Source organism: Carcharodon carcharias (genome assembly GCF_017639515.1).
Source record: "Carcharodon carcharias isolate sCarCar2 chromosome 24 unlocalized genomic scaffold, sCarCar2.pri SUPER_24_unloc_3, whole genome shotgun sequence".
NCBI classification, from domain to species: domain Eukaryota; kingdom Metazoa; phylum Chordata; class Chondrichthyes; order Lamniformes; family Lamnidae; genus Carcharodon; species Carcharodon carcharias.
In genome coordinates, this window is record NW_024470606.1 from 1,335,549 (window position 1) to 1,407,637 (window position 72,089).

The window sequence follows — 72,089 nt, forward strand, 5'->3', positions numbered from 1 at the left end:
CAATTTGTTATATCAACAAGAGTATAACACAGGAATATATGGAATATGTGCAGGTGCGGGGAAATTAACCTCTTCGGTCAGTGCGACAAAATCTCCAGCAGATGGGGCAAGTACAGGTCAGATAGTGTTACACTAAAATGCCTTGGGGGCTGGGTTCCTCTTGGGATGGAATGGTATTGCTCATGGGATGGGTTCAAATTAACTTGAAGGGCGTGTGGGAACAAAGACACATTATCCGAGATAAAAACCAAAGTGTACAGTATACTCGGAGGGATATATAGCACGAGACTCAAAAATAGTAAGTCAATATGCCATGTCATATTAGGCAGAACGTAAAAAGTTATAAATCAGGAGTTATCTTTATGTAGATGAAACTTTATATTGTAGCAAGTTTTGGCTAATATTGCTGCGTTGCAGGCGCACGTTTTCAAGTGGGAATGAAATTTTGTGGCAATAGCAAAGTCCTGACTCAATGAAGACCAGCACAGGGTATTAAATATTCCCACCTACCATGTGTTCAGGAAAAGTAGGAAAGGAAGAAATTGGCGACGTGGCAGCATTGATTAAATAGAATATTTGCAGTACTGGAGTGAGAGGATGCTGGCAGTGGGGTCAATGGCATCATCTATTTGATTGAAGCTAAGGAGCAAAACACGTGCAATTACATTGTTCGGTGCAGCCTACTCGTTACCAACTAATGGGGTGGGTCTGGAAGAGCACAATTGCAAGTAATTCGCTGAGGTGCTCAATTGTACGGCTCTTACAATAGGGAATTTTAATGACTCAAATATAGAGTGGGGTTGGAGTAATGTAAAAGGCAGAGAGGAGCAATATTTAATCAAGGTTGTTTAGGGTAATTTTCTGGAACGGTACATTTCCAGTCCACTGACAATGGCGGGATGCTAACCCTAGTTATTGGAAATTTGTTGGATTAAGTGCATAAAGCTTCAGGAGAGGAACATTTGTGATACCATTGTATCACAATTTAAGACTGGCTATTGATATCCGCAATGACACTCCTGTGTAAGAATAATTACATTGGGAAGACCGTGGTTTTATGGCAATGCCATTGCATTAACGTTCCAAAGGTCCCTCATAAATGCTGTGTTAAGTTCGGTTCATATCCCACCAGAGCACCTCCTGGAATTTATATTCATTTTTTTAATATTTGGAAATAAAGATAGTCTTAGTGACCATAAAACCATCGTTGACTGTTCTAAAAGCCCATTTGGTTCAGTAATTTCATTTCTGGAAGGGTACCTGCAGTCCTTGACTGCTTTGGACTACATGTGACAACATACCAATAGCAAGGAGATACAAGCAAAACAGAGCGGATGCTGGAAATCTGAATCAAGAAAATAAATTGCTGCAAAAACACAGAGGTCTAGCAGGATGAGTGGAGAGGAAAAATATATATTGCTAACGTTTAGAGTGGATATGCATCTTCTTCAGAGCTAAAGAGGAGTAAAGATGTGTTTAAATGTATGCTGCTTAAGAGGGGTGGAGCAAGTGAAGCTTGATAGAAGGACAGTGATAAGTGGAGGCATAGCAGAGATTACCAGAGATCTCAAGGACAAAATTACAGAGGGTTGTGATTGATAGTCGTACGGGCAAGAGGAGGTGCTGAAAGTTGTGCTAAATTCAGCAAGCAGAATCTGATAATATCAACACAAGGGTAAGCACCCTGATAAGACTAACTTGAAGAAGTGACATGTGGCCCTTGTTGAGGTGTCGTGGGGGAAAGGACGGCGTTGGGAATATCAAAGATTCAAAATAAGATGAAAGGTGCAGATAAAACAATGAATGCAAATGAAACAAACTGTATAAAAATAAAAAATGTGTCAGAAAATAAAAATCAATATGTATATTCAACAAGGTGCTAAGAAGGAGGGTGAGGATGGAGGAGAGAGATCACGGTCTGAAATTGTTGAACTCAAAGCTAGTCCTGAAGGCTGCAAAATGTGTTATCGGACGATGAGGTGTTGTTCCTCCATTTTTTCTTGTGCTGCATTGGAAAGTTGCAGCAGCCAAGGACGGACATATGCATGGGTGCAGGATGGGGGTTTGAAATGGTAAACGACAGCAAGATCTGGGTCATGCTTGCAGACAGACCATCTAGAAGAACAAGGGCAGCTGAGACATGCAAAAGCCCCAAACTGCAAGTTGCCATACAAGTCATTCACCATCCTGATTTGCAAACATATCTCCGTTTCCTCATTGTCGCTAGGTTAAAGTCCTGGAACTCCCTCTCCAACAGTGCTGTGGGCCTCCAAACATAACATGGACTTCGGTGGTACAAGAAGACAGCTCACCAGGGCCTTCTCAAGCGCAGTTACGGATGGGCAATAAATGCTGGCCGAGTCTTCGATTCCCACGTTCCTTAACTGAGTGAAAAACGGGAGGGTTGTCAATCTTTGGATTTCTCTAACCCTGAGATCTATGAATGCTCAGCCATTAACAGATTCAAAATTGAGTTCCAAAGGTAATTGGATGCTAGGGAAACTGGTTTTCTAAAGATTGCTTGGAAAATTGATGTGAAGTGCAAGATTAGCCGTGATCCTACAGCAATGCAAAACAAGCCCGAGGGGCCGTGTGGCAGCCTCCTGCCCCTAACTCATACCATGTAAACAGTGGAGGAAATGCGGAAATTCAGCATTACGAGTGAACCTTCCAGCATTGACCAGGAGACCTTAACTCTCCCATTGTCTCCTGACATATTGAGCTGCCTTTTTAGTGTGAGGGCCTGGTTTAATTTCAGGGCTCATCTGAGGCCTGCATTCGTTTTGCGTGACAACTTGTTTCAATTGCTCTGTTATATTGAAATGGTTTTGCACACGGAATGTTCGAAGCTGCCTGAGTGTCTATGACTTCACAGGGTCCATTACTGTTGGAGGGCCTGTACATGTTGGAGCGTCAGTATCATTTTGAGGGTCTTGCAATGGTTGGAGGGTTGCGTCGGGTGGTGGGTCTGCACTGTTTATAGGTTCTGTATTTGCATCATGAACTATATTGTTTGGAGTGACTGTGTTGTTTGGTGTGTGCTTATTGTTTGAAAAAAATTGAAACGGCATAATAGGTTGACCTGTTGCATTAGTTTAAGTTATCACGTTAGAATGAGGTGTGGGTGGCGGGGGGGGGGGGGGGGGGGGGGGGGGGGGGGGGGAGTTTCCAATGAAGAATGGCTTTCAGGTACATAATGAATTGAATGCGGAAATCCATAGTCACAAATATCACACTTAAAATAAATTTCCAAATTTCAAGAAGGCAGAAATATTTGAAATTGCAGTAGAACTTCCCTGAGAGAGGGACTTTTGCATATGGGATTTAATTACTGAATGGTCAAACTTGGATGAAGGGCATCACTGAAACAACGTCAGACCTAGGTGATCCTCTAGAGCTGGTGCTGATGTTCCTTGACTGGACAGCACCATGGCTGATAGAATACAGCATCTAACTTTATTAGTTAATTAATGTGATCAGACTTGTCCAGTTTTTTGGAGATTGCAAATAAATCTGAGCACACCTGTTGCTTTCACAACAGGGATTTAAATATCTCTCTGAGTCTAATTGTTCATTTAATTTAACAAAAACGATGTTGCAACATAACTATCCCCATGGTGATCCCACACGGTATAAATGTAAGGATTTGGGAATCTGTCACCTCAGATTTTAATACAGTGATGATGCAGCATGTTACAAATAATTTCCCTCTTCAAACAATGGAAACAATTGCAACGGTTGAAAAAATATTCTATCCAGTCCTTGCTGTTATTGGTGTTCCTGGCAAGTGCTTACAACCATCTGTGTAAATCTGTGCATAATCTTCTCTCTGGTTTTACTCCGTGGGTGACAATGTTCCATGCTAATCTGGTGATCAGAGAAAGAGAGACAGCCGAGGAGTGATATAATTTCATTAAGTATGAGGTAAGCAAAAAAAAACTATTGTTACTGGATTTGCTGATTTATTTATGTTTAAGTCTCATGGTTAATTTAAATTGCCACATTTATTAAAATAGAGCATAATGTCTGCCCAGTATCAATGCTGGAAACAATTGTGGATGTGTGTGCAGGACAAATAAAATTCAGTGTAGAATTGTATTGAGTTTATTTGACTAAGACGAGTGGAACACCTGAATTCAGTGACTTTGCATGGGTGTATATATCAGTGTAGAATTGTGAATTTTGGTCAGTAACAAGACTGGAATACATGAACCCAATATCACTCTATTACTGGGAGATTTGTGTGTAGTATTGTACTGAGTGAGGGTCACTAAGAAAAGTGATAAAGCTGTCCCCCACTGATCATGAATTACTGAGGGCGTCTGTTAGTGTTGCATTGTGCTGAGTGGCTGTAAGTAACAATTGTGGAACACCCTTACCACACTAACGGTTTTGTTTTTTTAACGGGAGTATTTGTCAATGTAGAATTTTACAGACTACTGGTTCAGCAACCAGAATGGAATGCCTAACACGCCATAATGGGAGCATTTGCCATGTACAATTCTACTGAGTGCAGTTTATGTGCCAGAGTGAAACTCCTGAGCCCATTGACCACATATTGCTGAGAGAATATATGCGTCGGATTGCACTGAGTGTGTGCCACTCAGCAAAATTGAACGCCTGAACCTATTGCTGGGACCATCTCTTGGTGTAGAATTGTACAGAGGGTTGGCCTCTCACCACTGTGGAACAAATGACCGCAATCATCATTTATCACTGGGAATGCCTTTCAATATAGGATTGTACTGAGAGTAGATCACAAACATGAGTGAAATTGCTGAGCCTGTTGATCATGCAGGCTGGGAGTGTCTTGTGATGAGTCAATAATTGGAAATGTATAAGTTGTTTCTATTTTGAAATCATACTTTTTAATTAGTCACAGATTTCTCCATTCCATCGTATTCCCTAAGTCTTTTGCCAATCTATTAGGTTGAAAACGGGAACAGTTTTGCACTCTGTAAAAAATATGTTTGGCAATGAGCACATCAATGAAATGTCTCGATATTTGATTTCTGTTGTCTATGAAATGGCTCCAACACAAACAGATAGCAACGAGCCGTACCATTTTAACAAATGCACACAATTTGTACATGATTTGAATCATCTTTATGCTTTCATTTCATTCCCATTTCTCTGGAAGTGATCTACACTGTTTTGTATGATTATATTAGTGTTTACTTAAACCTGTGTTGCTGCTTTAAAAGATTTGTGAATCTTTAATGCTAAACCCATAATCACATCGAACCTGTCAAGGCGCTTAATTTCCAAGGACTATTTAGGATACTTATTGCTCTGATCAAAAATCAGCACCTGCCGCTTGGCGAAAGTGAAATGAATATGCCATTGATATTACCACTGTGCAAGTTTATTAATTATTAGTTCAGGAATTTTGTTGTAATCTGCCTCTACATTCATTAAACTCTCAAATTGGATGCACCAGTAAATTTTGAAATTATCTTTCTGTTGCCTTATTCCTTGTCGCTTATGTAAATTTTGAAGGACAGTGATCCCCATCGAGATCATTGTGCAACATCAGTTCCCATTTTCCAGCAATCTAAGTAATTTCCTGAAACACATCTTCCCTGTTTTTTCCTTGCATTTGTAGCCAGCTATCTGTCTATTTTACTGCTTTTCCCCAAATCCACTTCTGATATTTGTCATGAAGCTGTTATTTTTGGTTCCATTATTTTTCCTAATACTGACGTCATTCAGCTGGTATACATATTTTTCTGATTTTTTGTTTCAAATAAACACAGTAACTGTTTTAAAATTCATTTGTAATATTCCTTCTGAGCTCGGAGCCATGTTCAAGAAGTCCATTTCAATTTTCGTCCATGTCAGAATGACTCTCCGTGCTCAACGTTCCAGTAAACCCAGACTGTCCTTAATCACTCAGTGGATGCCATCCTGTCTGGCAGACACTATGAGACCGTTCCACATCCAGTTTCCCTCCACCGTAACATCCTGGGACATTCCGTGGACGAATTTTAGAATTGACTAATTTAGTTTAATTTACTCTTAATTGTCACAGGAAATCCCGTATTTTTCTCAACGGCTCTGGCCTGGGAATGAAAACACTCGAAGTTTCCTCGTCCTAATTACTGTACACGAATCATATTGTGAAGTATAAAGGAGTGGAAGTCGTGTGTAAACATTTGTATATTTCGCAATCAGATTGTTCCGCTGAGACTGTCGGTATATGTGTTGGCTATCCTGGGTTTTTCATGACTGTGCTGGTGCCAATCTGGTAAATTGGTGAATACGTAGTTGCCATTTTCTTCTTTAGATTTGAAGTTAAAAAATCAACGGGTTTCCTTCTAATATCTAACATATTTCATGTTCACATGTCCATCTGGGGCACGTAACTTCGAGCCATTTACCTCAAGTTAAGAGAATTGGCTGTCCAAATATTTCCACTAATTTAACAATATATCCCCAACTCCCACAGCTCATTGATTGTAGTTCTCTCTCCTCAATTCCCTGAAATACATTTCCAATACCTCCCAGTTACCCCGCCCCTGCTTGATCTGTTCCAGCAATGCTCCCTTCCACACCAGTGCCTCTGAATAGTCTTCAATATTACTCTGCCCTACGTTCAGACCCCTGTGGTTAACGGGACAGTCGGCCGTGTTCATTCAATTCCCTGTGCTCCTGCTTCCACACTTTCCACTCTCTGCAGGGATCCTGATAATGTTTCTCTCGCTCTTACTTTCCACCCCACCAAACTGCACCTTCAACGCATCATCCTCGAACATTTCTACCACATACAGAAAATTTCACCGCATTGCCTTCGGTCTCACCACACATCCCGACACACTAGTCTTCCAAAGTGCCAAGCTAAAGCTGCACTACATTTAATTAAATGATACTAAATGAAAATGTATTGCCTCGTCCAGTTGGACTCCTCATTTACACCAAACGTCTGCTCCTCTTCTTTCTGTGCAGGTGCAAGAAATCTAACACCTGCCCCTTTACTTCCTATTTCCACTTTCCAAGCTCACAAAAGCACGTTACAAGTGGCAGGGTGACATTTTCTAAACTACTGTTCAGTAACTGTATTTGCTTCTCAAGATGGACTTTCCTGTACATAGGGATATGACGAAAAGTAGATTGCGTGGCAATATGCTGAAAGCCTCTCTTTAGTCTGCAATTCTGACCCTGGAATTCCTACACTTTCCCACTGATGCTGAATCAGGAAGAGCTTTGTTCTTTTCATTTAAGCACCAGACTGTACATTGGACTCAACGCTGTATAAACAATTGCTCCCATTTTCTGACATGGCCTGAGCAGCTAATGGAGGATGGTTTCACCAGATTCACTGGAAGGTGAGGTGATGTGTGCTCCTATTGGGTTGTGGGATTCCATATTAGTGCACAGCTAGTGAGCGGGCACAAATCTTGGGCTCTATCAAACGTTGCCCATGACTTCCATGGACTACTGTTGCCGCCTCCTCTTTTGCATGTTTCTCTCCCACCTCACAATCTATTATTCCGCTGTAAAGCTTTGCAGTCAGGCTGTCTGATTCCTAAACACGGAAGGAGGGCTCTCCTGCACAAGAACAAGTTTGCAGTTCTGGGAAGAGGTTTGGAAAGTGTTTCATCCAAAGCTCATTAGGGAGTGGCGGGGTCTACCTAAAGCCCGGGAAGGCCGACCCACATTTTGAGATCCCAATCACTGGTGCGGGAGAGAATTGCGTGATGCAGTCTCAAAGAATTAATTTACAACCCAGAAGTGACCGACGGCGGATAGACGTCATACCCTGTGGTCAGTCTGCTACTGAGGGCAGAAGATTCCGCAGAGGGGGATCTGAGAATTTTAAGGTTCCGAACCTCAAGGGTGTCTGACTTAGAGGGGCGGTGTCCGATCCGGGAGATAAGGCTCGGATACTGATTTTGTCTCCTTCCAGGTACTCTGCATTGAACAATTCATCAATTTTTGTAGCTGAATTCAGATGTGTTCGAGTATCTGTACTTCAGGAAGATCTGTTTCCAAGATCACTCCCAACCGTGGGTTGTGTCGAATGCTAGGCAGTGTTTTATCATTTTAATATTCTGCCCTATTCTGTGGAAGCTTATGTTCAGATTATCTGATGGAGGTGCCGATACCGGGACAATCCAATTACCATGGAGTGAGGGCTGTCCTGGGTGCCAGGGACGAGGGTACTGGTGTTAGTGTTGGCAGCGGTGGAAAGCTCTGATGCTTGGCGGGAAATTATGATGTTTTCAATAATCCAACCCGGTTGCGCGTCTGTGTGGTGTGAGACCTGATCTGCGAATCTGGATCAACAATTTCATCCTGCGGAACAGATAAAATCAGAGGCTTCCAGTGTCATTGACATATTTAAATTGGCAAACCGGCTGTTTATTTGTGGATGTTTGACTGATGCTTGCCTCGACTCTGTCAAACTGAGAATTAGGCTGATTGAAGTAGTGTGGGATAGTTTTTTTTAATATTTTAATCTCCAAAAAATCTACACCATCACACGTTTTTAGTTCAGAAATCTTGTCCTTCCTGTCGGATTCAGAGAGGAAGAAGGTTTCATCAAGAAATGTCAAGCCCATCTCTCTTTTATAGTTAATTTACTTGGAATTGTGATCCTGTCGCGGGGAAAATGTGGTCTCTCTTCCTACACCACTCGTTACATGGTGGCCACGGCAATGGCCGATTTACTGGTGATTATCACTGACGCCATTCTAAACGAGGTGAATTATTATTACTTCCCAGTGAGTTTCCTGGACGTCACACCTGTGTGTAGTGTTTCCAGTGTCCTGAGATGTGCAGCCAGGGACTGTTCTGTCTGGTTTACCCTCGTTTACTCCTTTGATCGGTTTGTGGTCATTGGTTGTCAGAAGCTGAAAATAAAATACTGCACCAGCAAAACTGCAGCTGCAGTTCTTGGAACAACCGGAATACTCTGCTTAAAACAACGTTCCCTGGTACTTTACAATTAAACCTTATAACGTAATCGACAATGTGCCATGGTTCTGTGTTCCGAAGCCAAACTAAAATACAGACCCCGGATGGGTCGTATTTGCCCGGATCGATAGGATTTTAACCCCATTGATACCATTTGTTTTAATACTGTTGCTGAACGCTCTGACAGTTAGACAAAACAAAAACAGAATTACCTGGAAAAACTCAGCAGGTCTGGCAGCATCGGCGGAGAAGAAAAGAGTTGACGTTTCGAGTCCTCATGACCCTTCGACAGAACTTGAGTTCAAGTTCAATACAGCAATTTGATTTAACTTTATGTTTTATGTATTATTCAAAGTTCACGATAACCAACCCTCAGGAGTATAAAGTTACTAAGTTAAGTTCTACAAGTCAGATCTAACTTTCGACCACTTGGTTAAGCTATCGTATCTAATGAAGTACATGAATTTGACTTTTTCATCCGTGTTTGGTTATCAATCCTAAATTATGAACTAAATATTAAATTATACTCTCATGTATGAGGTATCTTAAACGATCGTGCATTTGTGTGTGTCTATGTGTGTGTGTGTTTCACTGCATTGCCCTTTACTTAAATGTGGAAGGCATGGAATGTACCTTAACGTATTCAATGAAAAAACGTATTATTTATTAAATGTAATATACTACATAATTCCCATTCTCTATATTCCATTTTATATGATCAATTTAGAGCTCATAGCCCCTTCAAAACATCCACAACCAGGACTGTGCCGGTAGACCAGTCATGTCAGCCTGTTCCTGTTCACGGAACCCATTACATCCTATCATGACACCCTTCTCTCTCGGCTTGCCCAATCTCTTCCCACCTACATCTGCGAGTCCCCTGGTGCCCCACATCACATCAACGATTTTCACTTCTCCATCCCCAATTCCTCATCTTTACCATGGTCGTCCAATCCCTCTATGCTTCAATTCCGCACCAACGTGGTCTGAGGGCTCTCTGCCTCTTCCTTAAACAGAGGCCCGAGCAATCCCTTACCAGCACCGCTCCCCTCCGTCTGGGTGAACTCGCTTTTTCACTGAACAAATTCTCCTGAAGCTCGCCTCACTTCCTCCAAATAAAAAGGCTGGCTATGGTTACACGCATGGGTCCCAGATTTGCCTGTCCCTTTTTGGGATATGTGGAAAATTCCTTTTTCCAGTCCTGCTCAGCCCAACTCCCAATACGCTTTCTCGTGTACAATGATGACTGTTTCCATGCCACTTCATGCTATCGTGTGGACCTGGAAAAATGCATTAATTTATCTTCCAATTTCCACCCCTCCATCACTTTTTCGTGGCCCATCCCTAACATTTCCCTTCCCTTTTGATCTCTCTGTCTCAATTTCAGGTGATAGATTATCCGTCATTATTAATTTCAAGCCCAAAGGCTCCCAAAGCTACCTCGACTACCACTCCTATCACCCTGCTTCCTGTAAGAACTTCATCTCATTCTCTCAGTACCATCGCCACCGTCGCATCTGTTCCGACTTTACAAAGCAGCTTTCTGAAATGTCTTCCTTCTTACTTCAAAAAGTTTCCTACCCACGGTGGTTGATAAGGGCTCTCAACAATGTGCGACCCACCTCCCGTGCCTCTGCCCTCACACCTTCCTCTCCCTCCAAAGTCCTTGTCACCTGTTGCCCTCAATTTTCACCCCACCAGCCTCAGTATTCAAAGGATTATCTTCCGACATTCCCGCCAACTAAGGCATGCTCCACCACCATTCACATCTTCCCTTCATACCACCTCTGCACACATCATGACGGACCGTTCTCTCCAGGATACCCTGGTCACCTCCTCCATCAACCCCAAAATCCCAACCTCAACCCACGACGTCTTCTCATTCAATCGCACCAGCTGCAACACCTGCCCCTTTACTTCTCACCTCCTCAGCGTCCAAAGGCCAAACAATAAGTTGAAGTGAAGCAGCGCTTCAATTACACATCCCTCAATTTGGCCTACTGCATTCACTACTCCCAATGCAGTTTCCTCGACATTGGAAACACAAAATGCAGACTGGGTGCCCACTTTTGGTCTATCGGCAAGCATGCCCCAGACGTCCCTGCAGCTTGCAATTTCAAAGCAGCACCCTGATCTCTAGCCCACATGCCCGTCCTTGGCCTGCTGCAATTTTCCAGTGAAGCTTAATGCAAGCTGGAGGAACAGCAACTCATCTTCCCAGCAGGCACTTTACAGACTTCCCGACTTAACATTGAGTTCAACAGCTTCAGATTATGAACTCTTTCCTCCATCCTCAGATCTTTTTGATTCACTTTATTCAAACATATATATACTTTTCATTGTTATGTACATATATTTTTCCATTATTCCATTATTTATCTCCATTATTCTTATTTTAAAAAAACCTTTATTTCCATTCATTGTTTTCTCCCCACCTTTTGGTTTCTTTCTAACTTTTCTCCCCAACTGTCTCTTCCCCACTCCCACCACAACTGAGGCAACCTGTCACTTGCTTATTCTGTTTTCTACATTTAATGTCACCATTATCACCTCGTTTTGCCGGTATCACCACTATCCCTTCGGCATTTCGTTTATGACAGAGTTTGCAAACACTTGTTTGCCTTCACTTATCACTGGCCTTACATCCAGCTTTACATGCCCCACTCCCTTAAACAATATATATTGCATCACATTTTTACTTCTGTTTAGTTCTGAAGAAGTCATACGGACAAGATCGTTATCTCTGCCTTTCTCCCCACAGATGTTATAAGACCTGTTGAGATTTCCCAGCAACTTTTGTCTTTCTTTCAGATTTCCAGCATCTGCAGTATTTTGCTTTTATTTATTTTTGTTCATTCCCCCCTACACGGTCCCTCGCCCCACCACTCTTATTAATACTCAACAGGCCTGGCAGTCTCTCTGGAGAGAGGAGCAATGTTGAAGCTTCGCGCCCGTGTGACTTTTTTTTAGAACTGATTGTTCTGAAAACGCAGTTAACTTTGTTTCTCTTTCCCTGATGCTGCCAGAACTGTTAGGTTTTCCCAAAGCTTTCTGTATTAATCCAAGGAATATTTTGTTATTGCTCTGTAGTGCCGTTGATCTGATCAATTCCAATTCAGCAGTGAATAGTTGGTGTGAAACAAGATTTGTAACCAAAACAGTTTGTAAAGATGCTGAATAATATCAGAGTGACGCACTACTGAATTGCAATTTATTACAAAGTTGTACAGTGAAGGAATGTACCTTAACGCTTTTTTACGAAAATGAAGTGTTATTTTTGAAATATTAAGTATTATACAATTTCCAATCACTGTGTTCCCACAGGATTTTTTTTGTTCATTCCCAATTCCCCGCGTCCCTTCCCACTCGTGTTAAAAGTTTTAAGTGCCTAGCCTATTCTGAGGATGGATATCATTGTTTTTAATATTTTTGGGGAATATTGTGTTACTTCTGTTAAAAAAAAAGTTGTGGTCTGTGTGTGTAAATGATTTAATTAAGGTGTGGAAAAGGTTAATGGAGACAATTGTCCTGGATGGATTGAGGGAAAGAGGAGTTTAGTTCATGCATTCATGCAGTTATAGTCAGGAGGATTTAAAATTAAATAAGTAGGATTTTGTAATGTTCATGAAGACTAGAAAGCGACTTGCTATTTTTCAGCTTTTGCAATTCAAATGTGAGTAAGGCCTTTGCCACTCACAAAGGCTTTCTTATTAAAGAAGTGCCGGTCATTAGAATGCATTTGACAGGAAAATTGAGGCTATTGGAAACCATGTTGGGTTTTATAATTTGGCGAAGTTGATTTCAAAGAGGTGCTGAGGACAATGGAATCGAAACTAAAAAGGTGAAAGACATTTAGGGACACGTGTTGATTTGCACTCTGCTTGCTGTGTGGGGGAAATATCCTCAAAACATCTTTGTGCTGAGAGGAGGTGCAAACACTGATGTAGCCATATATGAATCCAGAAAACTCTGGTGTTCCTGAAAGCAGTCTTTTTTTTTTCTCAAAGTCTCCTGTATTTTGAAAGCGGAGTGGACGGGAGTTCGAAATAAAAACAAAAAACGGCGAATGCTGGAAATCCAAAACAAAAACAGAATTACCTGGAAAAACTCAGCAGGTCTGGCAGCATCGGTGGAGAAGAAAAGAGTTGACGTTTCGAGTCCTCATGACCCTTTGACAGAACTAGGTGGATCCCAGGGAGGGTTTAAATATAAGCTGGTTTAAGGTGGTGGTGGTGGTGGTGGTGGTGGTGGTGGGGGGGTGGCGGTGGGGGAGAGGAGAGAAGTGGAGGGGGGTGGTGTGGTTGTAGGCAAAAGCAGACCCGCGGTCTGCCGCAAGAATGACCCAAACCTCCCTGTAGCTTGCCATTTCAACACTCCACCCTGCTCTCTTGCCCACATGTCTGTCCTTGGCTTGCTGCATTGTTCCAGTGAAGCCCAACGCAAACTGGAGGAACAACACCTCATCTTCCAACTAGGCACTTTACAGCCTTCCGGACTGAATATTGAATTCAACAACTTTAGGTCTTGACCTCCCTCCTCCATCCCCACCCCCCTTCTGTTTCTTCCCCCTTCCTTTTGTTTTTTTTCCAATAAATTATATAGATTTTTCTTTTTCCCTCCTATTTCCATTATTTTTAAATATTTTTAAATCTTTTATGCTCCCCCCACCCCCACTAGAGCTATACCTTGAGTGCCCTACCATCCATTCTTAATTAGCACATTCGTTTAGATAATGTCACCAACTTCGACACCTATGTGTTCTTTTGTTCTGCCATTTGTGACATCTTTTGATGATCTGCTTCTATCACTGCTTTTGCCTACAACCACACCACCCCCCTCCACTTCTCTCTCCCCACCCAAACCCCTACCCTACCCCCCCCCCCCCCCCCCCCCCCCCCCCCCACCTTAAACCAGCTTATATTTCAACCCTCCCTGGGATTCACCTAGTTCTGTCGAAGGGTCATGAGGACTCGAAACGTCAACTCTTTTCTTCTCTGCCGATGCTGCCAGACCTGCTGAGTTTTTCCAGGTAATTCTGTTTTTGTTTGGGAGTTTGAAATATCCTGTTTCATACCTTCACCACAGCTGCCACAGTATTGCTTTGGGTAACATTGCTGCATTTTCATTGTTAAGCATCTATCAGACCGTCTTGCCTGGAAGACTTGTGGGTCTGAACAAGTATCTTGTTTTGGAAAAAATGTTTTCTTAGGCTATTTTAATTGCATAATTGTAATCGCGTGTGCTTATGCCTTATTTTTTTCTTGTTTTTTTTTACATTTCCAAACGTATCACGGAAATCCTGTGCTGATGAGATCAGTAGGCTCCTTCAGGATTTCATAAAACGAAAAAAGATATTAATTGTCCCTAAGACATGGTTCCTCCTGTGATTTGGCTTGCTCACCGATTAACATCTCCTGTGGTCATAGCCTTACTCCAGCTCTGAACTAAGCTCCTTGACCTGATAAATTCAATTGTAAGGTTCAAGCAGAAAGACAAAGAGTTAGGCATGTATTAAGTAGACATAGGCATGCGCTTTAAATAATAAATACAGTGTCGGGGTTATGACAAGCTGAAGCCCTGAGATTTGTCAAACTTAAGGAACCCCATATAATAAAAACAATCCTTTAATATTCTCACAAAAAACACAATGAAGATCTAAATATTAGCATAACAAGGCAAAGGCACAAGGAGAAAAAGTAACCTAGATAATAGGTTACATGTTACATGATACATGTTTGCATTATATACGACTTTGAAATTCAACATTCTGATATTTTTAAATATTATTTATGAATATATGTTACCAACACATGTAGAACGGCTGTTGCATACATCGACAGCTTACTAAGAAGAAGTAATACAACCTACAGCGCAGCTGTTTGCGTATCAGATGAAGTTAAACATTCAAAACATTTCATTTTGCTTGTTTTGGATAGCAAAGTCATCGATGATGTCATCAAGTGAATCGCTTTCAAGTTTATTACTTTCGATGCCCATAATACTTCGGGAAGATACCATCCCTTGCAGCAAACATTAGTCAAATTATTGGAACGTTTTCCGTTAGAAACTAGCAGAATTCCTCAAATAAAGATTTTTGGTACGAACTGGTGTAACTATTACAAAGATTTTAAAGTTTCAAAACACATAAAACTGCTACCATGGGGAAGGCAAGGTTTAGAGCCGCTGGTTGGCAATGGGGAAGCTTCCTAAAAGTGTTGACAGTGGATGGGAAAAGTGTAATATTTAAGGAAAGTATCCTGAAATTACAACATTTAAACATTCCCTTCTGGCACGAAAATAAAGGAGGAAAGATGGCTCAGCCATGGATTATAAAATAAATTAGGGATAGCATTAGAACAAATGAGAGAAATATAAAATTTCCAGAAAAAACAACAAACCTGAGGATTGGGGTCAGTTTACAATTCAGCAAAAGTGGACACAAAGATTGATCAAGAATGCGACAAAGGAGTGTGAGTGCAAACTTGCAGGGAACATTAACCTTCCTGTAAATGCATGAAAATGTGAAAAGAAAAAAAGATTTGCAAAGGAAAATGTAGGTCTCTTACTGTCAGAAAGGTGGGGGGGTGGAATTATCATGGGGAACAAAGAAATGGCAAAAGAATTGAACAAATATTTTGGTTCTGTATTCACAAAATTGCAGACATAAAATTTCCTAGCAATGTTAGGTAAGCGAGGGCCTAGTGACAAGATAGAATTGAAGAAAATCAGCATCCATAGAATAATGGTGCTAGAGGCATTATTGAGACCAAAGGCTGAAAAATCCCCAGGGGCAGATAATCTACAACCTAGAGTACTAAAGGAAGTCGCTTTGGAAATATGGGATGCATTGATGGTGATCTTCCAAAGTAGTAAAGACTCTGGAGCAGCAGTTACAGATTGGAAGTTGAAACACTTAACCTCACTTTTTAAAAAAAATAGGGGGAGAAAAAAAATCCAGAGATTTACAGACCAGTTAGCCCAATATCAGTAGTGGGGAAACTTCTACAGTATATTATAAAAGATGAAGACAAAGTCAGCATAGGTTTACAAAAGGGAAATCGTGCTCATCCAATCTACCGAAAGTTCTTGAGAATGTAACTATTAGAATAGATAATGGCGAACCAGTGAATGTGGTGCAATTTATTTCAAGATGGCTTTTGATACCGTCCCACACAAGAGGCTGCCGGGCAAAATTAAAGCATACGGGATCGGTGGTAATATACAGGCATGGAATGAGAATTGGTTGACACACCAGAAACAAAGAGTTGGTTAGTGCTTGGGCCCCAGCTATTAACGATATAGATTATAAATGACTTGGATGATGAAACCAAGTGCAATAATTTCAAGTTTGCTAAGGAGACAGAACTGGACAGGACTGAGAGTTATGAGGAGACTGCAAGGAAGGCTGAAGTACGATTTAGAAAAGATGTGTGTGGTTAAACACATGGTATATGCAGTATAATGAAGGGGAATGTGAAGTTCCATGCTTTGGTTTGAAAAACAGAGGCAGAGTATTACTGAAATTGTTAAATCTGGTAAATATGGATGTGAAAAAAGAATCTGGTTGTCCTTGTTCACCTGTCAAGGAAAGTAAACAGGCAGATGCTGGAAGCAATTAGGAAAGCAAATTGTCTGTTGGACTACGTTGCAAGATGATTTGAGTTCAGATGTAGGGGTGTATTACCGCAGCTATACAAGGCCTTCGTGAGACCACGCCAGCAGTGTTGCATGCAGTTTTGGTCTCATAGAGGTAGTTCAGTGAATGTTCACTACGCTACTCCTGCGAATGGCAGGTCTGCCGGATGAGGAAAGTCTGGATATGTATTCACTAGAGTTTTGGAAAAATTAGAGAAATCTGATTGAAACGTATAACATTCTAACAGGGCTTGACAGATAGTGAGCAGGGAGGATGATTCCCCTGGTTAGGGATTCTAGAACCAGGAGCCACAGTCTCAGGAAACGGGGCAGGCAATTCAGTGCTGAGCTGAGGAAAAATGTTTCCAATCAGAGACCGGCCAACCTGTGAATTTCTTCCACAGGAGGCTGTGGATGCTGGTTCACTGACTATATTCAAGAAATACATTGATGTTTTATTGGATATTAGGAGCAACAAGTTGTTGGAGATAAAGTAAGAGCATGGCGTTGAGATAGAAGATCAGCCATGATCATATTGAATGGCGGAGCAGGCTCAAAGGCTCGAATGGTATTCTCCTGCTGCTAGCTTCTATGTTCACTTATACATATGTAATCAAGAATGCAGATACTTACCTTGTGTCAAAGCGAAGGAATCTTGGTAAGACTGATAAAGGCAGGATTGGTGCAGCTGGAAACAGCCGGCCGCTGCATATTATGCACGTAGCATGCAAGTTAATACTTCAACGTTGAAAAGGTTTAAGTCAGGGAATAATTCTGTGACTAGCAGCTGTGGAGACTGAACTTTAGATTTGTTTTGTCTGGCTTGAATATCTTTCCAATAGATTTTTATGAAATTTTGCGATTACTTAAAGCTATATCTGCAAAAAAAAAATTGTTCTGACGAGTAACTGTGAAGCTATGTACATTATAATGCCAAATTATAATGTGCGTATTTAGAAAGTAATCTCCCATTTCTTCTTTAACTAACCGCTGATTATAATCATACTTAATCTTGAGTCAACCCCCCCTCCTCCTGGCAAATTTTCCTCTCTGTTCGAATGTCAAGTGTTTTGACAGTTATTTGAGCGTTTGTACATGTTTTCAATGCTTTATTGACAGTCTCATTTCAGTTACGCACAACTCATCTCTCTATCTAGAGGCTAGAAAACAAAACTGGTTTAGTCCCGCTGAAACGAGTTGACAGTAAAAGACTAACTTTTCTGCTGGAAAATGACAGCGGAAGCATAGACGTTGCAGCATTTTTTTTGTTTCATGTCTGGGGGCTGGTGACAACTGAATGCTTCAGTGGATTTGTGGCAGACGGCAAGGGGTGCTTTCGTGAGTCAAACAGAGCGATAGTCCTGATAAAAAAAAGACTGTATGGATGATAGGCGCTCACTCCGTAAGATAACCCTGTTCTCTCTCATAGATAGGAATGTTTGTTCCAGGTCGAGTTAGGTGGGGGGTGTTATAACTGGCCCAAAGACGAGGTTCATCATACTGTTAACTTACCGAACAGGGCCACAATAAAGTTACGACCTCGGGTGAGGAGGAATGAGCTAAATGCCCTTCATTTTAACCCCTTTAAGTCGTTGGCAGCAAGGAAAAATTAAGAGATATTCCAACACCCGTGGATGCCTTTTCAATTGTGTTCATGTTTTACAAGGAGACAATTTAACCAGGCTTTCTTGAGTCAAAAAAAGACTTATCTTATCAGTTACTAAAACCCTGAGGAGTAACAAAAAACAACGCAATATACATAAGCCTGACCAGAGATGAGAAATCAGGCCCACATAATAGGGAAAGAAATGTATTAATGATTCAGCCTTTGGCTTGTCCATTAGGCGTATATGGCAAAATGCTGTGGCTGTTAATTTTGGTCATTCTGGTAGAGCTGATTTTGGTTCTACAGCAATTAGTGTGAAGAGACTTGGTTCTGCAGGTTGACTGAATAAGCTGGCCTATTTCCTCCTGAATGTGGCTTTGCTTACTTTCCTCCAGCAGCAAAGAAAGACAGAAAGAGAATAATTTTGACTGCCAGCTGCAAGGAAGCCTTGTTGATCTTTATCTGTTATAACACTCACAGCATACCTCAGCACACAGAGATCAGGCCTGCAGATAGATTGCAAGGCAATTACTTATGTATTCCTAGAAGGGAAAAACATAGCATTACCTATGTCTTTCAAATCAGTTCAGTTCCACATTGTGAGATATAGCTCAACAGGAGATGGTTTGGATGTCTGCTGAGATGCGACAATCAGCCTACACTGTCTCTGCAATTAAAGCTCAGTCTTTTGCATTTCATTGCATCCTTTCAGCTTTATCTGTCTGAAGTACCTATTTAAGCACGAAATTCCACCTTCTCTCTGGAGTTTCCAGCCAAATTTAATCTGCATAGCAATTTTCCAGAAAGAGGCTAACTTACATTCTTACCTATCTTTTTTTCAGTGTCTTTGATATTTGATTTTTTAAAAAAAAACAGCTGTTTTCTTAAAGAGTTCAACATGCCAGCAAGGAAGTCGGGTCTGCGACAAACTGTCGTGACATTTCCCCTGCACAATGAATGAAATTAGATTCAATCTCATTTATTTGCAAATGGGAAATAATAAAAGAAGAAACAAACAAAGACAAAGATATTCTCCTGGCCTTGCTGAATGTCACCTCCTTAGACCATAAGAAATAGGAGCAGAAATGAGGCCATTTGGCCCATCGAGTCTGCTTCGCCATTCAATCATGGCCGATAAGTTTCTCAACCCCATTCTCCCGCCTTCTCCCCGTAACCTTTGATCCCCTTACCAATCAACAACCTATCTATCTCGGTCTTAAATACACTCAATGACCTGGCCTCCACAGCCTTCTGTGGCAATGAATTCCATAGATTCATCACTCTCTGGCTATCTTCATCTCTGTTCTAAAAAGTCTTCCCTTTACACTGAGCCCTCAGGTCCTAGTCTCTCCTACTAATGGAAACATCTTCCCCACGTCCACTCTATTCAGGTCTTTCAGTATTCTGTAAGTTTCAATCAGATCGCCCCTCATCCTTCTAAACTCCATCGAGTGTAGACCCAGAGTCCTCAAACGTTCCTCATATGTGAAGCCTTTCATTCCTGTTCTCGTGAACCTCCTCTGGACCCTCTCCAGGGCCAGAACATCCTTCCTGAGATATGGAGGCCAAAATTGTTCACAATATTCTACATGTGGTCTGACGAGAGCCTTATAAAGCCTCAGCAGCACATCCCTGCTTTTATATTCTAGTCCTCTGAAAATAAACGCCAACATTGCATTTGTCTTCCTAACTACCGACTCAACCTGTAAGTTAACCTTAAGAGAATCCTGGACTAGGAGTCCCAAGTCCCTTTGCACTCCAGCTTTCTGAATTCTCTCCCCATTTATAAAATAGTCTATGCCTCTATTCTTCCTACCAAAGTGCATGACCTCACACTTGCTCACGTTATATTCCATCTGCCACTTCTTTGCCCATTCTCCTAATTCTTCTGCAGCCTCCCCACCTCCTCAATACTACCTGTCCCACCACCTATCTTTGTATCATCTGTAAACTTAGCCAGGATGCCCTCAGTTCCTTCATTTAGATCATTAATGTATAAAGTGAAAAGTTGTGGTCCCAACACTGACCCCTGAGAAACTCCACTAGTCACCAGCTGCCATCCTGAGAAGGACCCCCTTATCCCCACTCTTTGCCTCCTGCCAGACAGTCAATCTTCTATCCATGCTAGTACCTTGCCTCCAACACCATGGGCTCTTAGCTTACTGAGCAGTCTCCTGTGTGGCACCTTGTCAAAGGCCTTCTGGAAGTCCAAGTAGATAACATCCATTGGCTCTCCTTCGTCTAATCTACTTGTTACCTCCTCAAAGAATTCTAACAGATTTGTCAGGCATGACCTCCCCTTGATGAAACCATGCTGACTTTGCCCTATTTTATCATGCACTTCCAAGTATTCTGGAATCCCATCCTTAATAATGGGCTCTAAAATCTTACCAACGTCTGAGGTCAGGCTAATCGGCCTGTAATTTCCCGTCTTTTGCCTCACTCCCTTCTTAAACAGGGGGGTTACATTAGCGATTTTCCAGTCCTCTGGGATCCTCCCTGACTCCAGTGATTCATGAAAGTTCACCAGTAACGCCTCCACTATCTCTTCAGCTATCTCCTCCAGAACTCTGGGGTGTAATCCATCTGGCCCAGGTGATTTATCCACCTTCAGACCTTTCAGTTTTCCTAGCATCTTCTCCTTGGTAATGGCCACCATAGTCACCTCTGCTCCCCGACTCTCTTGAACTTTGGGGATGTTACTCGTGTCTTCCACCGTGAAGACTGACGCAAAGTACCTATTCAGTTCCTCTGCCATTTCTTTGTTCCCCACTACTACTTCTCCAGCGTCATTTTCCAGCGGCCCAATGTCCACTTTTGCCTCTCTCTTACCCTTTATATATTTAAAAAAACTCTTGCAATCTTCTTTTATATTACTGGCTAGTTTACCCTCATACTTAATCTTCTCCCTCCTTATTTCTTTTTTAGTTGTCCTCTGTTGGTCTTTGTAGGCTTCCCAATCCCCTGGTTTCCCACTGCTCTTTGCCACGTTGTATGCTTTCTCTTTAGCTTTTATGCTGTCCCTGACTTCCCTTGTCAGCCACGGTTGCCTCGTCCTCCCTTTAGTATGCTTCTTCTTCCTAGGGATGAATTTTTGTCATGTCTCCCAAATTACTCCCAGAAACTCCTGCCATTGCTGTTCCACTGTCTTTCCTGCTAGGCTCATCACCCAGTCAATTCCGGCCAGCTCCTCCCTCATGCCTCTGTTGTTGCCTTTATTCAACTGTTATACTGTTAAATCTGATTCCAGCTTTTTCCTCTCAAATTGCAGGGTAAATTCTATCATATTATGGTCACTTCCTCCTAAGGGTTCCTTCAACTTAAGCTCCCTTATCAAATCTGCCTCATTACAGATCACTAAATCTAGAATTGCCTGTTCCCTAGTGGGCTCCACCACAAGCTGCTCCAAAAAGCCATCTCGTAGACATTCTACAAATTCCTTTTCTTGGGATCCACTACCAACCTGATTTTCCCAGTCTACCTGCATATTGAAATCCCCCATGATCACTGTAACCTTGCCTTTCTTACACGCCTTTTCTGTCTCCTGGTGTATCTTGTGCCCCACATCCTGACTACTGTTCGGAGGCCTGTACATAACTCCCGTTATGGTTTTTTTACCTTTGCAGTTCCTCAACTCTACCCACACAGATTCTACATCATCTGACGTCACCTACGTCATTTCTTGCTATCGACTTAATTTCCTATCTTACTAACAAAGCAACCCCACCCCCTCTGCCAACCTGCCTATCTTTTCGATAGGATGTATATCCTTGAATGTTTAGCTCCCAGTCATGATCCCCTTGTGGCCATGTCTCCGTGATGCCCACCACATCATACCTGCCAATGTCAATCTGCACCACAAGCTCATTTACCTTATTTCGTATACTGCGTGCATCTAACCATCTGAGCTCAGCAGCCAAGACAGGTAACCTTTTTACCTTTGAATTATCACATACTGTTCAAACTGAATTTAGCAGTTAGCCCTGATTTATTTCTTGCCAGTATCCAGAACACTAAAATGTTTACAATTGTAAATTCAAAGATTCAGGGCCATAGTGAGTTATAAGAATTTTATTTTTTCCCCAGAGAAGTCTAAGACACACAATGTCCTGATCGTTCCCAAGCAGCTCAACAACAGGTACACTATACTTCTAAATGTAGAAATTATTCAGCCAAATTCAAACCTTAAGCTGCATAATTTCACGTCATCAACAACCTTTGCACTTTTTCCCTCCCCAATTCATTCATGGGATGTGTGCATGGGTCTTGACCAGCATCTATTGCCCATCTGTATTTGCCCTTGGGAACAGTTTCAAAATTTAAAGAGCGAAAACATTTAAGAAAATAAATTGTATCAAAATAATGTTATACTGGAGGTGTTTCATGCATGTTAACTCAGCCCTGTTGACCCTGCAAAGTCCTCCTAACATCTGGGGACTTGTGCCAAAACACAGGAGAGCTGCCCCACAGACTAGTCATACTCACAGAATCATACCTTACAAATAATGTCCCACACACCACCACCAGCATCCCTGGATATGTCCTGTCCCACCAGCAGGACAGACCCAGCGGAGGTGGCAGCACAGCGGTATACAGTCAGGAAGGAGTTGCCCTGGAGGTTCTCAATATCCACTCCGGGCCCAATGAAGTCTGTTTGCTATTAACTTGAGTCTGCATTAACTCCAGTTGCTTGTTTAGTATATGGCTCTCTATGAGAGGTGGGTTAAATTTAAAAAGGCTATATTAGTTTGGCATGACATAATAGATTGAGGTCACGCATTAGTTTGAGGTGTTGCATTAGATTGAGGGGGCATATTAATTTGGGAGGTTTAATTAGTTGGAGGTACTGTTTCAGTTTTAGGGGTTACACTTTTTTGAGAGACTGTATTAATTGGAGAGGCTATTAATTTCAACTTTGTTGTTGTGTGTTATTTTGAGAGGCTCATATGGTTTTGGGGGCCTGTCTTACATGAGAGCCTGTATTAATTTGAGATGATGTACTATTTTAGTGCTGTGATTGGCTTTTCTGGTATTGGATAAGTACCTGACGAGAAAACAATTGCAGGGCCATGTGAAACAGCTGGGGAAGGAGACGAGGTGAGTTGCATTTGGAGAGAGCCATCACAGACATGAAGGCCAAAGGCCTCCTCTGCTATGACCATGTTATGATTCTCTGATTATATGAAATACCTGAACTCAGATCTTGGTTGAAGGATGGACAGGATAGGCAGATAAACATTCCAGGATTTAGATGTTTCAGGCAGGATAGAGAGGGATGTAGAAGAGGTGGGGGAGTTGCATTACTGGTTAAAGAGAATATCATAGCTGTATGACAGGAGGAAACCTCGGAGGGCTCATGCAGCAAAGCAATATGGGTAGAGCTCTAGAATAGGAAGGGTGCAGTCACAATGTTGGGGGTTTAGTATAGGCCTCCCAATTGCCGGCGGCAGATTGAGGAACAATTATGTAGGCAGATTTTGGGAAGATGTAAAAGCAATAGGGTTGTTGTGGTGGGTGATTTTAATTTTCCCTATATTGACTGGGAATCACTTAGTGCTAGGGGTTTGGAGGGTGTAGAATTTGTAAGGTGCATCCAGGAGGGCTTCCTGATACAATATGTAGATAGTCCAACTAGGGAAGGGGCAATACTGGACCTGGTATTAGGGAATGAAACCCGTCCAGGTGGTTGAAGTTTCAGTAGGGGAGCATTTCGGGAAAAGTGACCACAATTCAGTAAGTTTCAAGGTACTGGTGGATAAGGATAACAGGATTAGCTGATTATAACAATATTAGGCAGGAACTGAGGAATCTAGACTGGAGGTGGATGTTTGAGGGCAAATCAACAACTGACATGTGGGGGGCTTTCAAACGTCAGTTGATTCTGCTAGGATGAAGGATAAGTATGGCAAGTTTCAGGAACCTTTGGTAATGAAAGATATTGTGAGATTAGTCAAAAAGAAAAGGGAAGCATTCGTAAAGGCTAGAAGAATGGGAACAGATGAAGCCCGTGGAGAATATAAAGAAAGTGGGAAGAAACTTAAGCAAGGAGTCAGGAGGGGTCATGAAAAGTTGTTGGCAACCAGGATTAAGGAAAATCCCAAGGCCTTTTATACGTATGTAAAAAGCAAGAGAGTAGCCAGGGAAAGGGTAGGCCCACTCAGGGACAGAAGTGGGAATGTGTGTGTGGAGCCAGAAGAAATGGGAGAGATACTAAATGAGTACTTCTCATCAGTATTCACCAAAGAGAAGGACTTAGTGGTCAATTAGTTTAGGGAAGGTTGTGTAGAAAGCCTGGATCATGTTGAGATCAAAATAGAGGTGTTCGGCGTCTTGAAGAATATTAAGGTGGATAAGTTCCCAGGGCCAGATGGGATCTACCCCAGAGTACTGAGAGAGGCAAGGGAGGAGATTGCTGGGGCCTTGGCGGAAATCTTTGTGTCCTCACTGGCTACGGGTGTGGTCCCAGAGGACTGGAGAATGCCCAATGTTGTTCCGTTGTTTAAGATGGGTAGCAGGGATATTCCAGGAAATTACAGGCCGGTGAGCTTTACGTCAGTGGTAGGGAAATTATTGCAGAAGATTCTTCGTGACAGGATTTACTACTATTTGGAAGCAAATGGGCGCATTAGTGAGAGGCAGCATGGATATGTGAAGGGGAGGTCGTGTCTCACTAACTTGATAGAGTATTTCGAGGAAGTGACAAAGATGATCGATGATGGAAGGGCAGTGGATGTTATCTACGTGGATTTCAGTAAGGCCTTTGACAAGGTCCCTCATGGCAGGCTGGTACAGAAGGTAAAGTCGCATGGGATCAAAGGTGAGCTGGCAAGATGGATACAGAATTGGCTTGGTCATAGAAGACAGAGGGTAGCAGTGGAAGGGTGTTTTTCTGAATGGAGAGCTGTAACTAGTAGTGTTCCACAGGGATCAGTGCTGGGACCTTTGCTGTTTGTAGTATACGTAAATGATTTGGAGGAAAATGTAACTGGGCTAATTAGTAAGTTTGCTAACGACACTATGGTTGGAAGAGTTGCAGATAGTGAAGAGGATTGGCAAAGGATACAATGGGATATAGATCAGTTGGAGACTTGGGCAGAGAAATGGCAGATGGAGTTTAATCCCGACAAATGCGAGGTAATACATTTTGGAAGGTCTAATACAGGTAGGAATTATACAGTAAATGGCAGAAACCTTAAGTGCATTGATAGGCAGAGGAATCTGGGTGTACAGGTCCACAGGCCACTGAAAGTGGCAACGCAGGTGAATAAGGTAGTCAGGAAGGCATATGGCATGCTTGCCTTCATCAGCAGAGGTAATGAGTAGAAAAGCTGGGAAGTCATGCTGCAGCTGTATAGAACCTTGGTTAGGCCACACTTGGAATATTGTACGCAATTCTGGGCGCCACATTACCAGAAGGATATGGAGGTGTTAGAGAGGGTGCAGAGGAGGTTTACCAGGATGCTGCCTGGTCTGGAGGTTATTAGCTATGGGGAGAGGTTGGAGAAACTCGGATTGTTCTCACTAGAGCGGAGATTGAGGGGCGACTTGATAGAAGTTTACAAAATTATGAGTGGCATGGACAGAGTAGATAGTCAGAAGCTTTTTCCCAGGGTGGAAGGGTCAATTACTAGGGGACATAGATTTAAGGAGAGAGGAGAAAACTTTAGAGGAGATGTGCGAAGCAAGTTTTTTATGCAGAAAGTAGTGAGTGTCTGGAATTCGCTGCCACAGGAGGTGGTGGAAGCAGGTACGATAGTGGTGTTTAAGAGGCACCTTGACAGATACATGAATAGGATGAAAATAGAGGGATACGGACCCCGGAAGCACAAAAGGTTTTAGTCTGACAGGCAATATGATCGGCGCAGACTTGGAGGGCTGAAGGGCCTGTTCCTGTGCTGTACTTTTCTTTGTTCTTCCTTCTTTGTACTGTGCCCAGGCCCTTCAAGACTTTGAATACCTCACAATTTCTCCTCTCAGCCTTCTCTTCTGCATGGGAAACAGGTTGGGGAACTTCGGGCTATTTTCACAGCTGAAGTTCCTCACCCCAGAACCATTCTCTGGAATCCTTGGGGAACGCAACAGTATAATTTTCCCAAGTACAAAAAATAGCCATTCAGCACAACTCTGTTTCCTGCCACTCAGCCAACTTTGTTTCTGTGCGGCCATGGTCCCTCTTACTCTGTGATCTTCATTCTTGCCTGCTCGTATACTTATTATGTGGCATTTATAAAATGTTGTTTGGAAGTCCACGTACACCAAATTTCCTCGCTTACTTCCCTCATTATCCTGTGATGAAACCCATTCGTACCTGGTGACATATCGACTTTCAGTATAGTCAGCCGCTCTAATATTTCCATTTTGTCAATTTTAGATTGTCCAGTGAATCAACTGCCATATCTTGAGTTATAACTTATGTAGCATCTTCTGCCTTGGGAAAGAAGGCTGCAAAGTTCTCAGTTAGTACTTCAGCCAGGTCTCCTATCTCCATGCATAGGTCAACTTTTTGTTCTCTAATTGGCTGCACACCTCTTCTACCTTTTTTAAAATGATTTCTATGACACAGATATCTCTAGAAGAAGGCATTATTGGGAGAATCTGTTACTGTACAGCGTGGGCTACAAAGTGTGGGCTACAAACTGGAGTGGAACACCTGACCCTAGTGACCGTCATTGTTGAATTCTACTGAGTTTGGGTCACTAACAGAAGTGGAACAACTGAACTCCGTGGCTACGCAATACAGGGAGTATCTGTCCCTGTACGACAGTGTAGAGTGTGATTCAATAACTAGAATAAAACACCTGATTCCAACGACTATGTATTACAGGGATTATTTGTCATTGTCAAATTGTACTGAGTGTGATTTACTACCCAAAGTTTGACATCTGACCTCAATGATCATGAATTCCTGCAAGTATGTCTCTGTAGAATTGTATGGAGTGTGGGTTACTAACTGGAGTAGAATACTTGATTAAAATGGTCATGTATTACTGAAGTACTTCTTATTGAAGAAGTGTACAGGGTGTGGGTTATTAACTGGAGTAGAACACAACATTTCTATTTTGAAATCATTGTCTCAGGTGGCAGGTCTCTCCACAGCATGGAGCTGCTTGCATGTTTTATGAATTGAATTGTTCGTAAAGGGGTTGGTTTACATTGTTGGTTGAAAATTTTGGGTAATAATTGTATAAAGTGAAATGCATGAATAGTGTCCTGTTTCCTAATTAACTGCAGCAACAAACAGATGTTATCTATTTACTTACAAGTAAACAGCAGGATAGTGATAGTACATTATTCAAATCCATTGTTCAAAAACATATCTTTAATCTCTGTACAATTGCTGTAAACACTTGCTGGTGATAATTAATCTCCTTCCCTTAGCAGGGTCCTGAGAATCTGTGGGACTGTTCAGGGAGAAAATATTGTGCTTTGGTTATTGCCGATTTAATTTTTTGGTAACTAATTAATCTTTAATGACTTTTTTTTATCTGTGATTCAGAGTCCCTACACATATAACCTGCACTGACTTCTACCCTTAGCTCAGTGTGTCCCTGCTGGAAACTTCTGTTAGGTTTGCAAGCAACGTCCTGGGCTTCTGGCCACATGCCATTTGATCACAAGATGCCTCTCCCACTCTGAACTCTCTATCCTCAGTCTCCTTACAATGTTCAGCATTGTAACTCACTCTTTTCCGACTGGCCACTTTATTGCCTTTATACACCAAATTCTGAGATTGAATGCTTAAGAGAATAACTAGCACTCGCATTTGCTTGGACAGCATGTGCTGTTAATGGGAGTTGGGTGCAGCAAAGCTATTGGGAATGGAGGGTGTGTGGGCTGATATTTGGGGTGCGGATCCACGATCAGTGCACAGTCCAGGGACATACCCAACACAAAAGCAAAAAACTGCGGATGCTGGAAATCCAAAACAAAAATAATAAAAATACCTGGAAAAACTCAGCTATCTCCACCTATCACTGGCCCTCTATCCAGCTCTACTTGTCCCACCCCCCCCCTTAAACCAGCTTATATTTCACCTCTCTTCTACTTTTACTTAGCTCTGTTGAAGAGTCATACGGACTCGAAACGTTAACTGTGTTCCTCTCCGCAGATGCTGCCAGACCTGCTGACATACACAACATGTCCACATTCACCAAGCACTGGAGCCTGATCCTCTTGGACAGGACTTCCATGGGTCCCTTCCGGTCTATTCAGAATCTCAGACACAGTTTTGTTCAGTTCTGTTTTACAGCACAGAATGAGGCCATTCAGCCCATCATATCTGCACAGATTCTTCAAATAAGCAATTCATTTATCACCTTCTCCCTGTAGCCGTGCAAATTCTTCCTATTCAAATAACAGTATAATTCCCTTTGGAATTTTGAATATTAAATTTTGAATAGAAATGTTCCAGGCGTTTCAACCAATGGGAATAATTTCTTTCTATCCACACCACCCCATTTTTAACAATAATTATGACCCACTTGTATGTTTGCCCTTCCTATTGGCTGCGAGTTATTGTAAGCATTTACGCCATCTCCCAGTAAACTACTGTTTCTTTGGTTTATCTAAATTTTAATCATTAACATTTTTCCCAATTCTGATGAAAGATTAACAACCTTAAGTATTAACTCTCTTTCTCTCACCAAAGATGTTGCCTAACCTATTGAATGTTTACTACACTGTTTGTGTTTTCAAATCTTTCTTCCGATGGCCTCAGTATTTCAATTATGCTCAAATACTTTAGGTGGGTTACATAGATGGTGGGCCAGGCTGGGAGGTGTGGGGCGGCAGGGCAGGATGGGGGAAAGGGGAGTGCGTGGATTTTCCGAGGTTTGTGTTTCCTCACATTCCATGAGGCGCAACTTTTCTATTCAAAATTTTCCCACCCACAAGTCAGCTTGAATGGCAGAGTTGGCTGCCCGAGGCAACACAATCTGAAAGCACAGCATGAGTTTTCACATGTACACTGATGACACCCAGCTCTACCTCACAACCACCTCTCGACTCCTTCCACTGTTGCTAAATTATCAGTGCTTACCCGACATCTAGTAGTCTCATCCGACATCACTGGATGAGAGAAAATTTCCTCCAATTAAATATTGGGAGGACTGAAACCATTGTTTCCAATCCCCGCTCCAAACTCCGCTCCCTAGCTATCAACTCACCCCTCTCACTAGCAACAGGCTAAGACTAAGCCAGTCTATTTGCAACCTTGTTTTAACATTAGATTCCAAGATGAACTTCTGATATTTGTGCCAACATAAACTTCCAACTTCACCTTGTCATACTCTCTGCTGCTACAGCCCTCATTCTTCCCTTTGTTACCTCTGCACTCAAAATTTTCCAAAAATTCACCTAGCTACTCTCTCACATTGTACCCTTTGTAAATCTGAGGTAATTCAAAACTCGCAGCAAGCTCTGGTCCCTATCACCCCTAAGCCCACTAAGCTACATTGATACCTGGTCAAGCAGCGTCTTTATTTTCAAATTGTCATCCTTGTTTCATATCCCTCCATGGCCTTGGCACTCTCTATATCTGTAATCTCCTCCAGCTCCATACCCCAACAAGAAATTAACGCTCTTCTAATTCTGGCACTCTTGTGCGTGCCCAATTTTCATTGCTCCACCATTCGTGGCCATACCTTCAGTCGCCTAGGCCCCAAGCTCTGGAATTCACTTGTTATGTCACTCTGCTGTTCTACCTTGCCTTCCTCCTTTAAGACACTCCTTAAAATCTGGCTCCTTGACAAAGCTTTTGATCATTTGACCTGCTATTTCCTTATGAGTCTCGATGGCATACTTTGTTTTATAATATTCCTGTGAAGCACCTTGGGACGTCTCATTCTGTTAAAGACATTACATAATGTTGTTGTTGTTAATACACAGAGTGGATGGCAGGGTTGTTACATTGATCTTAACCCAGTTATGACTGTGGGTTGATTAATGAATCAATAATAATGAGTAGCGGCCTGTTTTCCCAGACCTTATTTTTTTTCATACTAGCCATGCACTACAGGTATTTAGACTACATCTTTGTTTTCCATTTGTCAAGCTAGAATACTATACATACATTACCAAGTTGCTGAGTATCAAAGAGATGGCAATGTATGTACCAATTTAGAGTGATGTCGTGGAACAGGCTAAGTTAGGACTATCGATTTTGGGGAGCTGTCATGGAACAGACCAAATTTGTGCTTTAGAAAAAAATGTCTTTTTTTCATATTATATATATCTTATTTTTCATTTTAATATATCAATTATAATTGTCATGTTATTATAATCAGTATTCAATATTCAATATTTTTTTATTTTAACACTCATTCCTGTTACATCCAGAGTATGGTTCTGAACCTAAGTGAAATACCAAAATGCCTCTCAGGCCTCTCCCTACAGTATTAATAACCTCACAGCGATGTTGGGAGTATGGTAAATCTGCAGGTGAAACCAACCTCTGCAAGATTAAGAAGGTATAGGAGGACAATAAAATCAAAACATATTTAGATCCGTTCAGGGACTAAGCCAAACATTGGCAAATGGCATTTCATAGACATAACTGTAGTGTGATGCATATAGACCAGACCGACACAAAATACACACATCATTTGCATGCTTTGGAAAAACCACTGGGATTCTCCTCATCAGTTGGGTCTTTTCTAGACAAATTAGTAGAGATTAATCAGACAATAACTCCATTAGCAGTGCAGCATGTGACTGTCCAAATAGTAGAGGGCGAGTCAGACCTTTGTTACTTTTTATCCAGCATTTCCTTTGTTCCCATGTTCCCAAGTTGGTATATTCTATCAGTTCTGTGATGTTAGAATAAACTGAACTCATTCTGCATCCCTTCCACTTACCTAATATTCTTGTCTAGTAAATTGGGACTCACCTGCTAACGTGAGAGCGAGTTCCCCCACCCATTCTTCAATCCCCTGTTGTAATCCATCCCAGTAGAGTTTTGTCAACTGGAACAGCTGGTAATTGCTGCACTTCGTCAAGGTCGGATCTGTGAACATAAATGAAGAAACCTAAACACATTATTGAATTTCTATCTGGACTTCTCCCCGTATACCAAATGACTGAAACTTCTTATGAGCCACAATGTCAAACACCTTCTGCAAACCCAAAATCACCACGTGTATCACATTCCACCAAGCTGTGTAGTCATTTCTTAGAAGAGAGAGCATGCTTGCCAAACATGACATAAATTCAACTTATTTCTAACTCCCCAAACCATCCCCTGGACTTTTATTTTGAGTTTGAACTAGTGACCATTTACAGGCATTGCCCCACAACCCATCTATCTCATCTCCAGTCTCACCCACCAAGAAATGCATATATATCTGGATTCCATCTAGAAGCATAGGGACAGGATTGGCTATTTAGCTTGTTCTGTCAATCAGCGACATCATGGCTGATTTGATTCCATATACCCACATTGGCCCGACATCCATCAATATTCCTAGTTAACAAGAAGCTATCATTCTCAGATTTAATACCACCATTTGATCCAGCATCAATGTGGAACGGATGCACAATGAGTTCAGTTTGTTCCAACATCACATATATGATAGAATATACTACATGGGAACAATGGAAATGCTGGATAAAAAATAACCAAGGTCTGACTCGTCTTCTACCATTTGGATAGTCACATGCTGCATTGCTAATGGAGTTATTGACTGATTAATCTCTATTAATTAACCTAGAAAAGACCCAACTGATGAGGAAAATCCCAATGCTTTTTCCCAAGCATGCAAATGACGCGTGTATTTTGTGTGGGTCTGATCGATATGCATCACACTACAGTTATGTCAATGAAATGCCATTTGCCAATGATTGGCTCAATCCCTGAACAGATCTAAATACTTTTTGATTTTGTTGTCCTCCTGTACCACCTTAATCCTAGCAGAAGTTGGCCACCTGCAGACTTACCATATTCCCAACATCGCCATGAGGGCATTAATGCTGATCATTGTAGAAAGGGGCCTGAGAGTCCCTTTTGATGTCTCACTTAGGTTCAGAGCCATATTCTGGATGTAACAGGAATGAGTGCCTATCACAAGTAATGTGTTAAAATAACAATTTTATTGAATATTGAATAATTATAATATGCCAATTATAATTGATAATATATAAAAAAGAAAATTAAGTAGAAGTTTGCAGAAGAGAGTTGCTTTGTGTGAAGAAGTATTTCCTAATTTCACTCCCGAAACATCTGGCTGTGATTCTTTTTTGACTTAGTCCCCTAGGCCGAGAATCTCAAACCAGCAGAAATAGTTTTTCTTTACCTACCCTAGCTGTTCCCTATAACACTTTAAAAACTTTGACCAAATTACCTCAACCTATGAAATTGTAGGAAACCAATCATAGTAAATGCAATCTTTCCTTGCAATTTACCTCTTGGACTCCAGGTATTTTCCTGATAAATCTATGCAATTCCTTGTGTGGTCTCACCAAAGCCCTGTAGAACTATGACAAGACTTCTTTATTCCAGTCGTCTCAACCCTTTGCAATCAAGGCCCTCATGCCATTTGCTTGTTGTAACTGGACAGACCACCCAGCATTGACCTAGGCATTGGAAACGACAATTGCAATCACAGCCCTGTCGACGCTACAAAGTCCTCCTTACTAACTTCTGAGGGTTAGTGCAAAAATTGGAAGAGCTGTCTCAGAAGCAAAAGCCTGACAAAGTCATTGTCACTACCACTGTGCTAAAAGGGATAGATTTCAAACAGACCTAGCAACTCAAGGCTGGGCATCCATGAGGTACTCTGGGCCATCCGCAGCAGCAGAATTGTACTTGAACACAATCTGTAATCTCATGGACCAACATATACCCCACTCTAACATTGTCATCATGCCGGGGGATCAACCTCATTCAATAAACAGTGCAGGAGGACATGCTAGGAGCAGCACCAGGCATACCTAAAAATGAAGTGTCAACCTGGTGAAGCTCTAACACAGGACTACTTACGCGCAAAATAGCATAAGCAGCAAGTGACAGACAGGGCTAAGAGATCCCACAATCAACGTGTCAGATCTAGGCTCTGCAGTCCTGCCACATCCACTTGTGAATGGTGGTGGACAATTAAACAACTCACCAGAGGAGGAGGCTCCACAAATATCCTCATCCTCAATGATGGAGGAGGCCAGCACAGCATTGCAAAAGATAAGGCTGAAGCATTCACAACAATCTTCAGCCAGAAATGCCGAGTGGATGGTCCATCTCTGCCCCCTCCGGAGTCCCCAGCATTATAGATCTGAATAGGTCTTCAGCCAATTCAATTTACTCCACGTGATAACAAGAAATGGCTGAAGGCACTGGATACTGCAAAGGCTATTGACCTTGTGCTACAGAGCTTGCCATACCCCTAGCCCAGCTATTCCAGTACTGCTTCAACACTGGCATCTATCCAGCTATGTGGAAAATTGCCTAGGTATTTCCTGTACACAAAAAGCAGGACAAATCCAACCCAGCGAACCACCACAATTCAGTCTACTCTCGATCATCAGTAAAGTAATGGAGGAGGTCTTCAACAGTGCTATCAAGTTGCACTTGCTTAGCAATAACCTGCTCACTGATGCTCAGTTTGGGTTTGGCCAGGGCCACTCAGCTCCTGGCCTCATGACAGCCTTGGTTCAAATAGGGGCAAAACAGCTGAACTCCCGAGGTGAGGTGAGAGTGACTACCCTTGACATCAAGGCAGCATTTGACCGAATATGGCATCAAGGAACCCTAGCAAAACTGGAGTCAATGGGAATCAGGGGGAAAACTCTCTGCTGGTTGGAGTAATAATTAGCACAAATGAAGATGGTTGTGGTTATTGGAGGTCAGTCATCTCAGCTCCAGGACATCACTGCAGGAGATCCTCAGAGTAGTGTCCTCAGCCCAACCATCTTCAGCTGCTTCAGCAATGACCTTCCTTCCATCATAAGGTCAGAAGTGGAAATGTTTGTTGATAATTGCACGATTTTCAGCACCATTCAGAACTCCTCAGATACTGAAGCAGTCCATGTCCAAATGCAGCAAGACCTGGACAATATCCAGGCTTGGGCTGACAAGTGGCAATTAACATTCGCACCACGCAAGTGTCAGGCAATGGCCATCTCCAACAAGAGAAAATCCAACCATCACCCCTTGATGTTCAATGGCATTACCATCACTGAATCCCCCACTATCAACATCCTGGGGGTTACCATTGGCCAGAAACTGAACTGGACTAATCCTTAGACATATAAATACTGTGGCTCCAAGCGCAGGTCAGAGGATAGGAATCATGTGACGAGTAACTCACCTCCTGACTCCACAAAGCCTGTCCACCATCTACAAGACACAAGTCAGGAGTGTGATGGAATGCTCCCCACTTGCCTGGATGAGTACAGCTCCCACAACACTCAAGGAGCTTGACACCATCCAGGACGAAGCAGCCTGCTTGATTAGCACCACATCCATAAACATTCACTCCCTCCGCCACCAGCCCACTGTAGTAGCATTTACAAGATGCACTGTGGGAATTTACCAAAGCTCCTCAGGCAGCACCTTCCAACCCACGACCACTACCACCGAGAAGGACAAGGGCAGCAGATGCATGGGAACACCACCACCTGGAGATTCCCCTCCAAGTCACTCACCATCCTGACTTGGAAATATATCACTGTTCCTTCACTGTCGCTGGGTCAAAATCCTGGAATTCCCTTCCTAACAGCACTATGGATGTACACATCGACTGTAGGGTTTCAATAAGGCAGCTCACTGCCATCTTCTCATGGGCAACTAGGGAAGGGCTATAAATGCTGGCCCAGCCAGAGAAACCCACATCCCGTGTATGAATAAAAAAAAAAATTCCTCAGTCCGTGCTGTACCCCTTTATCGGAGACCCACCATCAGTTCATCATCTACCCCTCTATCTGAGAGACCCCTCAGTCCGCCCTGTATTCCACTATTTGAGAAAGCACCTCAGTCTATCCCGTGCCCTTGTATCTGGGAGACCCCCTCAGACCATCCTGTACTGCTGTATCTGAGACACCCTCTCAGTCCGCCCTGTAACCCTCAATCTGAGAGACCCCTCAGTCCGTCCTGTACCCCTTTATCTGAGAATCCCCCCTCAGTCTGTCCTGTACCCCTCTATCTGAGAAGCCCCCCTCAGTCTGTCCTGTACTCTTGTATCTGAGACACCCCCTCGGACCATCCTGTACTACTGTATCTGAGATCTCCCTCAGTCTTCTCTGTACTCCAATTTCTGACAGACCCCCTCAATCCATCCCGTATCTTCTGTAATACCCTCTCAGTCTGTCCTGTAACCCCCTGAAACCCCTTAGTCCATCCTGCACCCCTCTAGCCAAAAGACCCTGTCATTTCTTCCCTGCACCACTCTATGAGAGACCCCATCAGTCCCCCCTGCACACCACAATCTGCGAGACCCTGTTAGCCCCACTCCATTCCCCAATATCTGGGTCAGCCTCAATCCTCCCTTTATCCGAGAGGTCCCCATCGTCACCCCCCACCCCCGTACCCCACTATGTGAGACATCCTTAATCCACCCTCCACCCCTCTATGCAAGGGACCATGTCAGTAACCTCTGTACTTCACGATCTGAGTTACCCCCTCAGTTTCCCACTGTACTCCACTATCTGAGGCACTGTCAATCTGCCCTCTAAGTGATAGGGGCAGGTTGTGGGTACCGCTGTCACTGGACTAATAATCCTGAGACCCAGGCTAAAGATCTGGGGACACAGGTTCAAACCTAACCACCGTGGCTGGTGGATCAGAGAATCATAACAGCACAGGAGGAGGCCATTCAGCCCATTGTGTCTGCACCAGTTCTCCAAATGAGCATTATGGCCTAGTGTCATTGCTCTGCCTTTTCCCTGTACCCTTGTACAATGTTTCTATTCAAATAATCATCTAATGCTGTCCTGAATCCCTCGATTGAACCTGTCTCCTCCACACTTGCAGTCAGTGCATCCCAGACCCGAATCACTTGTTGTGTGAAGGATTTTTTCTCACATCAAATCTGCTTCTTTTGCAAATCACTGTAAATCTGTGCCCTCTCATTCTTGATCCTTTTACGAGCGGGAACAGCTTCTCCCTATCTGTCCAGCCCACTCATCATTTTGAACATCTCTATCAAATCTCCTCTGAGCCTACTTCACTCCAAGGAGAACAGTCCTAACCTCTCCCATCTATCCTCATAGCTGAGGTTTCTCACCCCGGAACCATTATTGTAAACCTCTTCTGCACTCTTTGCAATGTGTTCACATCCTTCCTAAAATGTGGTGCCCAAAACTGTACACAATATTCCAGCTGAGGTCTGAGTGTCTTGTATAATTTCAGCATAACCTCCCTGCTCTTGCACTCAATGACCCTATTAATAAAGCACAGGATACTGTATGCTTTATTAACTGCTCTTTCCACCTGTCCTGCCACCTTCAATGATCTATGCACATTTGCACCCGTCTTTCTGCTCCTGCACCCACTTCAAAATTTCACCCCGTATTTTATATTGCCTGTTCATGTTCCTCCTACCAAAATGCACCACCTCACGCTTCTCCACATTGAACTTCATCTGCCAGCTATCTGCCCACTTCACCAACTCGTCTATGTCCTCTTGAAGTTCCACATCGTCCTCCTAACAGTTCGCAATACTTGGTATCATCTATAAATTTTGAAACTGTCCACAGCACACCAAGATCGAGATCATTAGTATATATCAGGAAAAGCAAAGGTCCCAAAACTGACCCCTGGGGAACTCCACTACAAACCTTACTCCTGCCCAAAAAATATCCATTGACCATTATTCTCTGTTTCCTATTTTTCAGCCAATTTTGTATCCACGTTGCTACTGTCCCTTTTAGACCATGAGCAATAACTTTTCTCACAAATTTGTTTGTGGCACTGTGTCAAATGTCTTTTAAAAAGTCCATGAACATAACATCAACAGCATTACTCTCATCAACCTTTTCTGTTACCTCTTCAAAGAACTCCAACAAGTTAATTAAACCTGATTTCCCCTTTAGAAATCCATGCTGGGTCTTCCTTATCAACCCATACTTTTCCATGTTAATACTAATTCTATTCCAAATAATTGTCTCTGGAATCTTGCCTGTCACTGAAGTTAAACTGACTGGTCTGTAATTGCTGGGCTTATGCTTACAACCTTTTTTGAACAAGGACTTAATGTTTGCAATTCTCCAGTCCTCTAGCACCACTGCCAAGTCTAGGGAAGACTGAAAGATTATGGCCAATGCCCCTGCAATTTCTACTCTCACTTCCTTCAATATCCTTGGATGCATCTCATCTAGTCCCAGTGCCGGTGCGTTGTCAACTTTTAAGTACCGACAGTCTATTCATCACTTCATCCTTGTGAATTTTGAACCCTTCTAGTGACCCTCCTCTGTCATCATGGCCTGGGTAGCATCTACCTCCTTGATAAAGATGGATGCAAAGTATTAATTTAATACCTCAGCCATGGCCCATTCGTCCATTTGTAAATTCCATATTAGGTCCAAAATTGGCCCGACTTCTCATTTTACCATTTATATGTCTGTAGAAAATTTTTGGGATTCTCCTTTAGGTTGGCTGCCAGTCTTTTCTCATAATCCCTCTTTCGCTTCCCCAAAATGGTTTTTCACCTCCCCTCTGCACCTTCTGTATTCTTCTTGGTTCTCAATTGTATTTTCTACCCGGCACGTTATAAACACACTTTTTCTTCTTCAAATTAATTTTAATCTCCTTTTTTATTCAGGGCGCTCTGGATTTGTTTGCCCTACATTTCCCTTTCAATGGAATATACCTTGACTGTGCCCGAACCAATTCTTTTTTGAAGTAAGCCCATTGTTCAGCTACAGTTTTCCTGCCAATCTTTTGTTCCAGTCTATCTGGCCTAGCTCCATTCTTGCCCCATCGAAGTCAGCTCTTGTCCAGTTAATTATTCTTATTCTGGGTTGCCTATCATCCTTCATCTACTATCATCCTAAAATGTACATTAAAATGATCACTGTTGCTCAAATGTTCCCTAACTTACACTTGATCTATTTGGCCCACCTCATTTCCAAGAACCACGTCCAACAGTGCATCTTTTCTTGCTGGATTGGACACATACTGTTGTAGACAATTCTCCTGAATACAATCTAGGAACTTTTGCCCTTCTCCGCCCATTACACTACCACTGTTCCAGTCTACATTCAGGTAATTAAAGTCCCCCATTATAACTACTCTATAATGCTTGCATCTCTCTAGAATTTCCCTGCAGATTTGTTCTTCTACATCCTTCTTACTATTTGGCAGTCTATAAACTACACTGAGCAATGTAATTGCACCTTTTTTGTTCCTTAGCTCTAGCCAAATTGATTCTGTCTGGGACATCCTCTTTCTCCAGCATTGCAATGCTCTCCTTAACCAATACTGCCACTCCTTCCTCCTTTCCTATCTCTTCTGAACACCTTGTACCCAGGAATATTTAACACCCAGTTCTGTCCTTCCCTGAGGCAGGTCTCTGTTATCACCACAACATCATATTGCCACAGGGCAATCTGCACCTGTAGCTCCCCAATATTATTTAGCACACTCCGTGCATTCACATGCATGCATAATAACCCTGATTTAGGTTTTGTTACTATCTCCCTAATCCTGACTTTATCTATTAGATTATAATTCGCTATGCTAGTGTTACCTGTCCCTCCCAGTATTTTGTGCACCCTTGTATTCCTGGAATTTGAATTCAGTGAATAAATCTGGAAGATAAGGTCAGTCTCAGTGATGGTGACCATGAAACTCTCACTGATTAGTTAAAAACGCCATCTGGTCTCACAAACCACTCAGTTCAGGGGCAATGAGGGATGGGCAACAGATGCTGGCCTTGCTAGTGACACCAACATATTAGGAAAGAACAAGGGGAGAATATCGATGTTATTAAGTGGTACAGTTCAGAACTATAACACTCGATAGTAACGCTATCAGTTTCAATATTCAACAACGACTACCTAGTACAACTCACCGCAACAAACCGCCGACTTCATCGTTAAAAGAAGCATTGCGCCTGCGCTGTGAAGGAAGGCCGTGAAACTGCGCGTGCGCATGTAGCGAACCACGCCCCCCCGCTACTGCGCCTGCGCAGTGGTGAGGAAGGGATTTTTTTTCCCGCTAATACGGAGCATGCGCGGGAAGTGAAGCTCCTGACACTGCGCATCCCGCGCAGTCTCACTAACAGCGCAGATATAAAAGCGAACAACTGCGGATGCTGGAAGTCCAAAACAAAAACAGAATTACCTGGAAAAACTCAGCAGGTCTGGCAGCATCGGCGGAGAAGAAAAGAGTTGAAGTTTCTCAATAACTGCCTGCGCAGTGATGAATGTGAAATTAATGCAGCGAACCTCCCATTGTTCTTAAGGTGAGGGTAAAGGCAAAGTACTGCGGATGCTGGAAACCTGAAACAAAAACAGGAAGTGCTGGAAAAACTCAGCAGCCTGACAGCATTTGTGGAATGAAAGACAGAGTTAACGTTTCGAGTCCGTATGATTCTTCATCAGAACTAAAGAGAAGAAAAACTATGGTGAAATATATAATGTTTAGGGGAGGTGGAACAGGTGAAGCTGGATCGAAGGCCAGCGATAGGTGGAGGCAAAGGAGAGATTGCAAAAGATATCATAAAAGGTCAAATAAAAGGTTAATGTTGATGGTACTGGCTAAAGGAGGTGCTAATGGTGACATTAAGAGTAGAAATCAGAATGAGCAAGTGACAGACGGCTCTAGTAGGAGTGGGGGGAGGGGACGGTGGTGGGAAAAAGGATCGAAATAGGCTAAAAGGCAGGGATAAAACAATTAATAAAAATAAATTTTTAAAATAATAATAATATAATAACCCCACCTGGCCCATTACAAAAAGCACAGCACCATCAACTCCCAGGAGACCTAGACCGCCACGCGCCTGCTGCTGCCTGGGGAACTGGCCAAACACACTGTATCGGAAAGGACAAAGATGGTGACCAAGTACACCAACTCCAAGTCAAACTCCACAAAGGACTGAGAAAATATTAATGATTAAAAAACACTGGGGTGGGGTTGATAGTAGGAAACTATTCCCATTGGTTGATACGTGTGGAATATTCCTATTCAATATTCAAATTCAAAGGGAATTAGATTGTTATTTGATGAGAAAGAATGTGCAGTGTTTTAGGGAGAAGGTTGGAGAATGGCTCTAATTGAATTGGTCATTCAGAGAGCCGGTACAGACATGATGGGCTGAGTAGTCACTTTCTGCAACACAACGATTCTGTGGTTATGATTCTGTGATGTCTGAGGAAAATAAATAAGAGACACTTCGGTGGGAGAGTGATGCTGACGAGATCAGAGGACCGGGGGAGTGAGACCAGAGTTATGGGAGGATTTGAGTGCTTTCGCCAACCATCTTCAGCTGCTTCATCAAAGACCTTCCTTCCATCATAAGGTCAGAAGAAGGGATGCTCGCTGAAGATTTCACAATGTTCAGCACCATTTACGACTCCTCAAACACTGCCGCAGTCTTTGACAATATGTAGTAAGCAAGACCTGAACAACATTCAGGCTTAGGCTGACAAGTGGCAAGCAACATTCACATCATGCAAGCGTCAGGCAATTACCATCTCAAACAACAGAGAACCTAGCCATCTCTCTTCCATATTCAACCCATTGTTAAATCTGCCACTACCGACATCCAGGTGTTACCATTGACCAGAAATTGAACTGGACCAGCTATGTAAAATTATACATTTTTTATAGACAACCGAGTGAAGGGCTATGAGGGGCAGATAGAAAAGTGCAATTGAGACCACAACCAGATCAGCTATGATCTTATTGAATGGCCGGGCAGATGCGAAGGTCCGAATGGCCTCCTCCAGCTCCGAAGTCCAATGTTCTTATAAAAATAATGTGTGTACATGAGAGTCAGAGTTTTGAAATTATGAGAAGAGTAACTCACCTCCTGACTTCCCAAAGCCTATCTACTATCTACAAGGCAAAAGTCAGGAATGGGGTGGAATCAAGTAGGTGGAACCAGGACTCCATCAACCACATTCAACATCCACTCCCTCCATCACCAATGTGCAGTGGCAGTACTGTGTACCAGATACAAGATGCACTGCAGTAACTCACCATGGCACTTTTGACTGCACCTTCCAAACATGCAACCTCGACCACCTAGAAGGAAAAGGGCAGCAGACACATGGGAAAACCACCACCTGTCAGTTTCCCACCAAGTCACACACCATCCTGATTTGGAACGATATTGCTGTTTCTTCACTTTCACTGGGTCAAACATCTGGAAGTCACTTTTCAGCAGTTCTGTGGCTGTTCCTACAACACATGGACAGTGGTAGTCCAAGAAGGCTGCTCTCCACCACCTCCTCAAAGACAATTAGCTATAGGCAACAAATGCTGGCTCTGCCAGCCATGCCCACCCACCACGATGACAGGCTTGACCCCTGTACCTAATCTGTGTTGCATTTGATTTCAGAATGCTACAAGCAAACAGTGGGTGCTCAGGACATACACAGATACTGAGTAAATACAGAGTAAAGCTCCTTCTACTTTGTTGCATCCAACACACCCAGTAGCTTTATTTATTTTATTTATTTTTTTAATTCATTCTCGGGATGTGGGCTTCGCTGGCTGGGCCAGAATTTATTGCATGTCCCTCGTTGCCCTTGAGAAGGTGGTGGTGAGCTGTCTTCTTGAACCGCTGCAGTTCTTGTGGTGTAGGTACACCCACAGTGCTGTTATGAAGGGACTTCCATGATTTGACCCAGCGACAGCGAAGAAATGGTGATATATTTCCAACTCCAGATGATGAGTGACTTGGAGGGGAACTTCCAGGTGGTGGTGTTCCCATGTATCTGCTGCCCTAGATGGTAGTGGTCAAGGGTTTGGAAGGTGCTGTTGGAGGAGCCTTGGTGAATTCCTGCATCTTGTAGATGGTACACACTGATGCTAATGTGCGTTGGTGGTGGAGGGAGTGTATGTTTGTGGATGTAGTTCCAATCAAGTCGGCTGCTTTGTCCTGGATGGTGTCAAGCTTCTTGTGTGCTGTGAAAGCTGCACTCTTCCATGATTCCTGCTCTTTTAGCCACAGTATTTATATGGCTAGCCCAGTTCAGTTTCTGGTCAATGGTAACCCACCAGGATGTTGATATTGGGGGATTCAATGATGGTAATGCCATTGAACGTAAAGGGCCAAAGGTTGGACACTCTTTTGTTGGAGATGGATATTGCCTGACACTTGTGTGGTGCGAATGGTACTTGCCACTTGTCAGCCCAAGCCTGGATATTGTCCAAGTCTTGCTGCATTTGTTCATGGACTGCTTCAGTATCTGGGGAGTTGCGAATGGTGGTGAACATTGTACAATCGTCAGCGAACATCCCCACTTCTGACCTTAAGATAAAGGGAATCTCGTTGATGAAACAGCTGAAGATGGTTGGGCCGAAGACACAACGCCGAGGAACTCCTGCAGTGATGTCCTGGAGCTGAGATGACTGACATCCAACAACCACAACCATTTTCCTTTGTGCTAGGTATGACTTCAACCAGCAGAGAGTTTTCCCCCGGATTCTCATTGGCTCCAGTTTTTCTAGGGCTCCTTGATGCCACACTCATTCAAATGCTGCCTTGATGTCCAGGGCTGTCACTCTCACCTCATCACGGGAGTTCAGCTCTTTGGTCCATGTTTGAACCAAGGCCCTAATGAGGTCAGGAGCTGCGTGGCCCTGGCAGAACCCAAACTGGGCATCAGTGAGCAGGTTATTAATAAAAAAGTACTGTTGAAGACCTCTTCGATTACTTTACTGATGATTGCGAGTAGACTGATGGAGCGGTAATGGGCCGGATTAGATTTGTCCTGCTTTTTGTGTATTAGGACATACCTGGGCAATTTTTCACATAGTCTGATAGATGCCCGTATTGTAGCTGTACTGGAAGAGCTTGGCTAGGGACATGGCAAGTTCTGTAGCACAAGTCTTCAGTACTGTTGCTGGAATATTGTCAGGCCCGATAGCCTTTGCAGTATCCAGTGCCTTCAGCTGTCTCTTGATATCACGTGGAGTGGATCGAATTGGCTAAAGACTGGCATCTGTGGTACTGGGGACCTCCGGAATAGGCCAAGATGGATCATCCACTTGGCACTTCTGGCTGAAGATTGTAGCAAATGCCTTATCTTATGCACTGGGCTCCTCCATCATTGAGGACGGGGATATTTGTGGAGCCTCCTCCTCCAGTGAGTTTTTTAATTGTCCACTACCATTCGCGACTGGATGTGGCAGGACTGTAGAGCTCAGATCTGATCCATTGGTTGCGGGATCACTTAGCTCTGTCTGTGACTTGCTGCTTATGCTTTTTGGCATGCAAATAGTCCTCTGTTGTAGCTTCACCAGGTTGACACCTCATTTTTAGGAATGTCTGGTGCTTCTCCTGGCATGCCCTCCTGCACTCTTCATTGAACCAGGGTTGAGCCCTAGCCTTAATGATAATGGTAGAGTGAGAGATATGCCAGGCCATGAGGTTACAGATTGTGTTTGAGTACAATTCTGCTGCTCATAATGGCCCACAGCGCCTCATGGATGCCCAGTCTTGAGTTGCCAGATCTGTTTGAAATCTATCTCATTTAGCACAGTGGTGGTGCTACACAACACGATGGAAGGTATCCTCAAAGCGAAGGCGGGACTTCGTCCCCACAGAAAATGTACGGTGGTCACTCCTACTGATACTGTCATGGACAGATGCATCTGCAGCAGGCAGGTTAGTGAGGATGAGATCAAGTATGTTTTTCCCTCTTTTCTCCCCCCCTCACCACCTGCCGCAGACCCAGTCTAGCAGCTATGTTATTTAGGACTCTGCCAGCTCAGTCAGTAGTGGTGCCACCAAGCCACTCTTGGTGATGGACATTGAAGTCCCCTACCCAGAGTATATTCTGCACCCTTGCCACCCTCAATCCTTCCTCCAAATGATGTTCGACATGGTAGAGTACTGATTCATCAGCTGAGGGAGGACGATGCAGAAGGTTTCCTTGCTCACGTTTGACCTGATGCCATAAGACTTCCTAGGGTCCAGAGTCGATGCTGAAGACTCTCAGGGCAGCAACTCCCTCCCGACTGTATGCCATTGAGCCACCACCTCTGCTGTATCTGTCCCGTGGTGGGACAGGACATACCCAGGTAGAGTGATGTGGCATCTGGGACATTATCTGTAAGGTATGATTCCATGAGGATGACTATATCAGGCTGTTGCTTGACTCGTCTGTGAGGCAGCTCTCCCAATTTTGGCACTAGATCCCAGATGTTAGTAAGGGGGACTTTGCAGGGGTGACAGGGCTGCGATTCCCATTGTCGTTTTTGTTGCCTAGGTCGATGCTGGGTGGTTCATCCGGTTTCATTCCTTTTTTGTGACTCTGTCTCAGTTTGTTATAACTGAGTGGCTTGCTTGGCCATTTCAGAGGACATTTAAGAGTCAATCACATTGCTGTGGGTCACATGTAGGCCAGACCAGGTAAAGATGGCAGATTAACATAGCGAAGTGTTAGGTTATACATGTAGGGAGGTCAAACAGTTACAGCGATTACACAATAAATGGAAATATACTAAGAGGGGTAGATGAAGTGAGAGATCTTGGCGTACAAGTACACAGGTCCCTGAAAGCAGCAGTTCAAGTCGACAAGGTTGTAAAGAAGGCATATGGGATGCTGTGCTTCATTGGCAGAGGTACAGAATATAAACGTAAGGATATAATGTTGGAATTGTATAAAACATTGGTGAGGCCACAGCTGGAGTATTGTGCGCAGTTCTGGTCACTACATTATAAGAAGGACGTAATAACTCTGGAGAGAGTGCAGAGGAGGTTTACAAGAATGTTGCCAGGGTTAGGAAAGTGTAGCTAGGAGGAGAGATTGGATAGGTTGGGGTTATTTTCCTTAGAACAAAGAAGCTTGAGAGGTGACTTGATTGAGAGGCACAAAATTATGAGGGGAATAGATAGAGTGGATAGGATAAAATTGTTTCCCTTGGTGGAGAATTCTAGAACCAGGGGACATAGATTCAAGGCAGAAGGGGACATGAGGAAGAACTTTTTTACGCAGAGGGTGGTGGGTGTCTGGAATTCGCTGTCCAAGTTGGTGGTAGAGGTAGAAACTCTAAATTCTTTTCAAAAGTACCTGGATCTGCACCTTAAGTGCTGTAAGCTGCAGCACTATAGGCCAGGTGCAGGAAGATGGGATTAGAAAGGGCACCTGGGTGTCCTTGGGCTGGCATGAACAAGATGGACTGAATGGCCTCCTGTGCTGTAACTTTTCTATGATTCTATTAACCTAGCAGGTGCCAGATTTGCACATTAGTGAACAAGATGGGTTTTTACAACTTTAATTCCTGATTTTTATTGAATTCAAATTCCACTATTTGCCATGGTGGGATTTGAACCCCGGTCCCCTGACCAATACCCTGGGTCTCTGGATTACTAGTCCAGCAACAATACGCCTACACGTTTGCCCCCCCCCCCCCGCCCCCCGTTGTTCTCTACTGTCCCAACTGCCTCCTTACATAAGAATTCCCTCACATTTATACCATGTAGTGTCCGCCCATCTGGCCCTTTTTTTTTTGCCTTGTCTGCTGGGTTGTTTGCAGGAAGTGAGGAAAAGGCAGATGGAACTTCTCTAACCTATGATTTATAAGGACATTCCCAGCAGTTACTTTACTTCAGATATTTTCACATTCTCCCTAAAATACCTGGCCTTGTGTTAATTCTGTTATTCCTGATAGTTTTACAATTATAGGTATAACCATTACAATTTATAATTTAATCAATTCTATTTCTCAATCTGGTTTAAGATTATATTGTGGTTAATAACAAACAAACCCTGTCCTTTTCCCAGATCTGACTAGCATTCCTAATGAGCGCACCTGTTGAATGGAAATACTTAGCAGTCTTTCCATGGTGACCTGTGTGTAATGAAGTGCTTATTTGAGTTTCTAACTCAAACAAAACCTCTCTTTCCCATGAATACATATTCTAGCCGACATTGGATGCAAACATATTTTACCCATGTCACGTTAACATCTCTAGAACCTCCAAGGGGTTCAGAGACACAAAACTTTAAAAGTGGGAAGACAAGTTGATGAAGCACATGAGATCCTGGGTTTTATAATTGGGGATGTAAAGTACAAAAGGACAGGGCAAAGGGGATCTTGCATCAGGAAGAATGTCCAGGTCCTCGAGAGGGTGCAGAAGAGATTCACTGACATTTTAGCAGGGAAGAGAGGTTTTCATTATCAGGAGAGATCAGAAAAACTGGGGATATTTTCATGTACAAAGGATCATTGGAGATCTGAGGGAGGGGTTCAAAATTTCATGAGGTAAACGAGGAAAAAACTACTTCCACTAGTGAATGAATCAGTAATTAGAAGACATCAAATTCAAGTCATCACTCAAAGACACAGACTCAGGGATGAAATGTCAAGCACATTATACAAAAATGTCTGTGACACGCGCTGCCTCTCTGAATCTGTGTCTGGGGGAGAAACTCATGTTTTTTTTCCCTTATCTCCAGGTTAAATCTTGTTCTCATCAAGGTGATGGATATCAGTGCAGGCGAATGGTGCATTCTAAGCACCCAGTGTTTGCTTTAGCCATCCTCTCGTCAGACGCAACATGGGTTAGATCTGTATCTTTTATATTGTCCCATCCAACATTGCCGGGGCAGGTGCTGCAAGGAGTTAGAATCGGTTTATAGCTGCTTCTACACTGTCCCATCAAACACTCCCAGGACAGGTATAGCACAGGGTTAGATACGGAGAACAGCTCCCATTAAACTGTCCCCATCAATGACTCCCAGAACAGGCACAGCACAGGGTGAGATACAGAGTAAAGCTCTCTTGACTCTGTCCTCATCAGACATTCCCAGGATAGATACAGGACAGGTTAGATACAGAGTGAAGCTCCCTTGATTCTGTCCCCATCAAATCCTCCAAGGACAGGTACATTTTGACCTTGGTCTTGAATCAGTAAATAGAGGTAGAGTAATGGAGAGATTTAGGGAGGGAATTTCAGACCTTGGCATTTGAAGACACTGTGACCAATGATGGAGCCAATTAAAATCAGGGATGATTAATAGGCCAGATAAGTGCAGAGATCTCAGAGGGTTGTTGAGCTGGAGCAGATGAGCACAGAGATAGGGAGGGCGAAGCCATTTTGGCGTTGGAAATAAGGATGAAAATTTTGAAATTGAGGCATTGGTTGTCTAGGAGCTAATGTAGGTTGGGGAGCGCAGAGGTAATGGGCAAGTGAGACTCGGTATGAGTAAGCAGATAGACATCAGCGTTTTGGATTTAAGTTTATGGATGGTAGGATTGGAGAACTTCACCAGGATTTGTTGGAATAGTCGAACCAAGAGGTAACACAGGTATGTATGTGGACTGTAGCAACAGATAAGCTGAGGCAAGGCAGAGTCGGCTGATGTGATATGTAGAACTGTATCAATTTCCCCAACCCATTCAAATAACTGAAGACTCTCATTCTTGAAACCATTCTTTTAAATCTTTTTTTGGACACTCTTTAATGCCTTTCCAGCTTTCCTAAGTTGCAGTCCTCAGAATTGGACGCGATATTCCACTCAAGGTCAGCTCAATGTTTAATTAAGTTTTGCCATAGCTTCTCTGCTTTTGTTCTCCATGCCTCTAATTATAAAGCCCAGGATTACATATGCCTAATTAACCGCAGTATGCTACCTTCGCCAATTGGTGCACATTTACCTCCAGGTCCCTCTGCTCCTGAATCCCATACAGAATTTTACATTTTAGTTTATGTTGCCCCTCATTCTTCCTACCAAAATGCATTACTTCAAATTCTCTGCATTAACTTTCATTACTTGCAAATATATTCCTCCATATCTTTATCACTAGTTGCAACCAGTAGTGGTGCCACCATTGTTTCTCAGTTCTACTCAAATAGATACCATCCTTGAGTTCTTTGGAACTTTCACTCTCTCCACCACTGTGATATTCTCCTTAATCAATACTGTAACCCTCCTCCTTTCTTCCCTTCCCTACTTTCCTGAACTGCTTGTATCGAGAATATTTTGTACCCAGTCCTGCTCTACTCAGTCCTGCTCTTTTTGAGTCAGGTTTCTACTGTCACCAACATATCATGTTCCACGTAGCTATCGGTGCCTGCAGCTCACCAATGACATTGACCACACTACGTGTTTTCAAATCCATGCACTGTAAATTATATTTGGAAGATAATGAAATTCCTTGTACTCTGACATCACCTAATTGTTTACTTCTTACCACCTTCCTTTTACTCTGTCTCTCCAAATTTTTAGACAACTTTTAATTTTTTCCTTTTGAAAGTTACTTCTGAGTTTCCATTCCCCTCCTCAACAGTAAATCTCCCCAGCTCTTGTCCTAGCTCTGATGAGTAGGTACCATCTCCTTCAGAACTAGCCGCAATGTCCCAGAAATCTAAAGCCCTCCCTCCCCACCCAATCTCTCCAGTCATGCATTTGATCTGCTATATCTTCTGATTTGTATATTCACTAGCAGAGGACACCGAAAGTAATCCAGAGGTTACTACCTTTGAGGTTGTGTTTGCTGGTCTCCTAACTAGTTCTCTAAAACCTGCCTGCAGAATTTCACAAAATGTGTTCCTTGCAATTTTATTGTGTTTTGGGGACCAATTGGAGACATAATCACAGACATGTCAGGAATCAAAAGTCTTAAGCAAGGAGTCAGGAGGGCTAAAAGGGGTCATGAAAAGTCATTGGTAACCAGGATTAAGGAAAATCCCAAGGCCTTTTATACATTTGTAAAGGGCAAGAGGGTAGTCAAGGAAAGGGTGGGCCCACTCAGGGACACAGGTGGGAATGTGTGTGTGGAGCCAGAAGAAATGGGAGAGATACTGAATGAATACTTCTCATCAGTATTCACCAAAGAGAAGGGCTTAGCGGTCGATTTGTTTAGGGAAGAGTGTGTACATAGCCTGGATCATGTTGAGATCAAAAAAGAGGTGTTAGGCGTCTTGAAGAATATGAAGGTGGATAAGTCCCCAGGGCCAGATGGGATCTACCCCAGAGTACTGAGGGGGGCAAGGGAGGAGATTGCTGGGGCCTTCACAGAAATCTTTGTATCCTCACTGGCTATGGGTAATATCCCAGAGGACTGGAAAATGTTCCATTGTTTAAGAAGGGTAGCAGGGATAATCCAGGAAATTACAGGCCAGTGAGCCTTACGTCAGTGGTAGGGAAATTATTGCAGAAGATTCTTCGTGACAGGATTTACTACCATTTGGAAGCAAACGGGCGTATTAGTGAGAGGCAGCATGGTTTTGTGAAGGGGAGGTCATGTCTCACTAACTTGATCGAGCTTTTCGAGGAAGTGACAAAGATGATCGACAATGGAAGGGCAGTGGATGTTATCTACATGGATTTCAGTAAGACCTTTGACAAGGTCCCTCATGGCAGACTGGTACAGAAGGTAAAGTTGCATGCGATCAGAGGTAAGCTGGCAGGATGGATATAGAATTGGCTTGGTTATAGAAGACAGAGGGTAGCAGTGGAAATGTGCTTTTCTGAATGGCGACTGTGACTAGTGGAGTTCTGCAGGGATCAGTGCTGGGACCTTTGCTGTTTGTAGTATACATAAATGATTTGGAGGAAAATATAACTGGGCTAATTAGTAAGTTTGCAAACGACACCAAGGTTGGAGGAGTTGCAGATGGTGAAGAGGTTTGTCAAAGGATACAACGGGATATAGATCGGTTGGAGACTTGGGCGGAGAAATGGCAGATGGCGTTTAATCCGGACAAATGCGAGGTAATGCATTTTGGAAGCTCTAATACAGGCAGGAATTACACAGTAAATGGCAGAACCCTTAATTGCATCAACGGGCAGAGGGATTTGGGTGTACAGGTCCACAGGTCACTGAAAGTAGAAACGCAGGTGGATAAGGTAGTCAGGAAGGCATATGGCATGCTTTTCTTCATTGGGAGGGGTATTGAGTATAAAAGCTGGGAAGTCATGCTGTAGCTGTATAGAACCTTGGTTAGGCCACCCTTGGAATATTGCGTGCAATTCTGGTCGCCACATTACCAAAAGGATATGGAGGCATTGGAGAGGGTGCAGAGGAGGTTTACCAGGTTGCTGCCTGGTCTGGAGGTTATTAGCTATGAGGAGAGGTTGGAGAAACTCGGATTGTTCTCACTAGAGCGACGGAGATTGAGGGGCGACTTGATAGAAGTTTAAAAAATTATGAGTGGCACGGACAGAGTAGATAGGCAGAAGCTTTTTCCCAGGGTGGAAGAGTCAATTACTAGGGAACATAGTGAGAGGAGAAAACTATAAAGGTGATGTGCGGGGCAAGTTTTTTTATGCAGTGGGTAATGAGTGTCTGGAATTCGCTGCCAGAGGAAGTGGTGGAAGCAGGTACGATAGTGGTGTTTAAAAGGCAGCTTGAGAAATACATGAATAGGATGAGAATAGAGGGATACAGACCCCAGAAGTGCAAAATGTTTTAGCTGACGGGCAATATGTTCAGCGCAGGCTTGGAGGGCCAAAGGGCCTGTTCCTGTGCTGTACTTTTCTTTGTTCTTAACACGGAGCAAAAGAAAAATACTTGCAGATGTTGGAAACACTCAGCAGGTCAGGCAACATTCGTGGAGGGAGAAACAAAGTTAATGACTTTCCAACAGAATTTAATGTGATACTGATACTGCTCCTGTGGATGTCATTTGGGACATTTTTATAATAGTATTGGTACTAACTTGCTGGAGTTTTTTGAAGAGGTAACAGAAAGGGTTGATGAGGGTAATGCTGTTGATGTGGTGTACATGGGTTTCCAAAAGGCATTCAATAAAGTCCCACACAACAAACTTGTAAGAAAAGTTATAGCTCATAGAATAAAAGGGACAGTGGCAATGTGGTTACAAAATTGGCTGAGTAATAGCAAACAGTGAGTAATCATTAATGGATATTTTTCAGGCTGGAGCAAGATTTGTAGTGGAGTTCTCCAAGGGTCAGCCTTGGGACCCTTGATTTTCCTGGTGTGCAGGGAACAATTTGAAAGTCTGTGGGTGATACAAAACCCTTGGCGGCATTGTAAACTTTGAGGAGGACAGAGAACTTCAAAAGCACATAGACAAGTCAGTGGAGTGGGCAAATAGGTGGTAGGTGAAGTCCAATGTGTGAGATGATTCATTTTGTAGCAAGAAATGAAGAGACAACATAAAATAAGGGTTACAACTGTTAAAGGTATGAAGGAGCAGAGGGATCTGGGTGTATAAATGCATAAGTCATTAAATGTGGCAGGACAGTTTGAGAAAGCAGGTAATAAAGGATACAGTATCCTAGGCATTATTAATAGGGGCATAGAGGAAAAGAGCAAGGAGGTTATGCTGAACTTGCATAGGACACTAGTTAGACCTCAGCTGGATTATTGTGTACAGTTATGGGTGCCACACTTTTGGAAGGATGTGAAAGCATTGGAGAGAGAGCAGAATAGGTTTACAAAAATGTTCCACAGATGAGAAACCTCAGTTATGAAGATAGAATGGATAACATGGGACTGTACTCCTTTGGGAGGCGAAGGCTAAGAGGAGATTTGATAGAGGTGTTCACAATCGTAAGGGGGCTGGACAGAGTAGATAGGGAGAAACTGTTCTGCTTGTAAAAGGATCAAGAAGGAGAGGGCACAGGTTTAAAGTGATTTGCATAAGAAGAAAATGTGGTGTGAGAAATAAAAAACTTTTCACACAACGAGTGGTTCAGGTCTGGAATGCACTGACTAGAGACATGTTTCATTGTGGCATTCAAGAGGGCATAAGATGATTATTTAAATAGAAACAACGTGTAGGGTTATGGGGAAAAGGCAGGTGAATAGCACTGAATCATAATACTTATCTGGAGATCCAGTGCAGACACGATGGGCCGAATGGCCTCCTTCTGCATTGTAATAATTCTGTGATTCTATATAAATGCACATTGTTATTGTTAACTTTGGACATGGATTCAGTTGCCCATCTGAGCTGGCAACACGATACAGTCATGCCAGGGAGGAGATATTCATCAGCTGCATGTGGAAAGGAATTATCTCAGTCATACTATTGGTTGGCATAGCAAGCATTGGAAAGACCATTCAAACATTTCACATGCATGAAGCGATTTACTCAGTTTTCCAACTTGTAAACATCCTAATTTTAAAAGTCCAAATGATTTGATGCTGTTCAGCGCATTCATACTGGAAACAGGCTATTCTGTATGCGAGAAGATAGTCGTTCATTTATCTCACCGCTTGGCACACCAATGAGTTCACCTGTGACTGTCACGTTTGTTGTTCTTTGAGGACTCTCGATTCTCCACCAGTTTCTCAAGTTCTGTCGAAGGGTCATGAGGACTTGAAACGTCAACTCTTTTCTTCTCCGCCGATGCTGCCAGACCTGCTGAGTTTTTCCGGGTAATTCTGTTTTTGTTTTTGTTTTGGATTTCCAGCATCCGCAGTTTTTTTGTTTTTATCTCAGATTCTCCTTCTTTTCATGCACTTGGGATTTGTAAATTTTGGTTCCTAATAAAATGTTTCATTCCAAGTTTGTATCCACCCTATCACAGCAAATAAATCACGACAAAAAAATTGGGACCAGAATGGTGGCGCTTTCACCCAGCATTCTTAGCGGTTGAGAACGTCCCATATCCACACCACAGAGGAGGAGTGCGCAGGCGCATTGCCGCCCAGTTTTGGGAGCATGCGTATGTGATGGGAATCCTCTTTGTCTCTGCAGAGTCGCTGAGCAGTGGCGAAGTCGATGGTTTAGAGATATTTTGTGGAGACCACAAAGCCTTGTTCGTAATTGGCAGGTCCCTTTGGAGTGAAATCTGATTTCTAGTGAACAAGAAGGTCGGGGGCTGAAGAAACAAGCGGTATGGGCCGAAAGTCCCCAATAAGAAGCTGCAAATCATGCGCTTTGTCCCGGGACGAGGTCCAGGTTAGCGGCAGCCATCTTGATTCAGAAGGTAAGGGAGCGCATGCGCGGCCATCTTGGTGATGCAAAAATGAATGGGCGGGGCCTCGGTGAGCAGGAGAGTTGATTGATTTTATTCTCACTGGGTCGGGTGAGGACTGACCCCAGCCAGAGTTCGGGCTGCCAACCCTCCAGAATTTAAAGATTAACCTCCAACGCACGTCTAGGAGCAAAAACCCAGAGGAAAACTAATAATGGGCATTGAACAAAATTGTGGCTCATTTTCTTTTCTTCAAATGCTATCATTTATTAGTTAAAAAAATATTGAAAATGGGATAGAAAGGAGGGTTTGAGTGACATTTAGGCATCAGCCAATGGAGTAATTTTAAGACCCTGTGCACTTTCTGATTGTCTGTGGGAAAGTGAGGCACCACAAAGGCGAATGTGGGAGTCAGCCAGTTGGCGACAGGAGGTATGTGATGAAACCTCCAGGAATATTCCTTACCAGAGTTGGCAATCCTAGCCAGAATAAAGGGAGGGAGAAAACTGGGAGTAAAGAAATGGTGGAGATGATGCAATAGATTTGGATTTCAGCACAGGGAAGGCGGAGAATGAATTAGATGGTGACTTATGACAAAAGAAGGAAAAGAAGATGAATATAAATGAGAATTGTCTGTTCTCACTTCATTTCTTGTACTTACACTGTATTTCTGTAACCTCTTTTTCCACGGGAGGACTTACAGATGGGGAAACTCGAACCAAACTTCATGTCAAGATCTGACAAGAGTCACTCGATTCATTAGGGCTTGAATATCATCAGCCTCTGAATGTGAACATTGTTTTTCTTTGGGAAAAGATTTCAAACCTCATTTTGACTGGAAAAGCACTGAGAAACAAACACATATCTAAATGAGAGTTTTCCAGTTCACTGACTGTGGGAAAAGCTTTAACCAGTTACACAGCCTGAAAACTCATCACATCATTTGCAGTAGGGAGGAACCACACACCATATTGTGTGTGGACAAGGCTTTAATTGATCGTACTACCCGAAGACATACAAAGACACCAGCACTATGGAGAAACCATGGAAATGTGAGGACTGTGGTAAAGGATTCAATTGTCAATCCCGGCTGGAATACCATCGACGTAGTCACACTGGGGAGAGGCCGTGGAAATGTGATTATTGTGGTAAAGGATTCAATCATCGATACCTGCTGGAATACCATCGACGCAATCACACTGGCGAGAGGCCTTTCACCTGTTCTGTGTGTGGGAAGGGATTTACTCAGTCTGCCAACCTCATGTTACACCAGCGAATTCACACTGAGGAGAGGCCATTCAGTTGCACTACCTGTGGAAAGAGGTTCAGTTGTTCAGCCAACCTCAATGGCCACCAGCGGGTTCACTCTGCAGAGAGGCCATTCACCTGCTCCGTATGTGGGAAGGGATTCACTGGATCCTCCGATCTGCTGAAGCACCAGCAAACTCACAGTGAGGAGAGGCCATACAGCTGCACCTCCTGTGGAAAGGGCTTCAGGCAGGCATCCACCCTCATTGCACACCAGCGGGTTCACACTGGGGAGAGGCCTTTCACCTGCTCCGTTTGTGGGAAGGGATTCACTGGGGCATCTGGCCTCCAGTCACACCAGAGAATACACACCGAGGAGAAGCCCTTCACCTGCTCTTCCTGTGGAAAGAACTTCAGGCAGTCATCTGCCCTCATTGCACACCAGCGAATTCATACTGGGGAAAGGCCGTTCACTTGTTCCGTGTGTGGGAAGGGATTCACTCATTCATCCGGCCTTCAGTCACACCAGCGAATTCACACTGAGGAAAAGCCGTACAGCTGCTCTTCTTGTGGAAAAAGTTTCAGGCATTCAACTGCCCTCAGTGCACACCAGCGAGTTCACACTGGGGAGAGGCCGTTCACCTGCTCCGTGTGTGGGAAGGGATTCACTCACTCCTCCAACCTTCTTTCGCACCAGCGCATTCACACTAAGGAGAAGCCATTCAACTGCACTTACTGTGGAAAGAGTTTCAGGCAGTCATCAACCCTCACTGCACACCAGCGTGTTCACACTGGAGAGAGACCGTTCACCTGCTCCGTGTGTGGGAAAGGTTTCACTCAGTCTGCCAACCTGCTGATGCACCAACGCACTCACACTGGGGAGAGGCCATTCACCTGCTCTGTGTGTGGGAAAGGGTTTACTCAGTCCTGCAGCCTTTCATTACACCAACGCACTCATACAATGGAAGACTGTTCACCTGCTCTGTGTGAGAGACCAGATTCACTCAGTCATGATACCTGCTGACACATAAGCAACAACATAAGTGAGCAGTGCCGGTGTTTGATTCTACTGTTATTGCTGCTGTTTACCCCCATCCAGAATCAGTAGTCTGATAATATTTGGTTTGGCTCTGCTGATGTTAACAACCCCTATAACTGGCTGGAGTTTAACATTCTGAGGATGTCGCTGATGTTTGGGTTGCAGTGCCCCTTTTTAAAAGCACCATCTGTGATCTTTATCCTTTATTCAAGAATGTTCAACTGGAATTCGTTTACATCAAAATATGAGCTTTTACTTCAATCCTAAATTGATCATCGGTGCAAAATCTACAATTCAGTGTCTGAAAAGTTAACATCTCCAATTAGAAAGTGTTGATTAATCTTTGCTGACAATTCTTACTGACTTGCTTATTGCACACTGTGGCACCTCTATTATTAAATCAAATTATCAAAGAACACGAAGCAAAATAGTACAATATTTTACAAAGCTTGATCAATCAGCATGAATATTGTTGATGGTTGGAAGTCGCAGAGTTCAATTATTTATAATGCAGCAGCAGCAACATTTGGTAAGGTTGGAACCCACAACAAAGACTGGTTTGAAAACCACTCAGCAGAGATGACAGCTGTCAATGAAGCAACAAAAGGAAAGCCTATCTGATACACATCATAAACCCATCAGCTAGAACATGGCATAAAGTGAAAGCAGCTAAGACTATTAATGTTGGAATTGTGCTGCTCTTGATTACATGCTTTAAGTTGGTAATTAAGCACATTTGTCCCTAATTGGGGAATGATTAGACAATCATCGCAGGAATATATAAAGCAGTTCACTCTGGGTGTTGGGGAGAAACTGGGAGAGTTTGTGACTTTACTGTCTTGGAAATAGACTTGTTTTATGGTTAAGGCTAGGTTCAGACAGATTCTCCCTCAACATACAATTATTGGAATTAACAAAGACAGTTGTGCAAAAGACGGAGACGTTCTACATGTGAACACTGGATCAACCGATGTCAAGAAATACAAAGTGCCTCATGACAATGTGCTATGTATGATTAAAAGGGCATTTGGTTCTAGCATCACCGTGTGAAACGTACAGTGACAGAAATAAACAAATGTTCCAATGGTTTGAACACTGCTGTGAGTGGTATTCCGGTGAGACTGACATCTCACAATCTCTGTTTGATGCGCTACTGCAGCTTCCTGTTATTGTTGAGTTGGACAAGGAACCTCCATCACTTGCACTTGAAAAGGGTGTTGATTGCTTAGAGGGCAAAAATGCACCTGACAAGGATGGAATTCCAGCCAAACTGCTCAAGCACAAAGTCCCACCTACTGCCACACTTTAATGATCCCCTCCTCTGTTGGAAGGCTGTCCCTCATTTCGAGGATGATGCCTACTCAGGGACATGAGTTTCTGCCATTTTTCTTCATGTGACTGAACAGGCTGAATAATGACTCAAAGATCTTTGGGTGCTTGTGCCCCAGGAGGTGGGATTTGCTTCCTTTCCTTTGCCTCTCTGCTGCCAATCTGCCTCATTAAGGTGTTAGGACTCAAAGTGTGATGTAGGTTGATGGACAAGCTGTCGCCATTCTGAACAATTTGTAGCAAGCTCCATCTGTTCATTTAGGTCAATGCCACTGATCTTCAAGGAGAGCTTCAGACTGTCTTTGAAGCATTTTATTTGTCCTTTCCTTGAAGTTTTGGCTGTTTGAGATTTGAGATAAACTGGACCTGGCAGGGGAGACACTTTTCTGCCATCTATCGCCCAGTCTATCGGAGTTGATTTTAAAAGGATTTGCCTGAATGCTTGTGGATTTGGTTTCAAGAAGAACACTAGTGGTTGTTTGACGGTCCTCCCATTGACTCGGGAGGATGCAGCAGAGGTGTTACTAACGGAATTTCTCTCGCGCTCATGTGTGTCACTGATACTCCAGATTGCACTGCAGTAGAGAAGCATGGTGAGAAGTGTTCTGTGCAGTAGGGCTTCTGTTCATTTGCAGAAAGCTGGTCTAAGAATGTTGAAGGTTTTGTTTAACTGTTAAAGATAACCTTTTTAGCTTTATTTTTCTTCACTTTTATTATTTGGAAAGGTGCCTGAAGAAAAAAAACAAAGCAATAAAATTCCGGGAAAACTGATAAAAGCCCAGAGAATTGGAAAAACAAAGTTTAAAATGATGTTCAGTTCATCTTTAACCTGAAAAAAAGTTGTGTAAAGTTGACACAATTGTACACATTTGAGAATATTTGCTTGCCTTTTTGTAAACAAGCAGGGAAGTTGTCCCTTTCCACTGGTAATGTCATGACAATTTGAACTAAATATTTTGCTTTTTAGGGATCTGGCTTTATCCCAGCTATTGTCGTTAAACAGCTTGAGAATGGGAAATGTGGGAGTTACGTCTAAACTCATTGCATGTACTTCAGTCTCTCATCTCAAAACACAATATTGTAAGATTCCTTCAGCGTTCACTAATCAGATAGAATTGTAAATAATGGGAAGCTTCATTTAGAATAAAAAATAAAGAAAATCACATCACCAAATGGGATTTGGAATAACTCATCCTGATTGTAGTTCAATGGAATATATCAACCTGATATCCATGTATATTCCAGTGAAAGTTAGGAAAATATAGGTGAGATTAGTAATTTCCTAGCTTTCTCTTGGAGATGTTCCTATCCTTGCCTGTGATCTTTTAAGAAAACTGCATTTGATTTTCTGGCTTTTCTGAAGCTTTGGATGCTTGCAGGGGTAGGTAAGCGAAGACCTTCAGACAGACATCCCACTTGATATTTTGATAACATCACCTGAATGCCCAAGATGGTGCATGTGTGGCATGATTTTGGGATGCTGGTGTGAGTGTGTAGATGTGATTCGTTATGTATGACTAACATGCAGAAATGCATGGTTAATCTGCACTGAAGAATGGACCCCTGACATGCTCTGATACTTGACAGCAGAAAAACATGAAGTGGTTAATGTGAACAGTAGTGGGAAGACAACTTTTCAAATCATCAAGGCATTGACATATACTCAATGGAGATCCGGCCTGTGAACAATCAAGAATTAAAAGCGCTGATATATATCACATGAGGAAAATTAAAGTGAAGACGGATATCGAATCCGGATTTTAAAAATATCCACAAGGTGGATGCAAGTGAACTGAGACCTACAGAACCTTTAAAGTGCATATATTTTTGTTTGAACCACATGTAAAAACAACATGCCAATAATTTAGAATTTTGTGAGGTCATTTCCAAATGGAGAGGGTGAAGCTAAGTCGATAATTATCACATTGTACTGGGTAAGTTCTTATCTTTTTTAGTTCTTGGTGGCAGCTCAAGAGTTTATGTTGATAATTCTAGAAGATTAGTATGTTACCTATACTTTATAATTAAGAAATTGGGGAACTTAGTTTGTAGCTTACAAATAGGTGAGCCAAGAATCAATTGTAACAAATCAATAACGATATTTCCTTCTCAATGTTAGGAGACCTGTAAGAAATGGCCATTAAATCACTTTAGTAAATTTCTTTCAGATTTTATAAATAGGGATAGCTTTTTTCTTTCCCTCCTATGAAGAAAACGTCCTGAGTTCACAGTATCACACAGTGCACAAGAGGCCATTCAGCCCATCGAGGCTGCACCGACATGTGAGAAATACCTGACCTACCTACCTAATCCCATTCACTAGCACTTGGCCCATAGCCTTGAATGTTATGACATGCCAAGTGCTCATCCAGGTACTTTTTAAAGGATGTGAGGCAACCCGCCTCCACCACCCTCCCAGGCAGCACATTCCAGACCGTCACAACCCTCTGGGTAAAACGGTTTTTCTTCACAGCCCCCTTAAACCTCCTGCCCCGCACTTTGAACTTGTGTCCACTTGTGACTGACCCTTCAACTAAAGGGAACAGCTGCTCCCTATCCACCCTGTCCATGCCCCTCATAATCTTGTACACCTCGATTAGGTCGCCCCTCAGTCTTCTCTGCTCCAATGAAAACAACCCAAGTCTATCCAACCTCTCTTCATAACTTGAATGTTTCATCGCAGGCAACATTCTGGTCAATCTCCACTGCACCCCCTCCAATGCAATCACATCCTTCCTATAATGTGGCGACCAGAACTGCACACAGTACTCCAGCTGTGGCCTCACTAAGGTTCTGTACAACTCCAACATGACCTCCCTGATTTTGTAATCTATGCCTCGATTGATAAAGGCAAGTGTTCCTCTAACATGCCCCTCTGCCTTCAGAGTGCAATGGACACACACGCCAAGGTCCCTTTGTTCCTTAGAACTTCCTAGTGTCATGCCGTTCATTGAATTCTTCCTTGTCAAATTACTTCTTCCAAAGTGTATCACCTTAGACTTTTCAGGGTTAAATTCCATCTGCCACTTATCTACCCATTTGACCATCCTGTCTATATCTTCCTGTAGCCCAAGACACTCAACCTCACTGTTAACCACCTGGCCGTTCTTTGTGTCATCCGCAAACTTACTAATCCTACCCCCCCACATAGTCATCTATGTTGTTTATATAAGTGACAAATAATAGGGGACCGAGCACAGATCCCTGTGGTACGCCACTGGACATGGGCTTCCAGTCACTAAAACAGCCTTCTGTCATCACCCTCTGTCTCCTACAACTAAGCCAATTTTGAATCCACCTTTTCATATTACCCTGTATCCCATGTGCATTTACCTTCTTTATAAGTCTCCCATATGGGACTTTGTCAAAGGCTTTGCTGAAATCCATAGAAACTACATCAGATTCACTTCCCTCATCTCCACACCTGGTCACCTCCTCAAAAAATTCAACCAAATTTGTTAGGCATGACCTCCCTCTGACAAAGCAATATGATCTATCCATGATCAAACCTTGCCTCTCCAAGTGGAGATAGATTCTCTCCTTCAGAATTTTCTCCAATTGTTTCCCTACCACTGACGTGAGACTCACTGGTAAGTAGTTCCCTGGCTTATCTCTACAACCCTTCCACTGATAATGAACAGTTGACAAGCACGACAGCATAAGCCTGTTATCTTTTTTAAGGACATGTTTCTAATACAGTATCTGAGGAGGGTGGGGTGGATGTAATGACCCATATGGGAAACCAACTGTCTGAGTTCAGTTTAAACAAGATGTCCAAGCAAGCGATAAGCGACAAGATGACTGTGGGCTTCCAACAGAAAAAGGAGGGATTAGTTTGAATATCTGTCCCTTGCTAACGGACAATTGAATAAGTGGTTGACATAACCCAGAAATAAGGTACATAAACAAGCTGTTGAAATCGCTTCGGATGGATAAGAGCTCCATGAAGTGGGGGAATGCTGATTCTTGCCAACCACCATGTGGGGGGCTTTTTGAAATAATCCATGCTGGCTCCAGCCTAACGTTTTGAAGAGTGAGAACAGAAGAGACTGCCACCTCCAGCTGCAGAGGTCAGCTTCGTTCATCTGTTAGTCCGATCCGGGACCAGTAAACTATTCTGAGGGGACTGCTGCCGCCAACCACAGAGATCAGCATCCCCACCCTTCTCATCTGTTTTTTGGAAAGTGGCAACCAGTAAGTTGTTCTCAACTGTTACAGGTTATATGTTTTTCTTTCTGCCTATTCAGCTTGTGTATCATATCTAAACTGTTGCTTCTTAATAAACTTATTTAAAATCAACCATGACTTGGATCACATTTTTGAGTAATCTGTGCCATCCAGACCAAAATATTACACAGTTCTTTGACACTAAGATTGTCGTGACTAAAAGCCAGTCTCAGAAACTGTAAATTGGACTCCACTGCATGGGTGAAGAAATGGCGCAGCTTCAAGTGGAAAAGCTTCTGTCACAAAACAATCTAAGGGAAACTAAGTGAAGTCCCTATAGGACAAGTAAGCTTGCCAGAAAAACCAGTGCCTTTACTCACCCCTCCAACAGAGACTTCATATGTAATATTTACAATTGGATTGGCAAAAACAAGATTTAGATTAACATCTCACATGAGATAACTCCAACCTCAGCGGTGAACAACTTGTCTACTTGCTGAATGCTCATCTGCCAAAGTGATGGGGAAGTATATAATCATATTGTACAAGCTAGCTCAGTGATGTAATTGGGTGGGTATTTACAGTGCAAGTGAAATCTGATACATCTGGAAGGTCTTTTACAGTACAAGTTCAGTGATATAACAAAGGATTGTTACAATAGAAGTGAGGTCAATATATTCTATCTGGGTTGGTTGTTACAGGCAAATGAGGTTGGTGATATTACTGACTGGGTAGTTACAATGCAGGTGAGTTTAGTGATATATTCTGTTTGGGTATTTACAGTACAGAGGGCGAATGCTAAGTGATATTTCTCTGCGTAAACACAGTACTGATGAATTCAGTGTTATTGTTGGAACTGGTCCCTCGGAATCGAGGATGACGACCGTCAGGCTTCGTGAGTCTTCAGGTCACAGAGGAGCCCAAATGTTCTTCCGCAGTGGGGGCATGTTGCGCAGGGGAGTGGAAATCCCCGCCCAGGGTTGTCTTCCTTCTTTCTCTGGCACTGCCATTCTGCCTCACTGTTGAGTGACTGAACCTTGAAGTGGCTTGCACCTTGATAGACCAAGTAGTTCCAAGCTGAGAGATCAGCAGCATTCTCCTCCCAATCAGTGATGTTAATGCTTCCATGCTTTAGGGCGACCTTGAGTGTATCCTTATGCCTTTTCCTTTGGTCGCCCTTTCAGCGTTGGCGAACAGAGAGCTGTCAGATGAGAACCTGCTGACGGAGGCGGTTTTTGGGCATCCAGACACAATGGCCTATCCATCGGAGTTGGTTCAGTGTTATAGAACAGCTGAGGCCAATGATATCTGGATGGGTAGTTAAGTACAAGTGAGGTCAGCGAAAGTGTTTGCAGTACAAGGGTGCTCACTTGTAAATCTGGAGTAGCTACTATACCAATGAAGTAAATAATGTGTCTGGATGTGTAGTTACAGGAGAAGTGAGGCCAATAGTACATCTGGTTTGATATTTACAGAACTGAGAGAGGTGATACATCTGGGTGGATATTTTCAGTAATAGTGAATTCATTGGCAAAATTAGATGTGGGTATTTACAATCCGAATAAGGTCTCAATATATCTGGCTGGGTAATTACTGTTCGAGTGAGTCCTGTGATGTATCCAGTTATGTAGTTACAGTCCGAGTAAGATCATTGGTATATCTGGATGGGCCTTGCAGTCCGACTGAGGTGAATGATATATCTGGCTAGGTAGTTACAGTCTGTGCGAGGTCAGTGACACATCTGGTACAGTAGTTACAGTCTGATTGAGGTGTGTGATCTTTCTGCTGAGGTAGTTATAACCCATGTGTGATCAGTGATATCTCTGGATGGGGAGCTACAGTCTGACTGAGGTGTGTGATATATCTGGCTGGCGATTTACAGTCTGAAGTGAGGTCAGTGATATATCTGGCTGCGTAGTTACATTCCAAGTGAGGCCCGTGATCTATCTGTCTGTATAATTACTATCTGATTGATGTCAGTTATATATCTGGATGGGGTGTTACAGTCCCAATGAGCTTATTGATATATCCCCCTGGGTAGTTACGGTTTGTGTGAGTCACTGATATATCTGGCTGGGTAGTTACAGTCCGTGCGAGGTCAGTGATACATCTGGCACGGTAGTTCCAGTCCAGGTCATGTCACTGATATATCTGCCGAGGTAGTTATAGACTGAGTGAGATCAATGATACACCTGACTGGGGAGTTACATTCGGAGTGAGGCCAGTGATATATCTGGCTCGGTATTTACAGCCCAAGTGAGGTCACTGATATATCTGGATACGGAGTTATAGTCCCGGTGAGGTGATTGATGTATCTGGCTGGGGAGTTACAGTTTGGAGTGAAGTCAGTGATATATCTGGATGAGGAGTTAAAGTCTGAGTGAGGTCACTGACATACTTACCTGGATAGGCACAGTCCGAGTGAGGTCAGTGATATATCTGGATACAGAGTCACAGTCCGAGTGAGGTCATGGCATATCTGTTTTGTGAGTTCCACTCCAAGTGACATCAGTGATACATCTGGATGTGGAGTTACAAATGGACTGAGACCATTGTTGTATCTGGCCGGATAGTTTCAGTCCGAGTGAGGCCAGTGACATACCCGGCTGTGCAGTTATAATCCGAGTGATATATTGGACATATCTGGATTTGGAGGCACAGCATAAGTGAGGTCAGTGATGTATCCGTTTCGGTCGTTACAGTCCAAGTGAGGTCAGTGATATATCTGGCTGGGTACTTACAGTCTGAATAAGGTTAGTGATATATTTTGCTCGGTAGTTCCAATCTGAATGAGGTCAGTGATATATCTGGCTCAGCAGTTATAGCCCGAGTGAGGTCAGTGATACATCTGGATGTGGAGGAAAAGTTGGAGTGAGGTCAGTATATATCTGGCTCGGGTATTACGGGCCAGGTGTGGTCAGTGATATATCTGGCTGTGTAGTTACGGTCTGAGTGAGGTCAGTGATATATCTGGCTGGGGACTTGCAGTCCAAATGAGGTGAATGATATATTTCGCTGCATATTTACACTCCGTGCACAGTCAGTGATAAATCTGGCATGAGAGTTATAGTCCGAGGGATGTCAATCATATATCTGGCTGGGTGGTTAGAGTCCAAGTGAGGTGAGTGATATATCTGGCTGGCGATTTACAGTCTGAGTGAGGTCAGTGATATATCTGGATGTGGAGCTACAAATGGAGTGAGCTCACTGTTACATCTGGCTGAGTAGTTACGGTCCGAGTGAGGTCAGTGATATATCTGGCTGTGTAGTTACGGTCTGAGTGAGGTCAGTGATATATCTGGCTGGGGACTTGCAGTCCAAATGAGGTGAATGATATATTTCGCTGCATATTTACACTCCGTGCACAGTCAGTGATAAATCTGGCATGAGAGTTATAGTCCGAGGGATGTCAATCATATATCTGGCTGGGTGGTTAGAGTCCAAGTGAGGTGAGTGATATATCTGGCTGGCGATTTACAGTCTGAGTGAGGTCAGTGATATATCTGGATGTGGAGCTACAAATGGAGTGAGCTCACTGTTACATCTGGCTGAGTAGTTACGGTCCGAGTGAGGTCAGTGATATATCTGGCTGTGTAGTTACGGTCTGAGTGAGGTCAGTGATATATCTGGCTGGGGACTTGCAGTCCAAATGAGGTGAATGATATATTTCGCTGCATATTTACACTCCGTGCACAGTCAGTGATAAATCTGGCATGAGAGTTATAGTCCGAGGGATGTCAATCATATATCTGGCTGGGTGGTTAGAGTCCAAGTGAGGTGAGTGATATATCTGGCTGGCGATTTACAGTCTGAGTGAGGTCAGTGATATATCTGGATGTGGAGCTACAAATGGAGTGAGCTCACTGTTACATCTGGCTGAGTAGTTACGGTCCGAGTGAGGTCAGTGATATATCTGGCTGTGTAGTTACGGTCTGAGTGAGGTCAGTGATATATCTGGCTGGGGACTTGCAGTCCAAATGAGGTGAATGATATATTTCGCTGCATATTTACACTCCGTGCACAGTCAGTGATAAATCTGGCATGAGAGTTATAGTCCGAGGGATGTCAATCATATATCTGGCTGGGTGGTTAGAGTCCAAGTGAGGTGAGTGATATATCTGGCTGGCGATTTACAGTCTGAGTGAGGTCAGTGATATATCTGGATGTGGAGCTACAAATGGAGTGAGCTCACTGTTACATCTGGCTGAGTAGTTACGGTCCGAGTGAGGTCAGTGATATATCTGGCTGTGTAGTTACGGTCTGAGTGAGGTCAGTGATATATCTGGCTGGGGACTTGCAGTCCAAATGAGGTGAATGATATATTTCGCTGCATATTTACACTCCGTGCACAGTCAGTGATAAATCTGGCATGAGAGTTATAGTCCGAGGGATGTCAATCATATATCTGGCTGGGTGGTTAGAGTCCAAGTGAGGTGAGTGATATATCTAGCTGGCGATTTACAGTCTGAGTGAGGTCAGTGATATATCTGGATGTGGAGCTACAAATGGAGTGAGCTCACTGTTACATCTGGCTGAGTAGTTGCAGTCCGAGTGAGGTCAGTGATATATCTGACTTGGTAGTTACGGTGCCAGTGAAGCTAGTGATGTATCTGGCTAGGGAGCAATAGACCGAGCGAGGTCAGTCATATATCTGGCTGTATAGTTACTGGCTGAGTAAGGTCAGTGATATGTCTTAATGTGAAGTTACAGCCCAAGTGAGGTCAGTGATATATCTGACTGTGTAATTACACTCCAAGCGTGGTCAGTGATATATCTGCCTAGGGAGTTACAGCATGGGTGAGGTCAGTACTAAATCTGTCTGGGTATTTGCAGTCCAACTGAGGCCAATGATATATATGGTGGTGTAGTTACAGTTACGAGTGATGTCAGTAATATATCTGGCTGGGCAGTAACTGGCCAAGTGAGGTCAGTGATATATCTGAATGAGGAGTTACAGTCCAAGTGAGGCCAGTGATATTTCTGACCGTGTAATTACAGTCCAAGCGTGGTCGGTGATTTTTCTGGATCGGCATTTACAGCCTGAGTGAGGTCAGTGATACCTCTGGGTATGGAGTTACAGTACAGGTAATGTCAGTTATATACCTGGCTGGGGAATTGCAGTCCAACTGAGGTCAGTGATATATCTGAATGAGGAGTTACAGCTCGAGTGAGGTCAGTGATATATCTGACTGTGTAGTTACAGTCCGAGCGAGGTCAGTGACATATCTGGCTTGGGTGTAACGGGCTGAGTGTGGTCAGTGATATATCTGGCTGCGTAGTTACGGTCCGAGTGAGGTCAGTGATATATCTGGCTGGGGACTTGCAGTCCAAGTGAGGTGAATGATATATTTTGCTGCATATTTACACTCCGTGCACAGTCAGTGATAAATCTGGCATGAGAGTTATAGTCCAAGGGATGTCAATCACATATCTGGCTGGGTGGTTAGAGTCCAAGTGATGTGAGTGATATATGTGGCAGGCGATTTACAGTCTGAGTGAGGTCAGTGATATATCTGGATGTGGAGCTACAAATGGAGTGAGCTCACTGTTACATCTGGCCGAGTAGGTACAGTCTGAGTGAGGTCAATGATATATCTGACTTGGTAGTTACAGTGCCAGTGAGGCCAGTGATATATCTGGCTAGGGAGCAACAGACCGATTGAGGTCAGTCATATATCTGGCTGTACAGTTACTGGCTGAGTGAAGTCAGTGATATGTCCTAATGTGGAGTTACAGCCCAAGTGAGGTCAGTGATATATCTGACTGTGTAATTATACTCCAAGTGAGGTCAGTGATATATCTGCCTAGGAAGTTACAGTATGGGTGAGGTCAGTGCTACATCTGTCTGGGTATTTGCAGTCCAACTGAGGCCAATGATATATATGGTCGTGTAGTTACAGTTACGTGTGACGTCAGTAATGTCTCTGTCTGGGGAATTACATTCCAAGAGAGGTCAGTAATATATCTGGCTGGGCAGTAACTGGCCAAGTGAGGTCAGTGATATTTCTGACTGTGTAATTACAGTCCAAGCGTGGTCAGTGATTTTTCTGGATTGGCATTTACAGCCTGAGTGAGGTCAGTGATATCTCTGGGTATGGAGTTACAGTACAGGTAATGTCAATCATATACCTGGCTGGGGAGTTGCAGTCCAACTGAAGTCAGTGATATATCTGAATGAGAAGTTACAGCTCGAGTGAGATCAGTGATATATCTGAGTGTAATTACATCCAAGTGTATACCTGGCTGGGGATTTACAGGATGAGTGAGGTCAGTGCAACATTGTGCCTGGGTATTTACAGTCCAACTGAGGCCAATGATATATGTGGCCAGGTAGTTACAGTATGAGTGAAGTCAGTGCTACATCTGCCTGTGTAGTAACAGTCCAAGTGAGGCCAGTGATATATCTGGATCAGGAATTACAGTGCGAAGGAAGCCCTGATATATCTGGTTGTGAAATTACAATCCAGTTGAGGTCAGGGATATATCTGGCTCTGTTGTTACAGTCAGAGTAAGGTCAGTGTTTTATCTGGCTGTGAATTACAGTCCAAGTGAGGCCATTGATATATCTGGCTTGGTATTTAGATCCCGAGTGAGGTCAGTGATATATCTGAATACGGAATTACCGGTCAGTGATATATTTGACTGTGTAATTACAGTCCAAGTGTGGTCACTGATATATCTGTATTGGGAGTGATAGTATGAGGTCAGTGCTATGCCTGAATGGGTATTTACAGTCCGACTGAGACCAATGATATATGTGGCTGGGTAGTTACATTATGAGTGAGGTTTGTGCTACATTCTGGCTGTGTTGTTACAGTCTGAGTGAGGTCATTCGTATATCTGGCTGGGTAGTTACAGTCCGAGTGAAGTCAGTGATGTATCTGGATGTGGAGTTACAAACGGAGTGAGGTAACTGTTCTATCCGGCTGGATAGATACAGTCCAATTGAGGCCAATGATATACTTGGATGGGGATTTAAAGTCTGAATGTTGTCAATGATATATCTGGGTGGGTAGTTACAGTCTGTGAGGGGTCAGTAATATAGCTGGGTGGGGACTTCCAGTGCGAGTGAGGTCAGCTATATATCTGGCTGGGCAGTTACTGGCCGAATGAGGTCAGTGATGGATCTGGTTGGGGAGTTCCAGTCCAACTGAGGTCAGTGATATACCTGGTTTCTGAAGTTACAGTCCGAGTGAGGTCAGTGAAATATCTGACTGTAATTACAGCCCAAGTGTGGTCACTGATACATCTGGCTGGCGAGCTATCGGATGAGTGAGGTCAGTGCTACATCTGGTTGGGTATTTACAGTCAGACTGAGGCCAATGATATATGTGGCTGGTTAGCTACACTACTAGTGAGATCAGTGATATACCTGGATTTGGAGTTACAGTCCAAGTGAGGTCAGTGATATACCTCGCTGGGAAGTTGCAGCCCAATTGAGGTCAGTGATATACCTGCCTGTGCAGTTACAGTCGGAATGAATTCCGTGATATATCTGACCGTGTAATTCCAGTCCGAGTGAGGTCAATGATACATCTGGCTTGGTAGTTACAGTCCTAGAGAGGTCAGCATTATTTATGGCTGGGTACTTACAGCCTATGTGAGGTCAGTAATATATCTGGATGGGGACTTACAGTGCGAGTGAGGTCAGTCATATATCTGGCTGGGTAGTTACAGTCCTTGTGAGGTCAGTAATATGTCTGGCTGGGGAGTTACACTCCAACAGAGGTCAGTCAAATACCTGGCTAGCCAGTTACTGGCCGAGTGAGGTCAGTGATATATCTGAATGAGGAGTTACAGTCCAAGTGAGGTCAGTGATATATCTGAATGAGGAGTTACAGTCCGAGTGAGGTCAGTGATATGTCTGAATTAGGAGTTAGAGTCTGAGTGTGGTCAGTGATATATCTGTCTGTGCAGTTACAGTCCGAGTGAAATCACTGATAGACCTGGATGTGGAGTTACAGTCCGAGTGACGTCAGCGCTATACCTGGCTGGGTAGTTGTAGCCCGAGTGAGGTCAGTGATACATCTGCTTCACCTGTGAGATGTGGGAAATCTGTGACGCTTCAAGTGTCCCGGACAACTACATCTGCAGGAAGTGTACCCAATTGCAACTCCTCACAGACCACATGGATTGGTTGGAGCAGCAGTTGGATGCACTTACGAGCATTCAGGTGGCGGAAAGCACCATAGACAGAAGTTTTGTAGACATGGTCACACCCAAGGTACAGACAGATAGATGGGTAACCGCTAAAAGGGGCAGGCAGTCAGTGCAGAAATCCCCTGTGGCTGTCCCCCTCTCTAACAGGTATACCGTTTTGGATACTGTTGGGGGGGATGGCCTATCAGGGGAAAACAGCAGCAGTAGCCAGAGCAGTGGCACCACGGCTGGCTCTGTTGTTCAGCATGGGGGGTCAAAGCACAGAAGAGCAATTGTCATAGGAGACTCTATAGTCAGGGGCTCAGATAGGCGCTTCTGTGGGCGTGAAAGAGACACCAGGATGGTACGTTGCCTCCCTGGTGCCAGGGTCCAGGATGTCTCTGATCAGGTACGGGACATTCTGCAGGGGGAGAACAGCCAGAGGCCATGGTACACATTGGTACTAACGACATAGGTAGGAAGAGTGACGAGGTCCTGCAGCGGGAGTTCAAGGAGTTAGGCAGAAAGTTAAAAAACAGGACCTCTAAGGTTGTAATCTCAGGATTACTCCCTGTGCCACGTGCCAGAGAGGCTAGAAATAGGAAGATAGTGCAGCTAAACATGTGGCTGAACAGATAATGCAAGAGGGAGGGTTTCCGATATCTGGATCATTGGGATCTCTTCCGGGGCAGTTGGGACCTGTACAAGAAGGACGGGTTGCATCTAAATTGGAGGGGCACCAATATCCTGGTTGCGAGGTTTGCTAGTGTCACTCGGGAGGGTTTAAACTAGTATGGCAGGGGGGTGGGAACCAGAACAATAGGTCAGCAGGTGAAATAAATGACTGGGAACTAGTGAATATGGCCAGTAGGACTAAGAGTAAGAGCAGGCAGGGAGAAATTACTGAACACAGTGAGACAGGGGGTCTGAAATGCATTTATTTCAATGAGAGAAGTATAACAGGCAAGGCAGATGAGTTTAGAGCTTGCATTTGTACTTGGGACTATGATGTTATTGCTATTACAGAGACTTGGTTGAAGAATGGACAGGATTGGCAGATAAACGTTCCAGGATTTAGATGTTTCAGGCAGGATAGAGAGGAATGTAGAAGAGGTGAGAGAGTTGCACTGCTGGTTAAGGAGAACATCACAGCTGTACGACAGGAGGGAACCTCAGAGGGCTCATGCAGCAAAGCAATATGGGTAGAGCTCCAGAATAGGAAGGATGCAGTCACAATGTTGGGGGTTTACTATAGGCCTCCCAGTTGCCAGCGGGAGATTGCAGAACAGTTATGTAGGCAGATTTTGGAAAGATGTAAAAGCAATAGGGTTGTTGTGGTGGGCGATTTTAACTTTCCCTATACTGACTGGGAATCACTTAGTGCTAGAGGTTTGGATGGTGCAGAATGTGTAAGGTGCATCCAGGAGGGCTTCCTGAGACAATATGTAGATAGTTCAACTAGGGAAGGGGCAATACTGGACCTGGTATTAGGGAATGAACCAGCCAGGTGGTCGAAGTTTCAGTAGGGGAGCATTTCGGGAAAAGTGACCATAATTCATTAAGTTTCAAGGTACTGGTGGATAAGGATAACAGGAGTCCTTGGGTTAAGGTGCTTAATTGGGGGAAGGCTAATTATAACAATATTAGGCAGGAACTGAGGAATCTAGACTGGAGGTGGACGTTTGAGGGCAAATCAACAACTGACATGTTGGGGGCTTTCAAATGTCAGTTGATAAGAATTCAGGACCGGCATGTTCCTGCTAGGATGAAGGATAAGTATGGCAAGTTTCAGGAACTTTGGATAACGAAGGATGGTGTGAGATTAGTCAAAAAGAAAAGGGAAACATTCATAAGGGCTAGAAGAATGGGACAGATGAAACCCGTGGAGAATATAAAGAAAGTAGGAAAAAGCTTGAGCAAGGAGTCAGGAGGGCTAAAAGGGGTCATGAAAAGTCATTGGCAACCAGGATTAAGGAAAATTCCAAGGCCTTTTATACATATGTAAAAAGCAAGATGGTAGCCAGGGAAAGGGTAGGCCCACTCAGGGACAGAGGTGGGAATGTGTGTGTGGAGCCAGAAGAAATGGGAGAGATACTAAATGAGTACTTCTCATCAGTATTCACCAAAGAGAAGGATTTAGTGGTTGATTTGTCTAGGGAAGAGTGTGTAGATTGCCTAGATCATGTTGAGATCAAAAAAAGAGGAGGTGTTCGGCGTCTTGAAGAATATTAAGGTGGATAAGTCCCCAGGGCCAGATGGGATTTACCCCAGAGTACTGAGGGAGGCAAGGGAGGAGATTACTGGGGCCTTGACAAAAATCTTTGTATCCTCACTGTCTACGGGTAAAGTCCCAGAGGTCTGGAGAATGGCCAATATTGTTCCATTGTTTAAGAAGGGTAGCAGGGACAATCCAGGAAATTACAGGCTGGTGAGCCTTACATCAGTGATAGGGAAATTATCGGAGAAGATTCTTCATGACAGGATTTACTACCATTTTGAAGCAAATGGGCGTATTAGTGAGAGGCAGCATGGTTTTTTGAAGGGAAGGTCGTGTCTCACTAACTTGATCGAGTTTTTCGAGGAAGTGACAAAGATGATCGACGATGGAAGGGCAGTGGATATGATCTACATGGATTTCAGTAAGGCCTTTGACAAGCTCCCTTATGGCAGACTGGTACAGAAGATAAAGTTGCACGGGATCAGAGGTGAGCCGACAAGATGGATACAGAATTGGCTTGATCATAGAAGACAGAGGGTGGCAGTGAAAGGGTGCTTTTCTGATTGGACAGCTGTGACTAGTGGTGTTCTGCAGGGATCAGTGCTGGGACCTTTGCTGTTTGTAATATACATAAATGATTTCGAGGAAAATGTAACTGGCCTAATTAGTACGTTTGCAGATGACACGAAAGTTGGAGGAGTTGCAGATAGTGAGGATTGTCAAAGGATACAACGGGATATAGATGGTTTGAGATTTGGGCGGAGAAATGGCAGATGGAGTTTAATCCGGACAAA

The 72,089-nt window shown here is 43.3% G+C and overlaps 1 protein-coding gene across 2 annotated transcripts; it reads left to right on the plus strand.

Moving 5' to 3' along the window:
• Positions 1–39,461: 39,461 nt before the first annotated feature.
• On the plus strand, positions 39,462–56,528 carry LOC121273539 (zinc finger protein 135-like). 2 transcript variants are annotated; one of them, XM_041180719.1, is made up of 3 exons: positions 39,462–39,546; positions 52,936–53,167; positions 53,850–56,528. In XM_041180719.1, the coding sequence occupies exon 3, from the start codon at positions 54,189–54,191 to the stop codon at positions 55,425–55,427; it is 1,239 nt and encodes a 412-aa protein (XP_041036653.1). In that variant the 5' UTR covers positions 39,462–39,546; positions 52,936–53,167; positions 53,850–54,188; the 3' UTR covers positions 55,428–56,528. The 2 variants fall into 2 exon arrangements, with proteins under 2 accessions (XP_041036653.1, XP_041036651.1); XM_041180717.1 differs by lacking the exon at positions 39,462–39,546 and having other exon boundaries at positions 52,833–53,167; positions 53,859–56,528.
• The last annotated feature ends 15,561 nt before the right edge of the window (positions 56,529–72,089 follow it).

What these genes read in the sequence shown, in the direction of transcription:
- LOC121273539 (XM_041180719.1), top strand. Translation starts at nt 54,189, where the DNA reads ATGGAGAAACCATGGAAATGTGAGGACTGTGGTAAAGGATTCAATTGT.